We start from the raw sequence: 72,089 nt of genomic DNA on the forward strand, positions 1-72,089 counted from the left end.
AATACTCCATTTGGAAAGAATATCCACGGATGTAAAGGAGAATACTTCACTACCAAGTGTGAATGGAATGACTTGCTACCAATAATATGACCTCAACTGATTGCCACAGCACATCTTCTTTGAAACAGATAGTGACATGGGGAAAGTGAACAGGACAGCTACTGATATACATAGAGACAATTGATCACATTAAAGACTGGACAACAGCTAAAGAAATTACTCAGTTCAAGTGGTTTTGTTTCATTCAGCATTGATGGAAAAGTACTCATGTTTAATGTAGTGATCTGCACATGCTCAGAACCTTGGTTTCTTCCTTCAAATTGGGGCAATGTATAATGTAGCCAAGAAGATATTTTGGTGTGTACGATATGGAATGTAGCATCCTGGGATTAAATGGAGTCCAGTTTTTAAAAAGCTGACAACTGTTTTTTCTCCCCTATCAAAACAGGAGGTATTTCCATGCAAACATCTGAGTTGGTCCCTTAGGCACCTTTTTGTTGGGATGTTTGAGCACGAACACATTTGAGTTTAGAACCTCCATTTTAGGTGTCTGAAACTGTGATTTCTGAATTTGAAATGAGATTTCTTTGATTTGTGACATACATCTTTGGAACCATCTAAAAAGCAATCCTGTGTATCTTTACTTGGAAGTAAATTCCACTGTGTTTAACGAGGCTTAATCTTTCTAGCAAGTGCATTTACAACATTTTTAAAATGACTCTTTTATAAAACAGCAATATAAAAATTTAAAATGAGCAACTGCTGGAGGCCCTCAAGTATTTCCTTGGTGGTTGTCACTCTTGGATATCAGAATTCCTATGATGCTGCTTATGTTGAATGTTGGCTTCTAGTCAAGGGTATCTGACACTATTAAAAGAAAAATCAAATGCTAGCAGTGGCTCCTGATGAAATATTTCTTTGATTTGTGACATTCATACCACAACAGCTTCTAGAAGCACACATACAAAAAAATGTGAAATTCAAGACTAGGTAAGCCAATTCTGTTGAGTTGGACAAGGAGTGAATTAGTGATTTTGTGGTTTGACCTTCATATGGTACTTCAATCATGGCAAAGTTTGTTCTCCCTCTGTCCAAGAGAAACCACGACTTCCCACGCAACATGTCATTACCATCACAATAGGGCCTGCTTGGTAAGAGCATTTGGAATAGATCTTTAACTTTAAAGCACTGTTTGAAATCAAGGCTTCCTTCCTGTTGCAACTTAACTTTAAAACAGATCTGTTTGCCTTTGGCACATAGTCTCACCTTTTCATTCTCTGCATTTTCCTTTCTGTTTACTTTGCTTTAAAACTGAGAATCATTGCTGTGCTGCTGTTTTCATTGCAATAATTAGAAATTAGAACAAAAAGTGAAATATTTCCAAATGGCATAAATTATTTTAAACTTTCATGTTTAGGGTTAGGGCTGAGAGACATGGCAATGCACTCCACAAGCACTGTTCCCTTGGCATTTACAAAACAGAAACCTCAAAGTTTGCAGCACAATCCTAATCATGTCCACTCAACGAGGCTGACTCCCAGGTAAGTGGAAGTAACTAGGTAATTAGTCAATACCCTTACAATGACCGCTCCCCGCTTAAAACGGGGGGTGCCCTTTGCGTGGATGCGCGCAGCCCCTAGATCTGGAGCGGCCCCAACAGCATAGGCTTGGCTTTGCCTCCCTCAGGTGGGATACCTAGAGGTCTCCGCCTACCTCAGTCAATTGTCCAATCCCACCTGGGGGAGGTGTTGCCAAGGAGACCAGGCCAGGTAGGGGAGGGATTACCTGCCCACACAATAGAGGGAGGATCTTACCTGGGAATCCTCACTTGGCTCCAGAGCTTCTCCCACTCTACCCACCCTCAGTTAATGTCTTATTTTGCAGGTTAATTTTTCTTCACAGGTTTTGCAGGTTAGCCTTTCTTCACAGGTATGCGGGCGCTGCTACGATAAGGTCACTGTTAAAGGGCCGGAAAGGAACTTCCCTGCATTGGCAGGTTTCGCCTTTCCCGTAGCAAAACGTCACAACTTTGGCGGTATCAGGCCTTGGGCAGAATCCTTTAGTCCATCTTCCTCTTTGCGGCGGCGATACCAGGGTTCCCCGTTAAAGGGGTTTTTGAAGGGAGGCTTTGGCCATACGCCGAAAGGTCATCATTGCTCTCCCCTGCGGCGGCGGCGTAACGGGGGCGGCTATTTCTGCTTGAACATATGTTCTCCAGAGCCGGCCCATCCCCCCCCCACACACTGGATAACCCTGATGCTCCCTAGGTCCCCGGCTGGGGACTGGGGAGGGAGAACGCCCAATGCCTGAGCCAAGGTCTACCCACATTTGAAATTTAATAAAGTTGTGGCCAATTTATTCCCATAGCACGTTGTCTTGAGTCATTATTCCACATGACGGGGGGGGACGACCGCGTGGGATCTGGGCACTCCGCCTGTCCACGCAAATTAGCATACTTCTATGTAAGTATACATAGATTGTTTGTGCTGCAAGCAATATTGTGGATCGAGGGCCCGACCCCCAATATGTGAAATAAACACACAAGGACACGTGATATAAGGTTAATGGGCAAGAAAAGGCCACAACTTTATTGATTACAGCAGTGAAAAGGTATTGGCTTAGGCATTGGATGACTATAGGAGGTGGGTTTATTCAACAGTAGGTGGAGCCTGTTGATGCTAATCCAACTATAGGCTCTCCCCTGATGTCACTGAGGGTCGTGCCATGGCCTCCCGCCAAGCAGGCATTGGATGGAATACACGACTGCCAGATTCCTTTAATGGAATAACCCACGGTAGATAGCATAGGCGATGGCCACACCTAGCCCTTGACACACATGAATCCAATGCCTAACCTACCCACCAATACCACAAAAGTTGTGACGGTTGCTACGAGGTAGGCAAAAAAACCAAAAAGCCTAATGCCAAATGGAAAAATTCCTACCAGGCCCCCCAGACAACCGGGGCGACCAACCTGAGGTCCATAGCAAGCCCAAACCCTAGACCCTGAGCTAAATGGGAGTGGAGGGTGGGTGACTCGCTGCGGGACGACGATGACTGAGGAGGAGGCGGAGCTGGCCCCGCAGCATTAAGCTGCTAAACACGCCCCCCGGAGACACCTGGTTGGCTGCCTCCGGTGGGCGTGGGCACCAGCCAGGTGAGGAGGGGCGGGGGCTACGGCCCCCGGCCAGGAGGTGGAGCTCGGGCTCCCGCCCACAACCACCCCCTCTCTTCCAGGGAGGAGAGTCTTTCCTAAATTTTATTTGATGGCATATCTAATTTTGTTCTAATAACGTTAAACAGGTCAGTGTAGACCCAACCCAGGGCTGGTCTCCTTCCATTAAAGGGTCTTGCCTGAATATGGGAGGCATTTCTACACTTCCCCCCACCCCCCACCCCCCAAAAAACCCAACCCAAGTGTTCCCAATAGCTGCTAGGAGCCACAAACAGTTAAGTGTCAGCTGGAAAAGAACATGGGGAAATGGGGTAAAATGGGGGGAGCATAGTTAGCTGATTGGGTCCTGCCCAGCCCTATATTTTTTAGGGAGGAGCAGATGGTGAGCTGGCTAGACCAGAGAACAGGAACAGTATTTTTAGGAATGAATAAAGTCTAATTAATGCATGAAGAGGTAAATACCACAGAGTAAGCTATCCTGCCAGGCTTAGCCTAGGTCATAGGGAGAAACAAGGTAATCTAACCTCTGTTCCCTCCCCAGTCTATATGTGAACTCTGTGAGAAGCTCTGACCAGCTGCCTACTGCCACGTGGCTCTAACAATCCTCTCTTGAGTCTGTATACCAATAGTTTAGGAACTTTCACCACTTTGTTAGCTAGGTTTTGCTACCTGCACAACTTTTTCTGAATGCTGTATGGAAAAGCATATGAATCTGACCTTTAGAGAGTTAGTAAGGAAACCATTTTTAACTTTCCAAATGTCTTTTTCTATGCTAGGACAAGAGGGAAACTTGGGAAGAAACTTGGAAGGGCATATTTTAAAGGTCTATATCTCCTCGCTTTACTTCGTTGCATGTTTTTTAATTTTAAATTTCTGCTGGTGTTCTCTCTCCAAAGAGTACTTGCCCCAAACTTGGATTTTGGTATTGAGAAATTCTCCTTTTATACCTATTTTGTTTTCTTGAATCAACAGATAGTCTATCATTTTGTTTTGGGTCCTGCTTCCTCAAAAGGAAAAATAGGTGCAGACACCAGAAAATTAAGGTTCTCCCTGATAAACAGGGACACTTGGGGTGTATACAATACATGCAACACACAACTAGAAGTTATAATGATGGCTCTGCTCCACCCCCACAGCTGGAGGAAGCAATGCTGCCAAATACCAGGATAACAACAACAACAACAACAACAACAACAACAACAATAATAATATTTTTTTATTTATACCCCGCCCTCCCCAGCCAAGGCCGGGCTCAGAGCGGCTTACAAACAATAATAAAAACAAGAAGAATGATTACAACTTAAAAACAAAAATAAAATACAACATTAAAATAATGGAACATTAAAATATTAAAATGTAGCCTCATCGCAGGAGGAGAAGGAAAAGAAGAAAAGAGAGAGAGAGAGAGAGAGAGAGAGAGAGAGAATCAAATTGGCTCCAAGCCAAAGGCCAGGCGGAACAACTCTGTCTTACAGGCCCTGCAGAAAGAAATCAGATCCTGCAGGGCCCTGGTCTCATGAGGCAGAGCGTTCCACCAGACCGGAGCCAGAGTTGAAAAGGCCCTGGCTCTGGTTGAAGCCAATCTAACTTCCTTAGGGCCCGGGACCACTAGGGTGTTGCTATTTATGGACCTTGAGGCTCTCCATGGGGCAGACCGGGAGAGGCGGTCCCGTAGGTACGAGGGTCCTAGGCCGTGAAGGGCTTTAAAGGTCAAAAGCAGCACCTTAAATCTGACCCTGTACTCCACCGGGAGCCAGTGCAGCTTGAAAAGCACTGGGTGAATATGCTTCCATGGCAGAGACCCCGTGAGGAGCCTCGCTGCAGCATTCTGTACCCGCTGGAGTTTCTGGGACAGCTTCAAGGGCAGCCCCGCATAGAGCGAATTACAGTAGTCAAGCCTGGAGATGACCGTCGCATGGATCACTGTGGCCAGGTCGGGGCGGGAAAGGTAAGGGACCAACTGCTTGATGCGGCGAAGGTGGAAAAATATCGCCTTGGCTGTTGCTGTAACCTGCGCCTCCATGGAAAGGGAGGCGTCAAGGATGCTGGAGTAGATGGGCCATCTTATGTTCTCATAATCAAAGGATGGACCATCACTGAAGGTGGACCAGAGACCATCAGTAGCTTAGCTTTTCTTTTATATCTAGCTGAACAGGCCATATTTTCCGGCATTTCTGATGGTAACTTTAATGGATGATACAGAGCTGTGAGCCTGCCAGTACTTGCAGAACAAAGTATGGATATAAGGCAGGATTTCTACTGAATTATTTTCTTGTCCCTGACTGTTGGAAATATATGGGTCAGTTGTGGCAACCTGGCATAATGACCACTTTAGGGATAATGTTGACTGCTCCTGTTTTACAACTGAGGTTTACAGTGTTGGATGTTTTGTGCTCAAATAATGTGTGTGAGAGCTAAAAACAAATTACTGTTGCTATACAAGAGCTTCCTTTATTAATATCTTGCATATCTGATACAGACAGACATAAGAAAATAGATGATAGTGCAAATATGTTTTAAATTATAGAAACATTTGTGTTGGCTTTGAGTTCGAATGATATCCCGTATAAATGATGAGAGGTTAAGGCATAGCCTGGAGCTGAACTCTGTTAAGAGATGGAAAACCTAATATAGTTCATATAGTACAGTCAGATGGATTTATTCATAGTAATGTTTTACAAAAGCCTTCAGTATTACAGGACCTGATCCTACATCTATTAGGGAGCTCAAGGACTTACTACCATGAACAGACATCAAAAGATCTCCCTAGCTCTTTGTCAACTCACAGAAACACATTTTGTGTGTATGTGCCTATATATTACTAGATATTAGGACTGTTAGCCAAATAAAGATTTTTTCAGCTAGAAATCGGGTTGAAGCAATTAACTGGCTATGAATTAAGTTTGCATCAATTAGCCCAAAACCACAAACAGAATTTTAAAGTTTCCTTTTTATGTGTGTGTTACAAATAATCTTACAACATGGAATATTAGGCATGTTTTTTGTGAGTTGCACACAAATTGACCATTTTGTTTTGTTTTTCTAAATTGCTATGATTCAGCAGGCATTCCGCAACCAAAATTTCCTTCCTGGAAAGAATCAAGCATGCCCTTCAAGAGACCCATAATTTGTGCTTGTTATAGGTCCTGTTGTTAATCAAGGACAAGTTTTAGCTTGAGCTGATGAATTTTACCAATTGATCAACCACACCAAATCTCTAACTCTAAAGTTATTGGTATACATGTGTACCTTGTTAAAGCAAGAGTTTAGCAGCTCACGCTAAGGAGAACTATCTAACTTCTTCAGGCCAGGAATGATCTCCTATTTTTAAATGTATTATTATTTACAAATGCTTATAAAAGCACAAGTTAAATTTTAGTTCATATGTCAAATTTCCTATAGATATCTTCTAAGAAGAGTGAGAATTGGGAGAGCAGTATTCTGCTTGCTTTACTGAAAAGACAGTGCTGAGTTTGGTTCCATTATTCATACATGACATTTCCCATCACTGGACTAAACTAGGTAGCCTTCTTCCCCATAACTCTGTGTATGTGATAGGGATGCCCGAGGAATCCATTCTTTGTGAATTACAATACAAACTCAATCATTTTATTTGCATGTGTTCTTTCCAAAGCTAACACCATACTCAAGGTAGCTTACAACATACATAGTTTTTTATAACTACAAACATGACGAAAATAGTCATAAATAATAATGGCTGCTCATCGCCTTCCTGAGTGTGTGTGTGTGTGTGTGTGTGTGTGACATTTGCAGTCCCTCCCATTCCGGCCTTGTTCCCATGGGGCTTCCAGCAGCAGCCATAGGACAGACACCTCAGTAGATTGATGCACTTGGAGAGGCCCTAATCTGGACCTTGATGCGGTTCCAGCCCTCCAACAGGAGGCCAGAATGGATATACACCCAACATCTGAGCCAAAGTTCCACCTACACCTGTAATTAATAAAGTTGTGGCCATTCTTCATTCCAGATCATTGTCCGCCTGTGTTTGTGTACTCTCACTTCACCATAGAATAAGAGCAGAGAGGAGAGTCACTGCAACAGGGACTGCAGGCAAAACATCAAATAGCACTGAATGAAATACCCCAGCCCATTTTGTGAGATGCCAAGATGTATTTTATGCAGATTTTAAAATAAAAAAATCAGTTTAATACAGAAACTGGAGAGAAGTGACTTAATAATGAACACATGTGAAACTGACAGGGATAAGAAATAGACTTTTCTATTCTTAGCACACAGTGTTCTAAAATAACTTTGGCTCATGGGACTGTCTTAGCAGTAAACACTGGGGTTGTCCAATGCAAAAATTCACCTACTTCTGAATGCTCAACATATTTCTGCCAGCAACAACCAGCTCCCTGCGCTTTATTAAATAATGTCGTAATTCAATGGTTAAGCAATAAACCTTCATTGTCATGTGACATTTGTGAAATGGTACGCCTCTAATCAAATATTCAGAGAAGCAAATCAACTACTAGGATTTCCAGTCCAACAGTGTGAATAAAACGAACTAAAATCTTTTCTCAATTGTATTTTTTAAATTAAAAAAAAAACATGTTGTTTTGAAACCCTGCTTATTCCTACTCCTAGCAATACTAGTTAGTAAGAACACGTGCAGTTTGAGCAGCCTGCTGCGAAGGGATTCAGGGAGATAAATTATTGTTATGCTGGGTTTTGAAGACAGTCCTTCCAAAATGTAAAATTAATGCTCACCACCGAGCCAAAATCAGGCCCATTGTATCCATGCCATTTCCTTGTTCTAAGTAAGGAAACTCCCTTGACTCCAGCACTTCAGAGTAAGGGAAAACACAGTATAGGATAAAATGGCCAGCTGGAGTTATAAGGAAATTTACCATGTTTAGTCAAATTTCAGCTCTCATCCCCATTCTTTAAACCACTGCAAACCCACTGCATCTGACTTAGAGAACAAAAGAACAGTGGTTATAAAGCCTGACATGTAAACATCATAATCTGAAACAGCAAAATTTGGTTGGGGATGAACAAAAGTGGCTATAGCGACTGGAGAGCTGCTCTTCCAATAGCATTCCTCCCACAGTGGGGGAGACAGACCTCCTACTTTATGACTAATATGTGGGGAAAGGAGATGATCAGACATCTATGGGAGGAACAGACAGCTGGAAATGCATTGACTTTGCATTATGGATAGCTGCTAAAGGAAGAACTGGGTTTAGCTGATTCTTTGTGGGCTTCTTGCTTTGCATTCCTATGTTAAGCACCAAGATGTAGGTGATCACATTCTTGTCAGCGACTTTGGGCTTCATATACTAGTTATCTAGCTCTGCTTAAAAATGATACCTATACCTCTTTCTCACTTTTCTCCAGGCCAAATAGCAACCAGCAGGGGAGGCTCATCCTGGTTTGCCGCCTTAGGCTAAACGGCAAGGTACCCCCCCCCCCCGAAGCCTTGCTTACCAAGGTTGTGTGGCTGTGGTGGCTGCGGCGCCAGCTTCCTGCGAGATCTTGTAAGATGTTGCCAGATGCTTTCACCACATGGCCCCAGTGGTGGCCAGGATGGGTAGAGCAGCTGCTCCATGGAATTTTGCTGCCTAAGTCAGCTACTTTAGCCTAACTCACTGGTGGGGGAGCATGGCAACCAGGGACTTATATACCGGTAATAGGGACAGCCAACTGATGGCCTGGGGCACCTAATATGTTTTTTTTTTGGTTTATTTTTTTATTTCATATTTATTAAGATTTTTGAATACAAATGCATAAATAAAAATTACTTATATCATAACATAATTTCGTCTCTTCTTTGGACTCCCTCTCATCTCCCACTCCCACTTACATCGTTGCAAAAGATTTTTTCCAAGCAAATTACCCACTTGTTTACAATATTTATCACCGCTCATTTAGGTAAAATCTAACAATTCTCCAAAATAAATTTATATTTTCCTTATTTCTCACTTATCTTCAAAATCAAATCTAATTCAATGGTAGGCAATTATTTATGATCTAGCATCCTTCTTAGCGTTCAACCAAATTGCAGTATTTCTGTAAATAAGTCTTAAATTTCCCCCAGTCCTCCTCAACCCTCTCTTCTCCCAGGTCTCGGATCCTGCCAGTCATCTCGGCCAGTTGCATATAGTCTATCAGCTGCATCTGCCACTCTTCCAGTGTGGGTAGATCTTGAGTTTTCCAATTCTTAGCGATGAGTATCCTTGCTGCCGTTGTTGCATACATAAAAAATGTTCGGTCCTTCTTTAACACCTTCTGGCCGACAATACCCAGAAGGAAGGCCTCTGGTTTCTTAGTAAAGGTATACCTAAATACCTTCTTCAGCTCATTATATATCATTTCCCAGAAGGCCTTCACTTTACTGGGGCACCTAATATGGTCCTCAGGGATTTTATTTTCTAATTTATTTTGCTCTGTGTGTGTGTGTGTGTGTGTGTGTGTGTGTAACACTCACCCAGGCCTGGAGTGAAGCGCAGAATGTATCTTCGCCATTCCACATACTGCACAGAATCTGACCAGACCAGCAGGTGAATCTTAATTCAACACTGTCTTCCCCTGTACCTGAAAGGGGCAGCCAAACCTAGAGGGCACAAGGCAGTCTCTGAGGCTAACAATGAACAAGCCTTGCTGCCAAGCGATGTTGACAAGAGGCTGGAAGAAGGGTGGTGAGTTTGAGAGGAATGGTTGGGAGGGCTGTGACTGCCTTCACACATCTGCTGCTGAGGCAACCACTTCATTCTGTCTAACGGTAGGGCTGTCCCTGCTGCCTCTGATCTTACCATTCCTCCTTTTTGTAGCTTAGGCAGGGCAAGCCAATGGTAGCCAGCCTTTGAGGGAAAGGCTGCTTCTGAAAAGGATTTCCTACTGTATTCAAAGGAATTTACTCCCATGAAACTGTAGAGAGTTTTATTCTAAATCACTTACTGGCATGTTTCCTTACCTTACTTTTACAATGCAATAGTAAACAGTCCTAGGATCAATTCAGCTGCACAGTGGTGGTCTCTGCTCTGAAAGCTCACAAAATGCACAGGAACCTTACTGTAATGTACAAATACGCTAGTGTCTAATGGATTTCTGCATGAGACTTACAGTGACTTAAGTACAGAGGAAGCAATCTAGGAAACTCTTTTTACCGCCAATTCCTACCTGTCCGCAAGCCAAATTTGGTCATTTCCATTCTTGGCTATGCCATCCATCAGGTGTGGGGCAGGCAAAGCCTCAGCTGCAGAGGAACAATTGAGTGTTAGAAGGCACTCCTGATTGTTCCTATGCAAACAGGGCACCTTTTCAATTTGGCGCCAAATGCAAGCCTGCTAAGACCCTTCCCACAAGCCCACTGGGAATAGCTCCACTTGGGTTGGAGTTCTTAAGTGGAATTGATCTCTGCCACAAAGCCTGCTTCCTTTTCAGACACAGCTTAATTCAAGCCACATCTGCAAAGGAAAAATACTGCTAAATCCAAATCACCTGCAAAGGAAGAAATTAATTAGGAGAGCACTCCCAATTCCTCCCTTTGAAGTTACGTCAGCTGACATCAAGTGACTGACATGGTGGTGGCTTCCCAAGTGGTGTGTGAATCCCCCACCATGGTCTGTATGCTCAAAATACACTGGGACTTTTTAAAACTCAAAATTATTAACATGTGATTAAAGTGTACAATTGCAAGCTGAAACCTAAATTGCTTTCCTATCCAAGTTTTGAAAGTTTGTTGTCTCTTCAATAAAGTGAGCCTCTTGGCACTTCCCGGTCAAAGGAATGCACACAACTGATCGTTAACTACTGTACTGTCAAAAATAACGGTCACTTCTACAGCTCTGGATACCTGCTGTCCAGAACCCCTGTCAGCAAGTCAGTGTGCCAAGTCCAAGTTTTAAGTCTGAGGGTCAATCCACACAAGCAAAGTCCAAAGGTCAGGAAACGAGGTTCAGGGTCAAAGCAAAGTAGCCACGCCTGAAATCTAGCAGTCAGAATACAGCCAACCTCAAAGCACAGTCCCGTGGTGGTCCAGGAGCATCCAAGTCACCGTCCCTCAACATGGGCAGCCGAGTAAGCGTAGCCCCTCAGCTCTGCTGACCTTTTATACTTTGCATGCAGATTGTAGCTTCTGGGCTTGAAGAGGTTCCAAACTACAAGAAAGAAGATTCCAACTAAACATTAGGAAGAACTTCCTGACAGTAAGAGCTGTTCAACAGTGGAATTTGCTGCCAAGGAGTGTGGTGGAGTCTCCTTCTTTGGAGGTCTTTAAGCAGAGGCTTGACAACCATATGTCAGGAGTGCTCTGATGGTGTTTCCTGCTTGGCAGGGGGTTGGACTCGATGGCCCTTGTGGTCTCTTCCAACTCTATGATTCTATGATTCTATGATTCTAGGCATGTGACCCTCATCTGTTCCAAGCCTACTCCATCTGAGGAATCACACAGCTCCTCTCAGAGCTAGCAAGCCCCACCTGGCCAGCTAAAGAGCTGGGCTGTGGGCTCTTGCCTGCCTCCATCTCCTGGAGCACACTGCTCCCTATGCCTCAGAGTCCACCATGTTCATGGAGACAGGGGTACCTCTGGCTCTGGGGGTGGGTCCTGCTGCTCTGGTTCCCATGCACAGACCCCCACCCCTCATCATCTTCCACCACCTCGTGAGTACTTCCTATACCAACCTCTCCTCCCCCATACCGAGCCTGCCTCAGTGTGTCCCAGTCTCAGCTACAGCCCTTGTTAGGATCCTCCTCTTCTTCTTCCTTCTCCCCGTTGTCCTGCCAGTTCATGGCACCTACACACCTAGCATCTAGGCAGCTATTCCTAGGTCTGCACTGTATGGAACAGTTGCAACAACGGGAGGCCACTCTCCCTCCAACAATTTATATACCTTCCCCTGACAGGCTGTGCACATGTAGCTGGAGACTGCGCCTGCGTGGCAACTTCCTCTGCCCATCCCTTTTCACTCCCCAGCTGTTTCTGGGAGACAGTGGGGCAGGAGAGGGTGGGGAAGCACCTGGACCTTCACTTGCCTGACCTACCTCTTCCTTCTCTTCGTCCCACCCATCCTGTGCTCCACCCTCCAGCTCTGAAGCTTCCCTTGCCTCCGACTCTTGCCTCCTGGCTGGTACAGTTCCCCACAAATCACTGACCCCCTCTCCCAAATCAGACTCCTGCTTCACTTCCCCCATGTACACTCACCTTGTGCCCCACAACACAGTTGCCTTTCTTTCTGGCCCAGTTGCTGCCTGCTTGGTCTGGACTGTCACGCATGCAGCCCCTTTCACACAATTCTGACCAAATCGTGGCCAAGTCCTGGAATAAAGCATCTGAAGGCAGCCCTGATTAGGGAAGTTTTTAATGTCTGATGTTTTTTTTTTTTTTTAATATTTTGTTGGAAGCCGCCCAGAGTGGCTGGGGAAACCCAGCCAGATGGGAGGGGTATAAACAAATAATAATAACAATACAAATAATAATAATAATAATAATAATAATAATAATAATAATAATAATAATAATAGCAACAACAATAATAATAGAGCATCATCATCATCATCATCATCATATAAAGCAAGGAGCCTGTCAAAGTCCTCTATGATGGCCCAGGTCAGGTCAATGCCTTTATGTAAGCCTAGGTTGTTCTCGCCCAACTGGATGACAATGGTGTTAGGAGGGCCAAAGATGATAACAATTATGATACTAGTTATGGCAGTGAAGAGTTCTTGCCATTTCATGCCCTTCTGCTATAACCAATCTGGACATCTACCAGGAAGTCAGTACTGCTGCCTCTTCTGCTGGCTAGAGCATGTGTCTGGGGCCCACTGGACAATACTGTGCCTTCAGATCCAGATCTTTCTCACCAGCATACCTGAAATCAAGGAATTAATGATGGGGTAAGTTCCTGTGGGCTGTGGCAAACATACTTTCTGTAAGCATCTCCAACGTCCAATAGCTTTTATCCTGTCCATGGGCAGGCCCCAAGGAACTGTGATGGTAGCTGCAGACCATATGGCTTAATTGCATTGGTAAACTGATGTCTGGGAAGGTGTGAGCAATCTTCATGAATGAGCAAAGGAAAACCGAGGGCTGGGCTCAATTTATTCCCCAGGGAGCAGACCCAAGTGAGGCCCATTGGCCGGTTGGGTGTGCCCTCTGGGAATCCCCAGCCCTAGGCCAATCTGCAGGCAGGGCTGCAGTCCTCTCTAGCCGGCTGCTGGATCGCTGACCAGACCCATGGCCAGGCCGCAATGCTGCCTGACCGTTTAAGGCAAGTGGACTTGGAGAGGAAAGAATTCACCTGAGAGAGGCAAAAAAATACTTCAAGAGGCATGTGGAAGTGGGAAGGGGAAAATATGAAAGAAAAAACTTTCTCCATTTAGGTTGATTTTGATCCAGTCTCTAAAAGGGGATCCTGAGTCACATTATCACAAGGATAAATGTCTTTGCTTAGCCTGAGGAAAACTGAGCTGTGGGGCTCCTTGCCACGCTGTGGCAAAGCAGCAGTGTCCAAAAATGGATTATTCATGCAAAAAGTAATGCCAGTATTTGCCAGCTGATTATGCATCTCCTCCTGTTTTGTGACTGGTGGGCCTCAGTGATTTCGGCTGTCTCAACTGGCCCCTAGGAGTAAAAAGTTTGAGAAACTCTGGTTTTGTGTGCTCCACCCTTTGAATTGTGTGGTGCCATTAGGATGGTACAGTAACTCCTTTAAAGAACAAAAGAATTTATGTGAAGTCTTAAGCTGACTCAACCATCAGATCCGTTGACCCAAAGAAGTATCACATAGGTGGGCTTTAGGTGCAGATGTGAGCCAGGCACAGAGATGTATAAGGGATATGAAAATGGAGAAGTTTGCTGTTAAAAGGTTTCTTGGACTAGGGAAGACCAGTTCTGGCTTCTGGTCTTAAGTGTTCAGTTGAGATACATGGAAACTGCAACTGCACAGCCGTTCTGAGGCCCTTTTATGCAGTCACCAAGTATAGATATGAGGTTTTTAGGCAGGGAAGATTTTCAATAAACATCACAAACAGCCGGCAGACTAAAGTCCTGAAAGTGCGGAACATTTTCAGTGTTTGTATTTAATGTATTCAAAGAGGGTTTGAACTTTTAGCTGTCTAAGTTGTGCTATTTTCACTTAGAAAACGTCCTACAGTGCTGTAATGAGTGACTGTTTTCTATGACTAGTTACCGTAATTAATTATTCTTTTGAAAACTGAAAACTGAAAACATTTCCCCCTACATTATTATCTACTTTCTGAGTCTGGCCCAATGAAATTCCCATTTTTTTCAGCAATTAACTTTTGAATGATCATCAGAGAGCTAACTTAATTGGACCTAAAACTGTTACAGATGCACACATCGAGACGTGGTTAAAAATGCTCCTAAGAATATGCTAGTCCAGAAAGAAAATCGCACATGAATGATGGCAGACAAGGGCCCTTATTGCTATCATGGTCTATGTATGCAAAGATAAATTGGCATACAATATATGTGGGTCACTGCCAAACTCAATGGGCTTTGAATCATAATGCACAGCCTATGTGTGTTGCTCAGGCTTCCAATAAGACCAGACACTACTACTTCCGAAAGGCACTTAACTTTATTTTAATATGAAACAATTGAGACCCAGAGCTTCCCACAACAGTCAGCCAACTTACCAATATGACAAACAACAATCAGAAGTTCTTCTTCCCATGCTGCCTCTGAAAGATAGGCGGCTCTGCCTGCACATTTTAACTCTTCACTCTCCCAGGACTGCTGCATGCACATGACCACATGGTGAAAGAGAAAGTTGTGCAGCCCTCCTTCGGCACCCCAACCCTCTCTTCACGGCCTAGTTTGCACATGTAGGAGGGATACAGAAGCTGGATTTTGGCTTTGAATTTTCCTCTGCATAAACAGGGGCATAGCTAGCTGCTCTGGCACACGGAGCAGCAGGGGCATTGCGATCTGCGCACTGGGGCAGCGCAGCGAGCTGCCCACGGAGTCCGCCTGGTGGATGCCAGCCCCATGCTGCTGTTTCGGGCAGTGCGGCGCCCCAAGCAACCGTGTCACTCCCAGGAGAGACATGTGGCTCGGGCACACTGCAAGCTAGGCCCTGTAGTATGTGCTGCCCCCCGCAGTGTGCCATTTTGTCACCCCCTCAGGGATGACACGCGGGGTGGACCGCACCCCTGCAGCCCTGTCCTACGCCCCTGCGCATAAATACATCCCTGCAGAGGTGCCAGAATTGAGTTCCAGTGAGTTCTGGCTGAAAAAAGCCCTTCTTCTGAGTATACATGCATGCGATTATGCTGTGAGATTATTATTTTTTTCAAACCTGTGCAAATTCTGATACAGTGGTACCTTGGGTCAAGAACTTAATTCGTTCTGGAGGTCCGTTCTTAACCTGAAACTGTTCTTAACCTGAAGCACCACTTTAGCTAACGGGGCCTCCTGCTGCCATCACATGATTTCTGTTCTCATCCTGAAGCAAAGTTCTTAACCCGCGGTACTATTTCTGGGTTAACAGAGTCTGAAGTGTCTGTAACACGAAGTACCACTGTAACTGGGTTTCTCTTAGCATGAAAAGGTTCTTATCATTAAAAGGCTTTTAAGTTTACTGTCTGCTGGGTCCAGAAAGCTGTACTAAAGAATGTTTTGGGCTTCATGCAGCTATTCTGCTTTGCAGAGGTAGGAGACCCATTGAGTTGGTCCGCCTTTGGAGATTGATGGAATCTGATGGATACAGGGGAATTTCCGGCTGACATGAGTGCTGCCCCTGTCTAAATTCTTGTCTCGCTGTGGAATGGTGAGATGTGTAGAGCCACTGACATTATCCCTCCCTTCTGCCTTCGCAGTCACTATGGAGCATGGAGATCACCTTGGTATCTCAGTAGCCTGCTTGCCATGAAACAGGAGGGATGGTGGCACAGAGGTGGCAGAGAACTCGGTCTGCACCTGAACTGAACATGGATGAGGCTGTACCATTGTTCCTGCCGCTTGGTGGTGTGAACAAAGAAAGGCAACTTCTCTGCCACCATTGCATCCACAAGTAGCTGTCCGGCAGAATTTTTGCAAGTGAGATTTTGTCATCTGGCCAAGAGAGTACTCCCCTGACACCCTCGGAGAGCTGCTGTAACAACTTTGCAAGACGCTTTAGAGACAAAATCACTCAGACAGACTTGAATGCCACACTTAGAGGAAGTCCCATGGAGTTGTTGAGAGCACTGTCTGCTCCATCTGCACTGGATCAGTTTAGATTATAGCAGCTTGAGATGCAGTTGTGGTGCAAGACCAGGGCTTGGAGGCGGTGATGGGCTGGATGTGAACTGATAACCTGAAACTGAATCCTGAAAAGACAGAGGTGTTATGTGCCCCAAGTTCTCAAGTCCAGGAAGTGGAGTGGCAGCCTGCCCTGGGTGGGGTTGCCCTCCCCTGGAAGGAGCATCTTAGCGGTTTAGGGGTACTCCAGTTTTCAACCCTATCACTGGAGGCTCATGTGGTCTCTGTGGCTGGAAGTGCCTTCTTCAGTACTGGCTGGTTCACCAGCTACAACCCCTGTTGGATAGAGATGACTTGGCCACTGTATTCCATACTCTAGTAACTTCCAGACTGGATTATTTGCTCTACATGGGGCTACCCTTGAAGACAACTCGGAAAAATCAATTGGTCCAAAATGCAGCAGCCAGGTTACTGGTAAGGGTTACATTTAAATTTCCTATAACTCCTGTGTGAAGAAGAAGAAGAAGAAGAAGAAGAAGAAGAAGAAGAAGAAGAGAAGTTTGTACTTGATATCCCGCCTTTCACCCCCCTTAAGAAGTCTCAAATTGGCTAACATTCTCCTTTCCCTTCCTCCCTCACAGCAAACACTCTGTGAGGTGAGTGAGGCTGAGGGACTTCAGAGAAGTGTGACTAGCCCAAGGTCACCCAGCAGCTGCATGTGGAGGAGCGGGAAAGTGAACCCAGTTCACCAGATTACAGAATCCACCGGTCTTAACCACTACACCACACTGGCTCCAGTGGCGTAGCGTGGGTTGTCAGCACCCGGGGCAAGGCAAGTAATTTGCGCCCCCTAACCCATGGATTTGCGCCCCCTAACCCATGGATTTGCACCCCCTAACCCGTGGATTTGCCCTAACCCCAGATGTTGTGCCCGGTGCCGCCGGCCCCCCCTGCACCCCCACACTACGCCACTGACTGGTTCTCAGCTGCACTGGGTGCCTATTTGTTTCGGGGCCCAATTCTAAGTGTTCAGAGCCCTAAATAACTCAGGTGGCTCTCTTGGTAGTTCCTCTACCCTCAGAGGCTTGGGGTGGGGTGGGGGTGACATCCCAGGAGAAGGCATTCTCTGTAGCAGCCCCTAAGCAGCCCCTTCCTCCGCATCATCATCATACAGTTTCCTGTTTAAGAAATAAATAAATAATCTTTATTAATTTAAATTACACACATATACAAAGAATTTACAAAGCATTTACAATCTCATACTACAAAAAGAAAATTAAAGAAAAAAGAATTAAGAAAAAAGAAAAGAAGAAAATACAGAAAAAAGAAAAGAAAAAGCAGATTTACGTGCATAAAAAAAACAATCTTCCTAATTAATACTTAAATAAACACTTAAATAAAAAAGACTCGAGGAAGTCATTATACAGATTCCAATGAATGTTGAAGATCACCTCTTTGCCCCAGCTTTTGACACTTGGGGTGTATATTTTAGGAATCACCTTATTTCTGTAATTTTAAGTTGTTTTAAACTGTTTTTAATGGTGTGCTGTAATGTTGTGTTTTAATGTTGTAACCTACCCTGGGACCTTAGGGTGCGTGGTGGGTGATAAATTAGATAAAAATAACAACAGTAATAATATCGGGCACAATGCCTGAGCTTCACATTGGAACGGGCTTCCTATTTATGATTATGGGAAGAAAGAACACTAAGCAGGGGGCTTTCCCTTTATATACTTGAAACATTTGTCTTGATAAGCAACAGTCTTCTTGATGCATCAAACTCCGAACACCCCCATGATCTGTTGCGCATTAGGCAGCAGTGTGAAGAGTGCCCCAGGATTAATTTTTCGGTGTGTTCATTGATACAAATAATATGACTTTTGTTTTTTTCATTTGTACAAATAACAGTCTTTGCCTTCTGAATTCCAAAAATGGCTGAATGCTTATTGTAATGTCACTTGTGCTGAAGTTATTTTAGGATAATAAGCAAGTTTAATCTTACTTAATAAAAGTAAGATTCCATTGGGCATTTTAGAGAATCTACATGCAAGTGGTTTGACTAAACCAATTCTTTATCCTTTGACATTTGTTCAAGGGTTTGCAGATCCTACAAACCAGCAGATGAAAATAAAAGTCAAAACAGCCATAGCCATGGACTTAATTAACTGGTTGACTGTTAAAAAAAAAAAAAAAAAATTCTTATTAAAAGCAAACAAAATTGTATTCTTTGAAAGTTCTTTGTCCTGATTTGAAATAGGGCAATGGATGAGTGTGTTGAATTCATCATAGGTTTACGGGCCTTGGGCAGGGATCGGCTTTCATTTGTCTCCGACAATTTGGACCCATTTGAGTTATTGCGCTCTATATAACAACAAAAGCGGTTTGGCATAATGTCTTCCTTTAATTTTGGTTGGTGTTCCTCTTGAAAGCAAAGAGGAGTTGGAAACTGTTAGCAAAACAGATGCAACAAAAGCAAACTTTAAAGCAAATAAAAATATTGAGCATCATAACAAATTGGCTGTAAAGTTCAGAAAGAACAGTGCAATTATCAAGTAACCACTTCTGTTGCTTTCAGACTTCTGGAAATATTTCAGTTCCATTCCGTGGGAGAAGGGACAATTAAGCACAGTAAAAACAGACCTTGAAGAGCAGATATTACAGGATATCTGCCTCAGTCAGAGGTTTAGTCTGATCTGAAGGTTGTTCCAGATGACTACTTAGAGGCAAGCATTAGTTTTACAAAGTATTCCTCTACTCTTGTGACTTTATTAAGATAGTCTAGCTTCCTTTTTGAGAAGAATAAGAACTCTTCATTATTCAAATAATTACAATTGCCTTCTTCGTTTCATGTAGCTTCACAATAATTAAGAGATCTTTGGGAAGGGTGGTGGCATATGCTTTCTGGACATCCTTTTCTATTAACATTTCTCTCACCTGCCAGTTTGGGGCCCAAAATACTTGTTTAAAATGCTATCAATTTATCCAACATCTTGCCATCTTTATTACTCACTGTTCACACACTGAAGTGGTGAAGTGGGAAATTTAGTGTTTCCCATTCAGGCTTGCAATTACTTCTCTGAAAGAGATGCCTTAACAGTATCTTTCATTCTTTGTATTTGGTTACGAGTTGGTTGCTCGCCCCCCCCCCCCCATCTCACTTGTTTTTTTATTGGATTTCTTTTAAGACTGCAGCTTTTTTATTGGGTTGGTACCAAGTTCTAAAAGAAACAATCAAAACCATACCAGTTTCCAGGAAAACAATAGATCCCTAACCTGTACCACTAAATTTCATGATTTGGAAATTGTTAGGGTACTCCAATGTCTCAGTCATTTATTGTAGTAGCAGAGGAACAGGAATCACTGTTCTTTTTTCTTCCTATTGAAACCCCATATGGGTTGTATCTACTTCAGTATAACCTAAAATATTAAATATCCTGATTGATTTTAAAATTTTGCTTCAATATAGAGAAATCACATTTAATCCCCGCGAGTTTAGCACATGACATTTACTCTTTTTATTCCCTTCATTTTATACTGCCACAAAATGTAAAGCAGTGATTTAAAACATTTCTCCCACAATTGGAAGCCACTAACATCATATTTAAAATTAACAAGTAAACCATTAAAAAACATTTCAAATTGGTTGTGATTTTAGTTTCCTTTTAACAGCAGCCGTGCAACAACCTAATTCATCTTTACTCAAACTATAAAACCAGCAGATGACAAAGAAAGTCATCAAAAAAGGTGTCAGCCCAATTTTTATTCGCCAAACACCTCTTTAACCAAATGGGCTTTGCATTGCTTCCAAAATTTCAGTAAGGAGGTAGAGTGTCATACCTCCTCCAGAAACTCATTTTAGAGCCTTGGAGCAATGTCAATAAAGCCTCTGCTCCTCCTGCCACCTAGAAACCCAGCCGGATGGGTGGGGTATAAATTATTATTATTATTATTATTATTATTATTATTATTATTATTAGAGTTTGGATTTTATATCCCGCTTTATCACTACCCGAAGGAGTCTCAAAGCGGCTAACGTTCTCCTTTCCCTTCCTCCCCCACAACAAACACTCTGTGAGGTGAGTGGGGCTGAGAGACTTCAGAGAAGTGTGACTAGCCCAAGGTCACCCAGCAGCTGCATGTGGAGGAGCGGGGAAGCGAACCCAGTTCACCAGATTACGAGACTACCGCTCTTAACCACTACACCACACTGGCTCTGTGTTGTTGTTGTTGTTGTTATCATCAGGTGGTGGAGAAGGAACTGGCAATCCACTCCAATATTTTGCCAAGAAAACTCCATGGACATAAAAAAGGAGAAGCTTTTGAGAAGGAAGCATGCTCTGGTTTATGGGGTCACGGAGAGTCAAACACCACTAAGTTGACTAAACAACAACAATGATCAGGCAGAGAGGGGGGTGGATCCACTGCCAGTCAGAGCAAACAGTACCCGGCTAGATCAGTTAATGGTTTTGACTCTAGTAAAAGGTGCTTTTTATGGTATTAATCATAAATACAAATAGTAAACATGTAATCTGAATGCCAGTCCCTTTGTACCCTACATACACGTAAGAGGGATGTATCAGCAAGCTTTGGGATTCCCAAGCTTCGCAAAAGAAAAAAAGAAAAATCAAATAATAGGGAAAAAACCTTAACAGGGAATGAGCTCTTAAAACAGCCCAGTGAAGACTGACCAAGCTCATCAGCCATGAAATGCTGTCTTCCATTTAAGGAAGGGAACAAAGAGAAGGAAATGTAATAGAGTATCCTGGGAAAGGGTTCTTTCCCACCATAACATTTTTGGTAGGTCCATCTTGTCATTCCTTCTATTTCCAATGTTCAGGAGTCCTTGCTTCTGCAGCCGAACATAATCCTAGCACAAGGAGGAGGTATCAGCAGATTTGGGGAGCTCTGAGATTAGCAGAAGTGCAAAAGAAGCTTTTTGGGGGGACTCTAAGGGAGAGAGGAACCCCCAAACAGCCCAATGACCACTGAGCTTACTCAATGTCTATGGAATGACCACTCCCCACATCAAATGGGGGGCGCCCTTTGCGTGGTTGCACGCAGCCCCCTGGACCCTCTGCGGCACCATTAGCACAGGCTTGGCTTCACCTTCCCCAGGTGAGATGCCTGGAGGTCTCCAATTACCTCAGTCAGTTGCCCAATCCCGCCTGGGGAGGCGTTGCCAAGGTGATCGAGCCAGGTAGGGGGAGGGACTACCTGCCCACACAATAGGGGGAGGATCTTACCTGGGAATCGTCAGTTGGCTCCAGAGCTTCTCCCACCCTACCCACCCTCAGTTAAGACTTCTTTTGCAGGTTAACCTTTTCTCCACAGTACGCAGGCGCTGCTACGTCAAGGTCGCTGTTGAAGGGCCGGAAAGGAATTCTCCTGCTTTGTCAGGCTTGCCTTTCCTGTAGCAAAATGTCACAACTTTGGCGGCCTTGAGCGGAATCTTTTAGTCTATCTTCCCTGAAGGGGGGGCGTACACCCCCTCCTCTTTGTTGTGACGATACCAGGGTTCCCCATTAAAGGGGTTGTTTGAGGGGAGGCTCTGGCCGTACGCCTAGAGGTCGTCATTGCTCTCCCCTGCAATGGTGGCATAACGGGGGCAGGCTCTCTCTGCTTGAACACATGTACTCCAGAGCCAGCCCCCCCTCACTGGATAACCCTGATGTTCCCCAGATCCCTGGCGGGGGACTGGAAGGGATAAATGCCCAATGCCTGAGCCAAGGTCTACCCACATCTGAAACATAATAAAGTTGTGGCCAATTTTAATTCCATAGCACGTTGTCTTGAGTCGTTATTCCACACGGGGGCCGCCCAGGGTTTGGGGGATTCCGCCTGTCCACGCAATGTAACACTTTTGGGAAAATACAGAAGAATTCAGTGGATAGAAACCTGAATGGGAGCGCTTCACATTGCAACCTTTTGTTGCGTGTTTCACTTGCAACACATACAGTCTCCACACATGAAAATCCTCTAAAGTATGTAGGTCCAGGTCATTGTAGCTTTTCCCATGAATAATTCTTTGGCTGTAATTTTGTGATTTGGGTGTGTTTGTGTGCAGAACTGCCGAATCAAGGAAATGATTATCTGGGCCTCCCTAAGTATAATTAATGGACAACGAACACAAACCTTTTGGCTGGCAATGCTTCGTTTTTCTTTTGAAGAAAAAGAAAGGAAGCTTTAATGTTTCCGGTACAAGGAAGAAAACTGTGTGTGAAAGATAAAGGGCTTCCTCATTGGTTGCTGCAATGAAGATTACAGAGCAATACAAAACAACCTTTTGAATTGCACTAGTTTTGAGACGATTGCTAGTTGGAAAGCATTCTCTCAGAATTCTCAGCAGGGCTGTGTTTCTGATCTGTTTTTCCGTTTTTGCACCATAGATAAATCTTTGGATTTTGTCACTAGCATTGCAAATGCTGCTGGATGCGAATTTCTCATTTGCACTCCCCCCCCCCTTCCAGTTGATCTTTACTGTGTCTGATTCTGGGGCATCAGTGACACTTTAGTCTCCCTGGGGAAAGGCTAAGCAAGAAGATGACATCAGAACTGGCTCAGGGTGTGAGAAGCCGAGTGACAATAATTTACTCTAAGCTGGAGAAGATTGGTTTTCAGAATGAAATAAGCACGTTAGATGTATGTGTGTGGGCAACATGATGAAAGTGTAGTTATTTGTTTGCAAGTGCAAAAGTAATCCACATTGATGAAAATAATTAGAACTTCTCAGGACATTTTACTGGTAGAAAGGCAACGCTTTCACCCAGTACGGAGTTAGCATATGGGAATCATTGTAGTGACTAAAGCCAAGAGCTCAATGTCTTTTAAAATGTGCTAGACATTAATACAGACATTAAAGATGCAATATTATAATGTCAAAGGTTGGACACCTAATTTAGGAACATCTCTTGAAGGGGCTCAAATCCATAGCTCAATCTGTTGCTGCTTCAAAACACAGCATTTTGAATACTGACCTAGGTGCTAGATAGCATTGCAAATTCTCTTATTTTTAAGGAGCAGATGAAGTGAGCTGAAAGAAACAGATACAAAAGTTGAGGGTAGGGTACAGGCAGAATAAGCAAAGCAATCAATTTATCTGTTTATTTAAGCTGTAATCCTGCCATATTCCAAAGATTCAAAAATTCTCCACATGGTTTTAAGTTTTAGCCTCTAAAGTTGTCTGTGTAAACTTGCTTCATTTTTCATCAGGGTTGCTGAGAGAGGAGGCTAAAAGAAACATTTCACTGTGTGGACAGCATCTTAAAAAGCAGAGACATCACCTTGCCGACAAAGGTCCTTATAGTTAAAGCCATGGTTTTCCCAGTAGTGGTGTATGGAAGTGAGAGCTGGACCATAAAGAAGGCTGATCGCCGAAGAATTGATGCTTTTGAATTATGGTGCTGGAGGAGACTCTTGAGAGTCCCATGGACTGCAAGAAGAACAAACCTATCCATTCTTAAGGAAATCAGCCCTGAGTGCTCACTGGAAGAACAGATCCTGAAGCTGAGGTTCCAGTACTTTGGCCACCTCATGAAAAGAGATGACTTCCTGGAAAAGACCCTGATGTTGGGAAAGATGGAGGGCACAAGGAGAAGGGGACGACAGAGGACGAGATAGTTGGACAGTGTTCTCGAAGCTACCAGCATGAGTTTGACCAAACTGCGGGGTAGGTAGCCGTGTTGGGAGGCAGTGGAAGACAGGAGTGCCTGGTGTGCTCTGGTCCATGGGGTCACGAAGAGTCGGACACAACTAAACGACAACAACACTGTGTGGGTAGTGCCATGATATAGTTTAGTCATTAAGTGGCAATGGTCTTACTTGTCTCTTTTTGCTGGTGCTATTCTGTTCTTGTTTAAGACAGGTAATGCAGATATTGTCTAGCTTCCTAACTGGTGGGGCCTTCCATGACAAACCCTACCTTCCCCACTTCAAATGCACAATGAAACTCAAAGAAAACCTCATAGTAATTCATTCACAAACACCACTTCCTGCTTCTAGAAGCCATTTCTGCCTTCAAATTTCTCTTCCCACCGAAGTGTTATGATCTCTTTTTAATGCATTGGAGGGGCGGGAGAAAAAGTTCATGTGGCCTATATTTTTCAAAACATGTTAGGTTGGAAAGATGTGGCAATGTGAACCGTCTCCTGTTTGCTCTGAGGCCCATGGATTTTCTCAGCAGATTTTCATAAGTTACCTTCTTAATCCTTCCTCATTTTTTTGGTTAATTCTTAGTAGTTTGCTGTACCTCCCTATAGGATTTTTGTATGAATTCCATACACAGACTTGATGTGCCCAATGAAAATCAAGGACAGCTGTTTCCTAAATCTGATCATCCTTTCATTTTTAATATTTTCCAGTAATTAGCTTGTCTACAAGAAATACCATACTCCCCTATAGCACTCTTGAGTATAGTGAGAGAGTGATTGCCTGCTCGTGATCTATGAATTTTTACATCTTACTAACATCCTAAGTAATTATTCTGGAAGCTCTGTTCACCTTTTCCAAGATCATCAATATTACCCATGTTTGAAAGGAAGCCTTAAGTGAACATCCTGACTAAAGGTTCTCCAATCTCTCTTGCTGTCTGCCTTCTGAATTCAGAAAGCGATCTGCGTAGGACCCTCGAGTCCTGTCAGCTCTAATTTGAGACGTTGTAATATCTTGATCACCTGTTCTGTGGTGATCATAATTTCTTTCTGTCAGGTCCTTCCTCCCTGGAGAAATCTATGTCTGTTTCTGTCATCTAATATGGAATCCCTTTTTTCTTTTCTTTTTGGAAACACTGAGGGAAAGCATTAAAGTAATATATTTAGCAATATCTCTTTCCCTTATTTAATAAATTGTCCCATGTCTATTGACTCCAAAGACAGTAATTATGCAGAGGAGCTTTATTTTATAATCAGCTTGTAATATAATTCTTAGCATTTATATAGCATATTTAGAGTGTTTGCATATCCATTAAATTGTGGAAATGTTTACAACAACTTTGTAGGTAGGTTGATATTATCATCCCCCTATTGCAGTGTGTGTGTGTGTGTGTGTGTGTGTGTGTGTGTGTAGCACAGACATTGTGACTTGCCTAATATGACCTGACAAGTTTATAGCAGAGGCAAGATTCAAACCAGGGATGTCCTCCAGCCCTAGCGCCCATCTCCTCCAACATACTGGCCAGTTATTTGGCCCATAACCAAATGCAAAGACTGAAAGTAATGGTCCTCTCCAGTTTGTTCCTGGAGCCTGTTTCTGGAATATGGAGCCCAGCATGGTGAAAGATGAGATTAGAATTTATAGACCTAGTGGCTGTCTAGAGGTCTATGTACCACATTTGACATTTGAGGTCAATAAGTTTCTCAAAAGATGTGAATCTCTTAAGGGTTACCATTCTTCATCAGTTAACTAATTTTACGGAGTAATTTGTTACGTACATTCTGGGTTTAACCACATATTATATGCTTAATGATACAAATTATTTCTGTTCATTTTCTGATTTCTCTATAAGAGCAACTGGCTGTTCAGATGAAATGAGTCCTACGTGCTGAATAGCATCCTGCCTCTTTTTTCCAGTTGCAAAGAATACACTCTTTCAGCTGGAAAGAAGAAAGTCCACCCGAGCTACAATAGACTTGATTTAGAAAGTTCTGAGCTACATTTCATGGAAAAAACTTAAAGAGTAAATACAATTTTTTTATGATGGCCCTGGTGATTTCAGTGTGGTTTGGCTCCAGTCTTAGAATTTGAATGGAAGAACATGAGCCAAACTATCTAGAAATCAATTTTAATGCTTGATTTGCCATTCCCTCTTGGCAGACTGTAAGGGGTTTTTCCCTCTCTCTGTGCCATGGAAACCCAAATCCCATGTGGGACCACTCTCTAAACCCAGGATTGCTCTCCAGGCTCCAGAAAGCTGGCTCTCAGCATCATCTGCTATTTTCCTCAAGGTGAGCCAGAAGCTGATGTTACATGTCTATGTAGTTTTCATATGCCTGGCCACTGTTTCTGCTTCTGTTTGCACAGACCACAATATTCTGGCATCCTAGTTCCGAATGCCTTCACCTGGAAGGAAGTTCAGCTAATTTTATTGGAACTCATCTCTAAGTAGAGATGGGGAAATCTCCCTTTGGAAAGCTCACAACTGGACCCAACATAGTGGAACTGTTTCAATCTGAAAATAGTTTGGTTACTCCCAAGTTCAGTTTGAACCCTGTTCTGTCACATGCACAATGATCTCAGTGTGTGTGGGTCAGGGGCCAATTTATCTCCTAGTTTCCCTGCCATTGAGCCTCCACTCCAGGGTTGGGGAACCTTTTCTGATCAGCAGGGCAGATCCTTATCTTCCCACCCCAAATTTGACCGGGGGGGGGGGCTGCTCAGCTGTCCATCATCTGATGTTGCCCTGATGTCAGATGGTGCTGAGCTTCAAAGCCCTGATCACCTTGTAATTAGAAGTGTTTATCTGATGAAGCTAGATGAATAAGAAACAACGAAGAAACATGTTTCACTCTTCTCTTCACACCTCCGTATCCTTGACCAATTCCCACAAACTGGTAAGAAACTGTTTTATTGCTGAAAATCGTTCTGGGTCCTCACTGGAGAAAAGTACCTGGGAAGACTCTCATTTAGAGCCACTTCCACATTGAATCAAAACCAGCTGTTGCCTTATTTTAACAAAATTATTTAAAGGTGGTTGGGGAATACATTTAACACTACTTCGTGCCTCCCTGGCCCATGCCCCCCAAAGATGTTGGAGATCTACTGTGCAGTGCAACGGGATGGAAAGGGCAGTGTTTTCCAGCATATGTGCAACATAGTTTATTTTATCATCTTGCCGTGTTTTAGAAAATGTAGCTCCACAGATTTCCCTGGTGGAAATTATTTTTAAGCATTGTATTGCTGGGGTCTAAAGTGAGTTTCAATAAGATCAATGTTTTTGAAGAAAGTAGGGCTGCCATACGCCTGGATTTTCCCGGACATTACTGGGGGGATTTCCAAAAGGTGGCACTTTGTCCTGGATCTTAGGCAAGTCAATTGAATTTAATTATTTTTTTGCTTTTTTGCGTAGTATTAGTGAGGGAAAGAGTGTGATCCATATATAGAACTTCCAGTTCCAAATATAACAGGGCAAATATATTCATATAGTGTTTCAGTCCTATGCCTGTCTTCTCTGAAGTAAGTCTACAGAGTCCAGTGGGACTTATTCCCATGCGTGTATTGGATTGCAGCTTTAAGCTACTCTAACTTGCTACCATTTGCTTATAAATGTGACAAACAATCAGAGGCTGTGGCTACCAGGATTGATGTCATATAATACGCGGAATGGCCCAAAGATAAGGACTTGATCACAAGTCTGGACCAGGGAATTTGGAAATGTGTAGTTTTCTTGTTCTTCTGAAGGCCTCTCTGCAACCTTGGAAGACATTTTTGCTTACATAATCTCCACTTTGTCCCACTTTCCATTTGCAGAACAAAATAAGATTGTCCCTTTGTACATCTATAAAGACAGGAAGCTGCCTCAGAACAAGTCAGCCTGTGAAGACCACTAACTTAGTATTGTCTTCAATGAGGACTCATCCACACTTCCACTTCTCCTGCCATTTCCACTCAGGAAAACCCACTCTTTACAGCTGAATCAGAGCAAACATCAGTTGGGTTTTCCATGCATTAACATTTGCTACGACTGATCATGGACCTTTGACTTTTGCATTGAAGGCATGTGCTACACTACTGAGCAACAGCCTCTTCTTCTACATTGGATTAATAGATTAGCCCACCACTTGCGTTAACTGATGATGGGTTAATACAAGGCAATCCAGGCAATTCACGCCTCTTTCGTAGAATTAAAATGTGCTTCTCCTGCCCTTTTCTGCTTTCAGGGTGCTTTCAGTTCAGTTCTGTGGTTTTTGATTTTTACCTTAATCATTGCATTTGCAAAGGCTCAAATATTTATCTTGCCTTATGAAGGATCATCACAGTAAAGGCAGAGCATTGAAGCTGGTAGAATTTTGAACTTGAAGCAATGTACTCTTGAGAGCAACATGCCCCCCCCCCACTCCCCACATACAGGGACACTGCTAGCCATGCACTTTGGGACAGAGGTTTGGGACCCCCACAACTCAGAATGCCACCAAACAACCCTGCAGGGTCACAATGTATTTTCTCAGTCCCCTGTTACTTAAATAACAAAAATAATCATAGTGAAGCAAGGGTGCACTCAGATAATTCAGACTGAGAATGGCTTAACAAAGCATGTAAAAACTTACTGAAGTGACATGTAGTCTTTCTGCTGGGGCTGTGGTGTTCCTTCTATTTTTCAACAAAGAGGTGAGCATTTGTAGAACCATCAAGTTTCAGGGCTCCACAAGGGTCATCTAGTCCAACCCCCTGCAATGCAGTGATCTCAACACACAGGCCCCCATCCAATTTGAAAATGTACTACAGCCTGCTTAGCTTTGCAAATGTGGGAGCAGCTTAATTGCTGCAAGACGAGGAGGTCTCCCCTCATGGTCCTCAGGACAACATACATCAAGCTTAGGCCATATTATCCCACACAACGGCCTAGCAAGGTAGACGGAGAGATAGCGATTGGCCAAAAGGTACAGTGATTTCCATGGCTGAGCAGGAATTTTTAACCCAGTTCTCCTTGGTCAAAGGCCAACTCTCCTATTCTCCACACTGCACTGGCTCTCCTGTAATGCCAAAGAGAACTATTATTACTATCTTGATAACATAACAGTTATCATCAGATTCAACAGTGACTAGCTGAAATATAAACAAGACCCCCTCATATATATATTCATGGAGTGCTTGTCTTATCTGTGTATTCCTGAGGACACCATGTCGCCAGGCTACACCAACGTTCACTGCATATCACGGTGCCTGGAATGTTATCAAGCGCTCTAGTTATAGATCACGAATAAAAATGTTCCAGATTGATTCATGTGCATTTCCAAAATTTGGACCTGTGTTGTGTCACTTGCAATGATTAAAAGAAAAAAGCCAACTGTATCTGATTTCTGTGGGTTGCCAGGCTCTGAGTAATGCCACGTTGTATATTCTGTATTTTGAGTTCCAAAATCTTCATTTTTGCCTTTGTTGTTTGAAGTCGTGAAGTTGTGCATGCACAACCTTCAGTGTATTGTCCTAGGTATTTTTTTAAAGTCTCAACTAAAATAAAATAAAATGATTGGGGGGGAAATATGGAATCCATCTATCTATTCCAGCACCAGCAACCAGAGAATTTTCTGGCTCTTGCTGCCCTCCACAATTAAGGGTCAGTTGGCAGAAGGCACAGGAGCAACCCAGGACATTCTGCGGCCTGAGATGGAGGTGGCACCCCACCATCACCTGTCAAAGCCAGCCAAGTTATTTTTGGCACCTGAGGCAGACAATTCCACATGCATCCCTCTCCTTCACAGGTTCTAAAAATACAATTATAATAAATTAAATAAGTATTAACTTTCTGGCTTTTGTGACATGCAAGATCAACTGCCCGAAGCAGCCGCCTCTCTCTACCTCATAGCAGGGCTGGGCCTACAGGCAATCATTCCTGACTTCTTCTGTTTTTTGGTATGTGGCATAAGGGTTTGATATGCGGCATAAGGTTTTCCCCCAGCATCTTGTCCGTGTGATGGCCTCACAGAAAAGAGCTGTCCTGTGAGCAATTGCAATGGGGAGGGGAGAGCCTATAGAAGGCTGCTTCTCCTGGAGCTCAGGGCCATTTTGCCTTGAGAGCTTCCTGCCCACCAATCTGCAGGTTAGAACCTTCACTGAGCATTTTTGAGTCACGGGTTGATGAAGCCGGAAAGGATTTCCCCCCCTCAACTGCATTGGTACTTGGTTTTTTTTGTTTGTGTGCCTTGAAGGATTAATTACCTGAAGGAGCGTCTCCACCCCGATCGTTCTGCCCGGACACTGAGGTCCAGCTCTGAGGGCCTTCTGGCGGTTCCCTTGCTGCGAGAAGCCAAGTTACAGGGAACCAGGCAGAGGGCCTTCTCGGTAGTGGCACCCGCCCTGTGGAACACCCTCCCACCAGATGTCAAAGAGAAAAACAACTACCAGACTTTTAGAAGACATCTGAAGGCAGCCCTGTTTAGGGAAGCTTTTAATGTTTAATAGATTATTGTATTTTAATATTCTGTTGGAAGCCACCAAGAGTGGCTGGGGAAACCCAGCCAGATGGGCAGGGTATAAATAAATTATTATTATTATTATTATTATTATTATTATTATTATTATTATTATTATTATTCCCTCAGTGAAATTATGGCATTCCTTTGTTTGGCAAAAGAACATTGTTTAAACGAGGGCGGAAATGGCATTGTACATGATCAGCATAGAATAGCGGAGGGCATAAGGGACCCGAGGGGAGGAATGACCACAGCACCGCCCAAGCTCAGGTTGGGGTATCTGGCTGGTTGGAATCTGCACCATGGCAATGTTCAACACTGGCTGACTCCCATGGAATGGGCTTGGGGCAATTCCATCAGAGTGGGGTTGTGGAATGATGAACTAATCCTGGCCCCTATGCCAGGCCAACACTTACCCTGCTGTCAATATATATTTGGCCTGATTTTATCCCATCATTGTTGTACAGTCTGGTTATCTGCTGCTCTCGTGGCTCATATAATGTGCCTGCCTTGGCAACAACTGCTTCCTCGTTGCTTGACTGGGGAAGTATGGCAGAAAACTGAAATAGCACTGTCTTCTTGGTTCGGTTCCTCATACTGAGGAACACCCTTTAGCCAGCAGAATTATAAGACATTTTAAGGAGACTGCTTCTGTTACACAGTGAATAAGCTGGCTGGAACAGATTCTTCCAGTTCAACATTAGCCTTTACCATGTTCTCTACTCTAACATTTATATGCAATAAGCCTTAAAGTGAGCATTCTTTATTCAAGTACAGGTGATGCTTACAGGCTATACAGTAGCATATGCAAAGCACATATATACCATTTATTAAATTATCAAAGCAAAACCCATCATTAGTCCTGTACACTACAAAGCTATGGAAGATGCAGACTAATGCAAAATGCAGATCTGCTGTTTATAGTGTACATATTATTAGATCATAGTTTAACACGCAAATGGTTGCTAATAAGTACATTTGCCCTATAATTACACAAATAATTTATCGGTCTGGCAAAAAAGGTATGATAATATTTAACAAACCTACATTGAGCATATTGAACTTCAAAATTCTAATAAGCTCTGTTCAATACAACAGGATTTACTTCTGAGTAAATGCAAAATGTTGAGCTAAGTGTTTAATCTGTGTATATAAGCTTTTTGTAACACTTTGTTTACCATATGTAAGGATTTATTTGATTCTTTTTTAAAAAAGAATTGTCTTACAAAATTTAAGCTATTTTCCTTGGCACATCTTGTAAGAAGAAAGAAGCATATAAATCGGTGGGCCTTACTTCTGAATAACATTCAGACTGCCAATTTTATTTGTTTGTGGATTTTGTGGACCATTATTGAAACTATTTATCTGATACTAGATGCAATCTAAAGGAGTTCGACTCTAATTTTCTCTTAGGGCAAAGGGTTACCATTCAATTAAAAGGTCACCTGGAATGTTACTGTATTACTGAGAGCTAAACCTGGCCAGAGCAAGCCAGTATCTTTGAGTAGGTTTTTCCCCTTGCAGTGTTCACATTTACTTTGTGCATTCATACATTTGTCACATATCTCAGTTGGATCAAGATTTCAATCCCCATCTGTTAAATAGGAATAACAGAAACCTGTGAATGAGTAATATAGACACTGTAAAGCATTTTGCAAGCTAAACCGCAGTGATGGGGCAAACTCCCCATAGCTTGCTTCAGAATTAAGTTGGCAATTAAGAGCATCACCAGAGAATGCGGAAGCATTTTAAACAATTGTTCTAAATTGGCTTGTAGTGTTTGCTGCACCTTATCATATTAATCGATCATTTTATTGCCCAAGTCAAGGACTTCAATGGCAACTCAGACAGAGCCATAAAGATTGATTTGAGAATCCAATGAGCTAGGTAGGGGAAAACCATGACTTTAAGTGCTATAAGTTCCTAGTTGGAATGCAACTTTACACACATGCAAAATGACTTCCATCAGCAACATATAATTTTTAAGTAACAGTGAGGAAAAAACTGGGATTGACTCTTCACTTAGCCCAAGTGAGTAGAATTAAAAAATCAATATTTCCTGGGGATTTCAAACCAGCTCCGATATAACAATGAGGACAGACAGCTTTATTCAGAATGTGCAGAGTGTATCCCTGAAAACTCCAAATCCTGTTGGGTTTTTTCAATATCATGCAAATTTTATACTAGAGTCATCAAATTGCTTTCTTTTGACTTGGCTAGACCCCATATTGCCTTTTGCAGTGGATATCTTACTTTGATATATCCTCCCCCATGCCAGATTCTCCCTCTTTCGCAGGGGTCAGCAAACTTTTTCAGCAGGGGCCGGTCCACTGTCCCTTAGACCTTGGGGGGGGACGACTATATTTTGAAAAAAATAATGAACCAATTCCTATGCCCCACAAATAAGCCAGAGATGCATTTTATGCATTTTATTACATGAGCATTCTACTCATGTAAAAGCACACTGATTCCCAGACCGTCCACAGGCCAGATTTAGAAGGCAATTGGACCTCATCTGGCTCCCGGGCCTTAGTTTGCCTACCCATGCTCTTTGCGCTCAAAATAAGAGGTATGTATTCCTTCGTAGGAATAACAGGGACGTAGGAATAACAGGGACACGGGTGGCGCTGTGGGTTAAACCACAGACCCTAGGGCTTGCCAATCAGAAGGTTGGCAGTTCAAATCCCCGCGACAGGGTGAGCTCCCGTTGCTCAGTCCCTGCTCCTGCCAACCTAGCAGTTTGAAAGCACGTCAAGTGCAAGTAGATAAATAGGGACCGCTTACCAGCGGGAAGGTAAATGGTGTTTCCGTGCACTGCTCTGGTTCGCCAGAAGTGGCTTAGTCATGCTGGCCACATGACCCGGAAGCTGTACGCCGGCTCCCTTGGCCAATAAAGCGAGATGAGCGCCGCAACCCCAGAGTCGGCCACGACTGGACCTAATGGTCAGGGGTCCCTTTACCTTTACTTATTCCTTCGTAGACAGAGTAGCTGAAAGCCCAATGAGAATGTATTGGAAACATTGGGCTATATTTACACTAACTCAGACTTAGGAGCAAATCATGTGTGACATTAGCCAAATTATTTTAATATGAGGATAAACCTGGTTGTTTTTATTTTAGAGAAAAAGTAGCCACAGAACCCCATTCCGAAGCCAGTCTCAGTTGGGGCCCCGCTCTAGTGTTGTGCTGAAAATAGCTTTCCACTCGTGGCGGTTTTTCTCCTGAAAGAGCTATCTATTGTAAAAAACACATTTGGCATAAATAGCAGCCTGGAAGAGGTCCCAATTTGAATTGGGGAAACCAGTGTAGGATTCTAATTTGAATTACAAGCACATTCCAGATCAGGGCCACAGGACTGGTTTCCCCCTCCAAAATAAAAGCACCCAAGCTAAGTGTGCTCGTTTCAACATGTGACTGCTGTGACATGTAGTTTGGTCTTACTGTCACGTGTAGCATAGCTGTCAACTTAAGGATATGAAAATAAGGGACCAGCAGCCTTAAAAATAAGGGATCAGCAGCCAAAATAAGGGACCTGCAGCCTCACTTGTTCCAGGCACTCCAGTCTTCCTGTCCTCCTGCAGTCTGGTCAAACTCATGCTGGTAGTTTCGAGAACACTGTCCAACCAACTCTGTAACCAGAGGTTCAACTGAATAGAATCTGAATCACATGCACCACAAGGCCTATGCAGCCTCAACTTAAGATGGCTCCCCGGCCTGGCTTTGCACTGCAAAGTTTGCAGCAGCATGTGCAACAAAATGGTGTCCAGCATTCAAAAAAACTCCTCAGCTTGCATTAACTAGCCACACACACACAGCCTCCCCCCCTCGCCACGAGATCGCCAGTCACCCACCATTTTAGGCAACCAGCTCCTTTCTTTTCCCCCATAAGTCAATTGAAGGAGCCTCCAAAACAAATTCAAAAGCCCCCCCCCCCCCCGAGATCTCCTTTCCTTTCCCTTCACCATGTGCCCCCGCTCCAGACAGACCTTTTCGCCGGCAAGGGTGAGTGGGCCGTCGATGACGTATCCATCCGATTCCGATCCGAACACTCAGCACAGGTATGTTCAACTTCTGAGCCCCTCTGAGCCAAAGGCAGAAAGCCCAGCCAGCAGCCAAACGAAGCCTCAAGGAAAACCACCGTCACCTCTCCGCTGGGAAGTGCTGAGCAAAGGCGAGTCCCCAGGCAACGCGGCTGATTTGATCAGCACAAGGCATGCAAGCTCCACCCCCCCCAGTCAATCTTAGACTTCTGATTGGGTGAGCAACACAGCCAAGCAACACAGTTGGAGCCTCCCTCCTCCCTGGCCGGCAGGGAGGGAGGGAGGGAGAGGAGCTGCTTCCTTTGAAATTTAAGGGACATAATTTAAGGGACATTTAAGGGACATCCATCAATAAGGGACAGCAGCGGGACATGGCGCTGGAATAAGGGACTGTCCCTCCAAATAAGGGATGCTTGACAGCTATGTGTGTAGTTTGTTTTCAATAGGACCTAAGTACAGTTAATCTGGCCTGGCTGTAACTCTTACTGCTGGACTAAACTGACTTCGACCTTACTGAGCTAGGCAGTTTTCTATACGTACTTCATATAGATATGCCGCACTGCAAACTTGCCTGGAACCAATCAAACTATGCCAAATTTTTGCATATCACCTTCTTCCAATTAAAAACATTTTTTTCCAGCATTACTTTTTATTGTTCCCTTTGTAGCTCAGGGTAATAAGACCAGAGCGACTTAAGACAGAGACACAGAGAAACCACAAGGCCATCTTCCCTGTTAACCAAAACGCTTTCTCATCTACCAAGTGGCAGAGCAGACAAAAGAGCTTTGATCACTTTCAGTCTCTCTTAACAAGAAGACTTGTTTTAATTATAGAATACCTCAGCTATTACTACACATTTGCCTGGCACAGTTGGCACATGACATCATTACACAAAAGCCTGGGTCCCCCCCTCCCTTGCAGCATTCCAGCCGTAGGTTGTTCTGCTTAGAACTAAAGAAGCAGACTTATTTGCAGCCAAAGGAAGGTGGTGTCTTTAAATTAGAGCCAATAAAAATAAGATAGTAATCCGGAACCATTCCAAAGGAATGACCACAAAGGCAACAGCCACCTAATGAAGACATTTTCCCATTCACTGCTCCATGCATTGGTTTCCGGCAAACGCTTAACAATGCTGGAGAGTTCCCCACTACCCCAGAGACGTAAGAATACGGTTGAATTTCCCGTAATCCCAAGGCCAACATTAATTTTACAAACTCGTATTGTTCTCTAAAAAGAAAAGAAAAGAAAAAAAACATTGCTTTGGGAATGTTTTTCTTTCTGAGCCACTGTGACATGCTGTATGGCAAATACCCTGCGGATTAAAAACCAGATGAGGTCAGTGCCACATAAAAGGAAGCCTGATAGAATCTCATAATCATGTATTTAAGTGTCATAGAGCTGCAACATGATACCCTGTAAAACTGTGGAGGACTGTATTCCTAATTAACCTGGGTGATTTCTGTCAGCTTCTTCTGTTTCATAAAATAAAGAGTCTTATATATGCATATCATATGAAATATTACCTTGGAGTAATGCAAGAGGCATTATTATTAATTGCATTACAAGTATATATGACTTGCTCCTTTCCCCAACATAATTATTCTCCTATCTAACGAAATCTTTTTGACACTATTAGCAGTGCAAGGCCAAAGGAAGTGCCACATCCTTCATATTGCCCACATCATTCAAGTACTAGCTCATAGAGGTGTTTGGTTTTTTTTTAAAAAAAATCATATTGTTATAATTGCTTCTCTGATGTACGTCTGCATTTACCTCCATCACAACTGCCATGATGTGACAGGGGCAAAAACAAGGAAAAAATTAAATGCTAAACTAAAACCTTAATTATAAATCCTTTTGAACAATAGGTAAAGGTAAAGGACCCCTGGACGGTTAAGTCCAGTCAAAGGTGACTCTGAGGCGCTCATCTCGCTTTCAGGCCTAGGGAATCAGTGTTTGTCCACAGACGGCTTTCCGGGTCATGTGGCCAGCAGAACTAAATCGCTTGTGGCACAATGGAACACCGTGACGGAAGCAAGAGTGCACGGAAACGCCGTTTACCTTCCCGCCACAGTGGTGCATATTTATTTACTTGTACTGGCATGCTTTTGAACTGCTAGGTTGGCAGGAGCTGGGACAGAGCTCACCCCGTTGTTTGGATTCAAATCGCCAACCTTCTGATCAGCAGGCTCAAGAGGTTCAGAGTTTAGACCACAGCATCACCCACACCCCCTTTGAACAATATATACAGGTGTAGGATAACTGGCCTCATATAACCAACATGTTTAAGCCTAATTAGTTAACGAAGGGATTAAGACCACAGAGTAAGCTGCCCTGCCAAGCTTTAGCTGTGTCCACTTCCACTCACCTTGGGAGGGACTAGGTAATCAAGCTTTTGATCTTCCTGGTCTACCTGAGAAACCCACCGTGTGAAGAGGTTTGAGCTAGTTGCTCTAGCTCAGCAGTGTGACTCTCACAAGCCTCTGTTGTGTTCATATACCAATAATTTAGAAACTGTATGGAAAAGCACATGAATCTGGCATATTCCTTACAATGGTTTGTAAGGAAACCATTTTAACTTATTTATTTATTTAATAATAATAATAATAATAATAATAATAATAATAATAATAATAAATAAAAATCTTGCCCAGAGCAACACAAAACAATTTACAAACTTTCCGTATTAAAACCCAATCTAAATCCAGACTGAAATGGATCTATGAAGATAGCAGGCTCTCCACTTCAGACCATGACAGAGTTAGTGCACTCATCCCACCTGAAGAGACCCGTTGCCCTTTAATCACTATGTAGAAATAGCATTTTCACACAAAATATTTTAACATTAGCTAATTTATTTGTTAGTGCATTGTCACAGCATCAAAAGCTGGTTTGCATGTCAAAATTGGGTCGGAAAAAGCAAATGGTTCTGCCAGCGGTAGAAAGCTTGGCACTGAAGATGCCAGTGACTTTTATGAGCAGCTTGCGTGAGAAAGGCGGGGCGGGGGAGATAAGAAAACAGCACACAATGCTTGCATCTTAAAAGCCACAGATACCTTGGCTGGGAGGCCCTGGGCACAAATGATTCCCCAGAGCCTTGCCAAATAAACTGCATTTGTGACAATCAGCTGGTTGGAAGGGACTGGGTTGAGTCCTTATCACTCTCCTTCACTTGACAGATGATGGGCATGATTATGTGGCCGCAGGCTGCCACAAGAACTGTGCTGGCTGCTGTGTGCATGCAAAGTTAGACAGACTGGGGTCACAAAAGACAACAGGTGAGGCTTATTAAAAGAATATCTAGTGATGCCTTTGGGTATATAAGACACAGTCCAGCAAAAGTTAGTTATGGTGACCAACTTTGGTTCTGTTGCTTTCAATGAGTCTAAATTAGGATCACCTATTTCTGAGTTGTATGCCCATGTTGGCAGGTAAGCTGTGCAGTGATTATTAAACTTAGTCATACTGTAGACTGCTGTACCATTTGTTTTTGCAGTTATGTTCTTACTTTATGGCCGCCCAATGGAGGAATGCTTAAAATCAAACTCAACTGATGTACATGTTTTCTGTTCCTGCATCTGTAAACCACTGGGTCGATATGCGTGCCTGTGGGAGAACCCATGCAATCAGGAGCTTCTCTGGCATTCACACTGCTGAAGAAGCAAGTTGCTTTTCAATTTATTAAATTTTTAAAAGAGATTGCCTCTTCAGAAGCTGTGATCTCACCCACCATTTCAAAGAACACTAGAAGCCACTCGTGTTCCCTGGGCCATAGATTAAGAACCACTGCAGCACTCCAAGTTCATAATTTCACAAAGATTTTTTTCCCCAGTTGTCAATTATAATTTGCAGGATATAAATTTGTCAGTTGTCAATTACAATTTATAGGATCTAAATGTTGTCTGATACGCAACATTCCATGCTTGGCCTTTCCAGTTGTACCCAGGGCATTAGGGCCGGAATTAGGAATTCATAACTTATTAACTTGGGTAAGATTGGCAGCAATATGATACCATTTTAAATTTGAGACTTTTAGCCCTCTATTTTGACAAGGCTGGAGGGAAGCTTGTTTCTCTAAGCTATGGATTTGGATGCCTCCAAGGCAATCATTCTGTTTTAGAAAAATATTCCTCTGCTTGACGCATCTGTAGGGCAAAGCGAAACTACAGAGCTCTCCAGTCATCTTTATCATGCTCATTTTCCCTCAGAGATTAAGGTGGAATTTATTCAAGCACCAGACATTTTCCCAGTATATTTAGTACAGCTAGCTGAAACAGATAGAAGAAAGAGCCTCAGTTTTCTTATATAATTAGGACTGAGCAGTGATCTGGGTTGTCTAGGGAACTACTTCCCACAGGAAGTTTCTTCTTTATGCATCCCCTTCTAGACAGGTGGTTATATGCCACTCATTCTGAAAAGTAAAGTAGCTGTTAGTGAAGAACAGTTTAGGATGAAGATGGTCCTGATTCAAGTGGGCTGGAATTTTCTTTTGAAAGGAAGTGGAGGAATGACTCCCGCTCCATCCCAGAATAGGTCCTGCATAGTGACCAGTGACCAGGTTCTTTTCCATTTCTTCACTGGAGCCCAGCCGCTTTCTGCTCTCCCCTGCCCACCTCACCCCCAACCACAGCATTTTGTTCTGAGAAGACCCAGGGGTCAGCATTTAGAGGCATTCCTTTCTCCAAACCAGTGGTTTGGGAGAGGATCCAGCACCTTCCAGAAGTCTCAGTGGTCACAACATGGTGGGCTGCCTCACTGAGTCCTGTGGTCTTGGAAGTACTGGTTAAAGTGCTGATTAAAGGACTGGTAGCCACATGGCCATTTGGTTCAAAATCCTCTTCAGTGACCAAGGGAGAGAATCTAAACTTGCCACTATCATACCTCCCCTTGCAATGTCCACTTGAATCGACAAGACTTGATCTTTATCTTGCTGCACCATATTCAGAGAAAGACTACACTTTCATTTGGCCTACTGGCTTCTGAAAGGAGATGGATTTCATTCTAAATCCAAGACCCAAGGTTCATATAGCTCAATTCTTACGTGAGACTGTTCTTCATGCCATCAGTGTCAGAGTGCAGAAATGTGAGTCCTAATGTGTTAACAAAGATAATTGTGACTTCCATCAGGACAATCATAGAATCATAGAGTTGGAAGAGACCACAAGGGCCATCGAGTCCAACCCCCTGCCAAGCAGGAAACACCATCAGAGCACTCCTGACATATGGTTGTCAAGCCTCTGCTTAAAGACCTCCAAAGAAGGAGACTCCACCACACTCCTTGGCAGCAAATTCCACTGTCAAACAGCTCTTACTGTCAGGAAGTTCTTCCTAATGTTTAGGTGGAATCTTCTTTCTTGTAGTTTGGATCCATTGCTCCGTGTCCGCTTCTCTGGAGCAGCAGAAAACAACCTTTCTCCCTCCTCTATGTGACATCCTTTTATATATTTGAACATGGTTATCATATCACTCCTTAACCTCCTCTTCTCCAGGCTAAACATGCCCAGCTCCCTTAGCCGTTCCTCATAAGGCATTGTTTCCAGGCCTTTGACCATTTTGGTTGCCCTCCTCTGGACACGTTCCAGTTTGTCAGTGTCCTTCTTGAACTGTGGTGCCCAGAACTGGACACAGTACTCCAGGTGAGGTCTGACCAGAGCAGAATACAGTGGCACTATTACTTCCCTTGATCTAGAGGCTATACTCTTATTGATGCAGCCCAGAATTGCATTGGCTTTTTTAGCTGCTGCGTCACACTGTTGGCTCATGTCAAGTTTGTGGTCAACCAAGACTCCTAGATCCTTTTCACATGTACTGCTCTCAAGCCAGGTGTCGCCCATCTTGTATTTGTGCCTCTCATTTTTTTGCCCAAGTGCAATACTTTACATCTCTCCCTGTTAAAATTCACAAGGTGGACTTCAAAGCTGATCTGCCATTTATCTGTACGGTCAACTTCACTTACAGGTCTCAAGAGATACACCGATCTTCTTTCTGTATGAAAACTGTCTAGAGAAAGAGGAACATAGACTCAGGTGGAATCTACACACATTTAAAAAATGCTGTGGAAATGCTATTTTAAAAAAGGTTTTGAAAAATACATTGCATTGCTCACTGTCGTCATCTAGTGTCACATTTGTATATTGCACTTTACAACACATTTAAAACATTTTATTTGCAGCTGTATAGCTGAGTCCTCAGTATAAGTGGAGGCTATCTCAGAAACACATTCCCAACATCCGCAGTCAGCATGGGCAATGGTCAGGGATAATGAATAAATGTCATTACTTAATTAAAAATAAAATATTAAGTAAAACAGCAAACTTCCTGCTGTTTCCTGAGGAGCTTTCTGTCAAAATTTTGAAAGCAGGAGAGGTAATAATGGGAGAGAAATGAAGGCCAGAAGCCCAAGGTATGTGAATGATCTAGAACTATTAGCCAGTTAGCTAAGTACTGCAGACCCCTGTTTTTCAAAAGCCAAGCCATGGACCCCTTGATTTTGGAAATGTTGATATCTCTACGGTAGCTTTTGCTATGTGAATGGTGCCATGGACTCTCTGGGAACCACTGGTCTAGAAGATAGGCCTAATGGGAGATGAGAGAGTAATGAGTTGTTTGTGAAGCAACTGGACCTTAATGGTCTCAGTTTGTTTGTGTTTGAGTGGCATTTCCTTCAAACTCTTGATGACAGCTGCTTATCATGTTTTCTGCCATTTTGGCAGCATCTGCCATATTTTACAAGTTAATAATTGTCCAAAAGCAACTGAAGTACATTCTGTGTGTTTGGTAAACTTTATTGTTTTGCCTTTTACGTAACATGCTGAAAACATTAATGGCCAGATTGTGAAATCCTTAGTCATGCTTGTTTGTCACTAACTTCCGCTCCTTTTCTTCACCAGCAGTTCATGCAGAGTTCTCTGCTTTCCACTGTGGGGGGATCGTGTTCTGGCCCTAACCAATCAGAGACTTCCTCCTGCTTCAACCTATCACTTCTTCGCACAGTTAGGTGGTGTTGCAATTCCAGATATGAAACAGAAGATTGCAATTAACTGGAGGCTTAGATTGGAACTCGGTCTTCAGACTGAGTTTATTGCAAAGGCTCCAGTTCAATTTAATGTTACATCAGCTTGGTAAATATGTCCAGACGAATTATGAGTGAATGCTAAGTAGAGATGGGCCAATGTTGCCAATTCTAGTCTGGAAATATTCTTGTGACCCCCACATAAGAGTGGCTATTGCATGCCAGTCATTGTTATCATATTGTTGTCTCACCACCCTACAGCAGTAAGGCCTAGTGTGGAGACTTGGACTCTTTCTAAAAACCCAGTAAGTTCTACCTATCTCCCCACTGGACTCCTCCCCTACTGTAGGTCTGATTATTTCTGAGAAGTTGTCCAGACCAACCTAATCCTATAATTTCCCTTTAGATAGGTTTTGGTTTTTTGTAAGCTACGCGGAGGAATTTATGTTATGGGACAGCATGCAAGTGCTGGAGAAGGAGGAAGGAAGGAAGGAAGGAAGGAAGGAAGGAAGGAAGGAAGGAAGGAAGGAAGAAGAGTGGCTAGGTAATAATTGCTTATGTTCCTGGTAAACTGCATCAGACATCACTGGCTTATGAAGGGCTGACCACATTACTTAAGTGTCATATTCAGTGATTAAAAGCAGCAAAGTTGATATGTGGCTTAGAAAATACTGCTATAATTTGAGGAATCAGAATGCCAACACTGCTATACATGAGTTTACTAAAAGCTGCCATCTACTCTTAGCTTTTATCCTGAGTTGCTGACTAAATGCTTTGTTTGAAGACATGAGCACCTTGTATAAAAGGCCATCTGGGAAGCCACAAATTCTACCCACTCTATTTATATATGCGGCTAATTACAATGGAATTCAAAGACCTAATTTATAGCCAAGCAAAATATGGTGTAAATAAAATAAAATAAAAAATTAAATGAATCCTTTCCAGACTGTGTCTCATTTGGCTGCTTCTTGCAGAGCTAGCCAACTATAGGCGCCCCCCCCCACTTAGGCAGGGGTTATGTTCTGGACCCCTATGGGCATTAGTGAAATTTTGTAAATTGGGGAGTGCCTTTTAAAAGCCTCTAAATGCCCCTATCTCCACACAAGTCTCTCTTCAGCTAGAGTTGAAGCTCTAGGGCTGGCTGGGGGATGAGCGGGGACGTGGCTGCTGCTGCTGCGCTACCCTGTGTGTTGGATGTTAGGTGGGGAGGCTGAGCAGCCTCCACAAAGCCCCACTGCACCTCAGGTGGTTTTGGCACTTCCTCTGCCCTCACTGATGTCCTATTCAGGTTCCAGAGAGGGTCTCTCCAGCTCTCTCCCACCATTTTCTGGTATGATTCTATTTATTCTTGGCATCGCACACATGCACAGTCACACGAGTAGAATGCACATAAGTGGGAAGGGGGATGTCTATACATTTACACTAAGCCCAGGGGGGCGAGGATTCGTGGTGCTGATATCCAGATACCAAGGGGCACAATTTCAGCCTTCACATGGCTATTTTTTTCATACAGTGGTAAAAATATATATGAGTAAGCTTACGATAAGTCTGTTTGGAATTAAAAGGTAGGAAATGTAATGGCGCTGGAGAGCAAAATATGCTTATGAATATCCTGGTGCACATGCCATGAAGTTTATTTTTTGTGTCTTTGGTATGTATTTCCTGAACACCTGAAAAATGGGCAGGCAAAATCAAAAGAAGCAGAAAGGCCATGGGAGGAAGGTGCAATTGTGTATGGTCACAGTTTTAAGCTTGGCTTTGTTATGTGTTTAGATCACCATCTGGACAGCAGCCTTTTGCCTTCTCTATGATAGGTCCTATGTTGCCACTGTCAAGGGTGTGAGAGAGAGAATGGTGAAACTAGTGTCTGCATTTCATATCAAATAGCTGCATTTGTATACAGAAAAGCAGATGTGGTCTTCCTATGCAATCATACAATTGTTTCCCTCCAGTGGAATACAATTCCTTATACTTTGAAGATATTTTGGAACTTTCTACCTGAAGGCCAAGTGGAGAAGATTGTACCTCTGGCTTCCTTTCCTCACAACTACTGCTAGCGCCATTAAAAGCAGAGCTTCTGAGTCAGAAGGTGTGTAGCGTCTAATGAGCTCTGACTCCTCTCACTGTATTTATCCACTCTACCCCTTAAGGCTGGTTCTTCATCATTTTCTGTATTAAGCACTGAAATCAACATGTGTTGACATTTCATACACTCTTCCTTGGATGCCAGCATTGAGCCTGAATCTGAGAGTTTTTCACATATTCCAACTTATTTTGTGAGAATTTGGGGAGTTTGAAATACATGTTGACCCAGTTGAACATGTACATGTTGTACACGTCTACACAACCCATCCAAGAAGGTGGTGTATGTAGGGACTCTGAAGGAATAATTGAGTTTCAAGGTCTTTTGATCAGTTTGAGATAGGGACACATGACCTTTGCTCCTGGAGTTTTATCTTTGAGTTTTATCATGTTCTCTGCCACTGAGCTATGTCTTCGCTTGTCTGCATTTCAACAATGTGTCATGAACTGGTAGGACACCGAGGAAGAAAAAAGAGGATCCCTGCGAGGGATTAGCCATAAGTGGCCACACTGGAACAAGCTGAAGATGGGAAAGGGGAGGTTTGGGACATCAGAGGATGTCGAAGTGGCAGCCAACAGTTCATGAGAGCCAGGGGAAGTGAACACCTCACCAGAACCAGAGGTGCCCCCCTTCTCTGTGAATATGACAGGCAACTGAAGGACTGAGGCAGGCAAGAGAACACAGGCCAACATACGAGTTGATCAGGTGAAGAACATGGGATTTGTTAGGCCTGGGAGGAGGTTTGTGGTCACTCAGCTGGATTAAGTTTAAGACAGGTGATAATCACAGTCTTTGTTAAGGGGAGAAACACAGCTGGTGTGTCAAATAAGATTGGGAGGAATAAAAAGAGAAGCAAGGCAGAGACTCTGTGTCTGTTCAGCTTTCACCATTGATGAACCATGGCTTGACTGTTTTGGGAGCTCCAACAGACTGCGATTTTGGAACCGCCCCTAGGATTCCAATCCTGGATCTTCTTCAGAGATGGGAACCTGGCCTTACAGTTTGACTTTTCTCATTGCATTGGGCTCGAACCTGTATTCGATCATTGGACTCTCTGACTTAACCTCAGAGTGCTCTGGGGTTCAGGACACAATGCTAATTTCAAGTTAACGTTAAAAGACCTGGGGCAGTTTGCATACCATCCAACTTTTTCTGACCCCAAACAGGGATGTGTCCCAGGTGAGTCATGTGAGCCATACCTTGCTCTTGCCCCGAAAAAGTACTTTTTCAGGGCGAGAGCAAGGCACGTTGCCCCAAAATGTGCAATTTTGGGCACTATGTGAGATCACAGCCCCCAAAAAGTGCAGCACCCAAAGCGGATTTTGCGTGAAAAAACAGGATGTCCCATTTTTTTTTTCTGGGACACTTAGAAGGCATGTAGCTTGAAGTAGCACTGCTATACTATAAACAGGCCTTTTTTTCAGCCAGAGCTCACCAGAACTCTGTTCCGGCACCTCTCAGGTGGGTGCCATTGCCATTATAAGAGAACAAGGGAGGTGTTCATGGCGAGTTCCAGCAGCACCTCTTTCTCTAGAAAAATATAATCATATCTAAAAAACCGGTTCCCAACACACACACACTCTCTCTCTATTGCAGGGGTAGCCAAGAATGTGCCATCCAGATGTTCTTGGACTGCAGTTCCCATAATTCCTGACCATTGGCCATGCTGACCTGCTTGATGGGAGTTGTAGCTGAACAACATCTGGAGGTCACATTAGCTACAGCTGACCTAGTGTGGTCAAGGCACATAAACCATGCAATCATATATGGAACATTTTCGGAACAAGCTTCATTCCCCATTGCAGTTATTCGCAATCAGGTGCACCATGTGCAGCCAATCCCTGCCCAAGTGGGGCTTTCTGTCAGCATTGTTCCCAATATCCCAAGAGGCATGACTGCTTTATAAAGAAGCTGAAGCCCTCTGGTTTTGTGAGTGTCAGATGGGAATGGTAAGCAATGCAGATGTGGTAAAAAGCCGGGCAAATTGAATATCGCTTCCCTCCTTGCTGCTTTTTTTTTTTTTTTTTTTTTTGGAAGAGGTCTTGTGAGCTAGATTGGGCGTTGAGTGGAAAGGCCATCTGTTGCAGGGGTTTATACCAGGATTACACAGAAAATCCAGTTTTTTGTGCCAAAAGTGACAGACTTTCCAATATTATTATTATTATTTCCTTGTGAAGATGCAGCTATATATGGTCAAATACAGATGCACATGTCGCCAAACAGGCGTCTGACTCAGTCAGGAAGCAAAGTATTATTGGAAGAATGACACCTGTGTGTTCACCCATGGACTACCCATGCTTCAGACTTGCTGCTTTTGCCAACTTTGTTTCTCTTCTTCCTTTCCACCACTCAAAAGTCAGCCACCTAGCTGCTCGTGGTAACATTACCAGAGCTTGATAAATATTATTACATCTGGGCTGACAGGAGCTAGAAATGGCATTTGGGGGTCAAAGGGTGCTTGTTAAACAAATAGTTATGCCCTCCTCATGCAGCTTATTTAGCTTTCCTATTGCTAGACAAGTACTAAATTGTTCAGATTCAGGAAACCCTATTCATAAAAGCTATTGAGCTGGGCAGGAAACAGATCTAGCAACAAATCATGGGTAAAACTCTTGAATCCAATGTCAAACAATCTCTCTCTCTCTCTCTCTCTCTCTCTCTCTCTCTCTCTCTCCCTCTCTCTCTCCCTCTCTGTATGATGAGGCCAAATCAAAATGGGCTGGTGCTGGTACTCACAATTTCTTCCCTAGTGCAATGGCGAAAGGTTGGGAATCTGCCCTTTCCCAGGTGAGGCTATTTGTCCATCTACCTGCTGACTGGCAGTCATTCTTCAGGGTCTCAGGCAGGAGTCGTTCCCACCAACTGCTACCTGACCCTTTTAACTGAAGATGCCAAGGACTGGCTGTTCTCAATCTTTGCCAGCAACAGTTACAACTCACATCAAGTCCAGGTACCTCCTGCAAGCAAAACATATGGCTTACCTTTGAGCTGATGCTACAAGGTGTGCTACAATGCTAGCATATGCTTATCTTTGAGCTAATGATCCTTCCCCCATAAAACAAAGGCTGGCCTAGCATAATATTAAATCCTGCAATGTATGCTGTAGGATACAATGCTAGCATATGCTGCTCTGGGCAATAAATCAAATAAATAACCCAAAGGATCTTTTCAGCCCTAAGTGCCCACTCATAGTCTACTACATTTCGGCATAGTTCACTGCCCTGGCTTTGCCTCTTTCCAGTCAGGAAATAAGATATGAGGAGGCCACAAAGAGTTAACCCTGTCCCCTGCTCCTGATGGGTGTGCAGCCATGCTCCACCACAACCCATGCCTCCAGAGCACATCAGAAGAGGATTTTGCACATACCCGCACATAGATATACCCGTACATAGAGCCCCTTCAGACATGCTCTGAATCTACAGACAGAGGAGGAGTATTGGCTAGCCTGGATGACTGCAACCCCTTTCAGTCAAGGGGATGTAAAGGTAAGGGTAAACGGACCCCTGACCATTAGGTCCAGTCATGGACGACTCTGGGGTTGTGGTGATCATCTCGCTTTATTGGTCAAGGGAGCCGGCGTACAGCTTCCAGGTCATGTGGCCAGCATGACTAAGCCGCTTCTGGCGAACCAGAGCAGCGCACGGAAACGCCGTTTACCTTCCCACCAGGGCTGTACCTATTTATCTACTTGCACCTTGACATGCTTTTGAACTGCTAGGTTGGCAGGAGCAGGGACCAAGCAACGGGAGCTCACCCCGTTGCGGGGATTCGAACCGCCAACCTTCTGATCGGCAAGTCCTAGGCTCTGTGGTTTAACCCACAGTGCCACCCGTGTCCCTTTCCAGGGGATGAGGAGAGCATAATTCTTCATTTATAATGAAACTAGTAAGGGAGATGTCCTCTGTTGTTCTACAAATGTTCTACAAATATTCCGTTTTAGCATGTAGAACCTGATTGCCACAGTGAGTGTGACTAATCTTTTAGACATCCCTAAACTAGCTCTTTGGGTCTTGGTTTACAAAACAACCCCCCCCCCAAACTGACAAAAAAAACCCATGTTATAAATGCAAAGTCTTCTTATTACTCCATGTTGCCACATCAGATGGTTTCTAATGCACCCTTTGTTGCAATAACTTACAGCTTTTGGATTACTGGATCTGAAAGAAGAAGGAGAAATAGTGTAACCATATGCCAGGTTTATGGAAGCACCATAAGGGTTAAGAAACTAAAGACAGTCAAACCTGGAAAATAAAAAGCACAAAGAAATGTTGTTGCAGTCTGATGAAGATTACCAGACCACAGTGGAAAAGCCCCAAAGCATCATTCAAACCTCAGGGAAAAAATGTACTTAAAAGTTGCCATGGGAACCACATATTAAATGATCCAATAAAAAAAGACAACCATCTACACCTCAACCAACAACACAAACAAACAATAAAAACAGAACTTTAAATCAGCTAAACTCCAAAATTAACCAGGAAGTGGGAAAACTAAAAAAAAAAACCACCCCCAAAAAAACATTCTTGTTGTTTTTAAAAGAAAACCTTAGAGAAATAAAGCAAAAATGTAAGACTCTAAATAAGACATTAACTGAAAACAATATCACAAACCACACACAATAAATACATCTCAGAAATTGTGTCATATAAAACAACAGCTTTTTAATAAGCCAAGAGGCTTCCTCATTACAGAATGCAGAATGGCAACATTTTGTAAAGGTATGCACAATTTGCAGCCTCAGGTTGTGGACTGCATTAGGCTTGGTAGGTCCTTAGGCTTGAGATTACCAAAATGATGCTGCCATTCTGCAATGACAAATCTTATATGGCACACTTTCCAATATGTGTTTTGGAAAGGCATCTTGTGTGTAGATCTTGGGTTTACATAGCCCCAGATCCACAATATGCGGGTGGAGGTCTTTTAGTGTCACTGACTTTGGATCAAGCAACTCCAAGAAGAGGAGCCTGGCATGTTTTAGAACTCAAGAAGATTAGGATTCTGAAATGTCCACATTCGAAAAGGTGGGATTCTCATGTCCTGCTAGCAGACTTAGGCATCTGGTTGGCCCAGTGGCGTAGCGTGGGTTGTCAGCACCTGGGACAAGGCAAGTAATTTGCACCCCCTAACCCGTGGATTTGCGCCCCCTAACCCTAACCCCCAGATGTTGCGCCCGGTGCGGCCGGGCCCCCCTGCACCCCCCACGCTACGCCACTGGGTTGGCCACTGTGAAAACAGGATACTGGAGCAGAAGGGCCAGATCCTGCAGGGGTCTTATGCTCTATGTTCAACATAAACATAACTATTTTTGTCCCTCTCTCATAAATCTCATGGTTACCCAATGACTGGCAGTAAATTCAGGACAGCATTTCTTCACTTGACACATAAATCACTTTTAGAATGTGCTATTACAAAATGTGATTATGCTGAACAATAGTGTTGATGGTTTTAAAAGGGGATTCAACAAATTCAAAAAGGAGAGGACATTCAATGGATTTTAGCCATGACAGTTAACTGGAACATCTATATCCAGAGAAAGTATAACCTGAATTTCCAGCTGCTAGAAGATGGAACAGTGGAGTTCTCTTGCCTTTCCCCCCAGACTGGGATTTCCAGAAGCTTCTGGCCAGCAACTGCAAGAGAAAGGATGCTAAAGTAGCTAGGCCCTCAGTAAAGGTCCAGTAGAACTCTTGTTACATTCTTCTCTGTCCTTCCCTTATACTTTAGCAGCTGTAAGTCAAATATTATCCAATGACACAGTATTATATTTCAATATTTGATTTAACAAATATTTTCTAACAAAAATTGATTTAACAGTCACTATTACTGTAGCTTTCAGTCTTAAAGCACCAATTATAGGATATCTCACATTTCTTAGTGAAAACAAGTCCACGGAAGTCTGGAACATCCTTATTTATTTGTATACAGTTGTGGAATTCTGAAATGCTTCTAATAAAAATTCCATTGCCAAGAAAGGCAGCTGCTGGTGGTGAAATGAGAAAAGAGGAGCGAGAAGCCGTTGAAAAAGTTACCTTTTTCATTGCACATCATTGCAAAAGCTATAGATTGGGCTGACCTTTTACCAGAATGAAGTGCTGACAGAAACGATGCGGAGATTTTAGAACAGATACACACCTGCATTGTTTCAGTGCTGTAATTTCATCCCACAGTTGCCAGGTACCCTTCTCCTGCCTGTGGAACAAGTTGCCACCAGTCTAAGGACACAGATCTTTTGTCTCAAAAATGATACAGAGGAAAGATTCCCGGATGAAGGATGGTCATGGAGACCAAGTAACTTTGGGGTGCGTACTTCTGCTGCTCTTCTTAGTGTCTCCTGATGCCTCTGCTGCAGCCATCCAGGCATCTGTTTACTTGCATAAACTGTGGCACCTCTAAGCCTAACATCTGCCATGGGGCTCTATTCCTGGCACAAATCAGCATAGGGTACTCTAAAACACCATCCACATCCCTACATTGTGATCCAAGCTGCATTATCTTGCTAGAAAGTTGCATTGGTTCATGGCCCATAGGATACACTCCTGCTGAACCATGTGGCTTTTGCAGCAACATCTCTGCATGATCTCCACGAGACATTGTGGAGCGGACCTTGGGCTGGGAACAACATCTGGAGACAGGCAATTTCTTCAGTGGAATTAGAGAGCTGATGGCCATTTGGTAGAGCACAGGGAGAGCAGATATCAAATCCATTAAAAACAAAAGGTATTTATTTCTGAGGCTGAAGCAGCTCTGTCCCAGCCTGGTGCCAAAAGGTCAGATCTGTTGAGCACAGCCATTCCATGGATCTGAAATATGACATTTGGCCATTATAGCACAGATAGTATATAGCACTGATACTCAATGTGAATTCTCCCAGGTATCTATTTGCAGTGGCGGTAAACAAACTCTGAAGGAGTCTGCATGGTATGCTCTCTAGTCATTGCTTGTTATGTTGTCCAGATCTTATTTCCTCCCTGTTTAGCCTCATGTTAGGATACCATATTGTGTGCTATCAGTTGCCCTGTATTTTGTCTGCCTCTGCATCACGTTAGTGTTTCTATTTTGGTACATTCTTATAGCATCCCAAAGTTCAGATCAAGAGTTTCTTTATAGAGCTGTTGTGTCATAAACCAGCTTCCTATTTATGTGAGATCATGCAGGCCTCCTCATCACCTATGCTTGCTCACATAATATCACCATGAGACCCTCAGTAACTGCTTACATAGAAAACTCATTCAAAGAAACAAAACTGTTTCTTAATGGTTGCATTTTAAAGCTGTGTGCCTTCTGTTTTATCTCTGTAGTTTCTCCAAGGGACACACTCCTGCATGGCTACTTTTGATTTCACTGTGCTCAATATGAGGCTCAGTCTTCAAAGTGGGCTCTTCTGCACAAAGAAATAAACAATAAATCATAGGAAGCACGGGAGATTTGGTTTATTTCACCTTACCTGTGCCGATGGTGGGGTGCAATGGGAATAAAAGCAAATGGAAATAAAACTTGGGTGAAGCATGGGAAAATAGCTGGTGAAATAGGTCTGAACTCAAGTTTTGCTCCACCCATAGACCTCACAAATAGGATGGTGAAGAGATGGTGGAAGGGAAGAACTCTTTTATTTTATTTTTTTACATATAAATTTTATTAAATATTCTAATTTACATTTCAAAATATCAATTTAAACAACCCTAAATCAATGACTTCCCTTCTTCTTCTTCTGCGGTTCATTTTGCATACCACACATCCTTGCATATTTTACATGAACTAAATCATTCAGGAATCCATTGTTACAGCCATCAAAACTTATTTACACTGTTGAATTCGTCTTAATGCTACCAGCGTTTTTAAATAAACACAATTTTCAACTATAAACATTTTCCAGTCTTCTTTAAACGTACATTCCTCCTGTTCTCTTATTCTATATGTTAAATCTTCAAGCTGCACGTATTTCATCAGTTTAAGTTGCCATTCTTCTTTGGTTGGGACCTCGCTAGTTTTACATTATTGGGCTGACAAAAGATGGGCCGCTGTAATAGCGTACATAAATAGTCTTTTTTAACAGGTAGGAATTTCCCTCTGAATTATCCCCAACAAAAAGGAGTCTGGTTTTTTTTTTTTTTTTTTTTTTTTGGAAAGGTACTTTAAAAAAAAATCCAAATTCATTATATATCATTTTTCAATATTCTTTTACCCTTTTACAAGTCCACCACAGGGAATAACTCTTTTAGAAATGCACAGTGAAAGCATTTAGACAAACACAGTGGTTCTCTATCCAATAAGAAGTCAACTTTAATTGAATTCATTTTCAGTGCTGAATTACATTACTCCTAATCCCAATCCTCTTTAGGCTGCATTTCAGACTTTTCTGATACAACAGAATACCTGGCAGTTAACAGCCATCATTTAAAAACAGACAAGAGCAATAGACAGAAGGCACAAACAGTACGACAATCAGGCATAATTAAATGCCAGTAGGGTTGGAAGGCAACTGGAGTCAATGCATCTTCCAACAATGACTTCATAAGAACAACGTCAAGGAAGGTACCACACAGATCTTTTTGTGGCAGGGAGTTCCACAGCTGAGATACCACAATATAGAAAGGCCCCTTCATATGCTCCATACAGCTGTATTTCAGGCAGGATCCAATATAGGACGTCCCAAACTGAAAGTCACATTTTTTAAAGACATCCCCCCCCCCAAAAAAAAAGTACAATCTGTGCTGATATAAAATTAACTCTGAGGCCCAAACTTAGAACTTCTTTCTTTCTTTATTTTGCTATGCAATCAAATAGTAATTTATTAATATATTTCTATATTGCCTTCATGAAAATGGCCCCGGGGCGGTTTATATCAGAATGAGACAATTCAGAATACATAGAAGCAAATAAATAAGAATTAAGAGAAATACATTTGAAAACATACATAATGGTGTCGGAGCTCAGAATTGATTTCATCTTAAGGCCTGACAAAAATGTAAGCATAAAATGGTGGTAAGGAGCACCTCAGTTGGGTGGCCATTTCACAGATGCAGAGTCACCACCCAAAAGACTTTTCCTCACATTACACCCCTCATTCAACTGATGGACAACCACGAGACGTTTTTTATGTGTTGGAAGCCATGCAGAGTAGCTGGTGCAACCAGCTGGGTGGGGTAATAATACTAATAATAATAATAATAATTTATTAATTGGGCCTGGGAAACAGCTGGCAACCAATGCAGCTGTTTGATCCCAGTACTTCCACCAGCACTGGGGTTGCTGCATTCCGCACCTATCGCAACTTCTGAGTAATTTCAAGGAGAGACCTACATGAGGCACATTTCACTAGTCCATGCTGGAAGTTACCTAAGCATGGATAACTGTAGCCCGGCTATCTCTATCCAGAAAAGGGCATCGTTGATGCACCAAGTGAAGTCAGGCCGAGGCACTCCTAACCATTGAGGTTGCCTGGTGACAGTGATGGTTTCCAGAGCAGCCCCAAGTGATGAACCTGCTCATTCAAGGGAACTGCAAACCCAGACAGAGAAGCATTTCCAGAGTAGCCCATCCACCTTCGCCTCATCTGGATTAATTTTCTTTTCTTTTTCTTTTTTTAAGTAGAACATCAAGGGATTTATTTGTGGTCTGTATTCATATTTTTCTTTTTATTTATTTATTTATTTATACAACAAGAAAAAAACACAAAAAAACACAAATACCAAATTACACACAAATTACAAAAATAACCATAGCCACATAATTTTCTTGGCAAACAATAAAACATCTATTGGTCTTAACACTAAAGACCCAACTCCCCGTCTATTCCATATTTCAAATTCATGTTACTTACTGCCACTACACATTTTTTTCATAATTAAACTTATTCTCAATAAATCTAATTTCTTCTAATCTGGATTAATTTTCAATTCATTGGTCCACAACCAACCCATTCCTGCCTCCCGGGACCCATATAGGACCTTCTCTGCCTCCCCCGATACCATTGGAACCAAAATATACACACCTTGACAATGAAGAACATGTTTCTATTTGCTTTTTGGCTTGAGTAAAATGTTCAACTTTCTTCACTTTTAATTTCCTTGTTTTTTATGAGTTTGGGTTTTGTAAATAGTGGTGCAATAGTCAAACCTGTTCTTGTCTCTTGGCAACCACAACTCAGTGTTGTAAAAAAGCAACAGCATTTTATTTCACTCCAGTGTAAACTCATTATCTGGCTTCTGTGACAGCATCAGAAGAAAAGTGTATATATTTATATGTCTAATTTTTTCCCAACACTATTAATAGTTATCATTTCTATGACAGCTTTGACATGTACTTCTATTTCTTCATCATTAATACAACTTTGGGAAGCAATATTCCTTCCACTTTAAATGCAGGAAACTAAGAATGGAATCCTATGCACCTGAGAGCAAGCCACAGAGAACTCAATCGGACTTACTTCTGGGTAGACATACTGGCTAGACTTCTGATGTTTCCAAGAAGCATTCAACCTTGATTTTCTACAGTGGCTCCTGCTGAACTATCAATTAAACAACTAGCCCAAAGGTAAAGGGACCCCTGGCCATTAGGTCCAGTCGTGACCGACTCTGGGGTTGTGGTGCTCATCTCGCTTTATTGGCCGAGGGAGCCGGCATACAGCATGACTAAGCCGCTTCTGGCGAACCAGAGCAGCTCACGGAAACGCCGTTTACCTTCCCTCTGGAGCTGTACCTATTTATCTCCTTGCACTTTGACGTGCTTTCGAACTGCTAGGTTGGCAGGAGCAGGGACCGAGCAACGGGAGCTCACCCCGTCATTGCGGGGATTCGAACCGCCGACCTTCTGATTGGTGTTTCCTGCTTGGCAGGGGGTTGGACTCGATGGCCCTTGTGGTCTCTTCCAACTCTATGATTCTATGATTCTATTATTCTAAGTCCTAGGCGCTGTGGTTTAACCCACAGCGCCACCTGTGCCCAAAGGTACTTACCCCCAAATTAATTACATTCTGTGTTGTTTATATCAGAAGATAGGTAGGAAGATGCTGGCTCCAAACCAGTGGTTTCTTTTTGTAAAACACTTCGAAGTTTCCTCTCTCAAAGCCACAGCTGCCATCACTCAGGAAATGCACCAGCTCATCCTTCTCCCTCAGCATGGCAGTGGTGGAACTGGCCGGGGAAATAGAGACATTCTGGGATCAAATTAGAAGCTGGGATGTCTTTTGTAATTCCAGGACTGTCCCTGGAAAATCGGGACATTTGGAGGGTATGAGACATAACGTAATATGATTATTTCTCAGTTTGCACATGCAGATTTTATGCAGACAAGTTCCCTCTTTTGCCCTATGTTTTGATAATGCAACCCATGGAAGGATCAGTAACTTTTTCACACCTTGTCCTCTCCTAAGAGGTACAGCAGGTTGGGCCCAGGGGAAGAGGTGGGGAAATGGGCAGTGATACAAGTGGCAAGGGAGGAGGAGATGGGCACACTTGGGGGGGGGGGGGTCCACTAAGAGCATTTTGCCAAGCACCCCCCAAAATGTGATAACTGCACTGTGTACATTGGTGAGTGTTTCAGGCCTAGCAAAGTCCAGGCTCTTTCCCCCACAGGAATTTCCTACTGGATAACTAGGTAGTGTTTTTCTTTTTCCTTTTAAACTGTGAGTCTTAATTTGTGGGGGGGCAGCCCTCTCAAATATTTTAGGGGGGGCAAAGATCCCTCGGCCCCAGGAGTTGGCTCGTATGGCAGAAAGTGCGACTACAGACTTTGAGCAAGTGCATTAAACAAACACGGATTCACAAAAAATATAATTTAAAAAGAGGCATTAGTGCTCTGGAAAAACAGGACAAACACAAAACTACAAAGCTGTGTAACGCTGCAGAACTGTTTTTGTTATTTGACTATGTGTATGCTCATGTGTGTTTGTGGTACCTCCGCTCTAAAAATATATGTATGGTATTTATCTCTCTTTCATTCTTAGGTTCTCTATGTGTGTCTGTCTGAAAATATATATAATCTGAAGCACACAAACATCAGAGAATGGCATTCACATTTAGCCTTTTCTTAGACACTTCTTGTACATTTTGCAAGCTTCCCAAAGGCTACAATACATCATAATCTCTTCTGGAACCTTTGTGCTGCAGAAGCTAAAAGAGACACAACAGCAATGTAATGATAAATGGTTATGTAACATTGTGGAGTTTTATCAGTGGCACTGGTTCTGTGGCTAAAATTCAGATTGCATTAAGGTCAATAAAAGATTATTTTATCTCTGGCATTTTCTGATCCATTGTTTATGATTCTCCAACCCTGCTGTGTCTAACATGTTTTGATGCACAACCTGATGATGAACGTCACTGTGAAAGAAAATCCATGTCAAGGAAGGAACTGAACAATGAGTTGTCACAATTGTCAGAGGGCACTGTGAGAAGCAGACCTTCGGGGGGGGTGTACAGAGTGCCTCCTTGACGGCACCCCCCCTCCATCCTGCTTATTTAGTGTAGTAGAATGCAAGAGCACATGCACAGACTAACTGGCGTCCCATTGCATTCCTCCAGGGTAAATAGTTTATCAGGACTGAAGCTGATTAAGTGTAAATGAGAGGAGTGTCAGGAATCCAGGTAACACAGTGGTGTGTGCTGCCTTTTTGCATCCAAAGTCTGCAGGTCACATGTCAGTCTTCACACTCTCTCTTGGAGAATACTTAATGGACTTGCTTGTTTAGGAACACAGAGGGTTTTTTTAAAAAATAGACCCCTTCGAGCGACTGTATCACAGCGCAGAGAGTTTCTGTGTGTGTGTTCATTAGAAGATAATTGCAGTAGCTGAAAGCTCAAGAGACAGTCAAGAACATTTAACCTGTGAAAGCCAAATTATGAAACAGGGTGTATCCCCCCCCCATGCATGTTTACACAGATGCCAATGTGCAGCCAACCTATGAGACTTGCACCATTCCATAGGTCAACTTCCCACTGGCCACATGCCAATGGCAGCTCAGGCCACATCACCTCCATGTGTTTAAGCACTCATACCACTTCAACTGTCATGGAGAATCCTGGGAGTTTGTTAGGAGTGCTGGAATTTGTGGGTCTGTGAGATCAGACTACATTTCCCAGGACTCTTTGGGGGGGAAAGCAGTGATATAAGGCTGCTTTCAATGTATGGTATAGATGTGACCTCAGTCACAGAATCTTCGGTGCCAACAGGAATGACTGCTAAATTGGTGGCATGGAGGAGCTGGTTCATCCCATGACACACTGGTCTAGGTTTTAATGTCACAGTTATGGATAGGGAAGAAATCAGACTCTGTTCACACCTAAAGGCAAATCTACCTAATTTGCACTTTCCAAAGCAATGCATGAAACACAGCCAGCCTTTGAAATTCACACTTCTCTGAATTTTGCAATGCATGAAACACAGCCAAATAATGTGTACAAAAATGTATATACTAGAGTATATATCCAGTGATCAGAGCTAAGGAGGAGCTGCCCACTAGGGAGACAGAAGGACCTGCACCCACAGGTAAGGAGGCTTGCAGGCACTGAGTTAGTCACTTCTGCCTCATTGCAGATACTCAGTAAAGTTGTGACTCTTTAACCCATTCCTGGTGCTGCATCCTTCTTTCTGGGTGGGGGTGCAAAAAGAAAAGTACAGAACCCCATGATGCATTTTGTCAATTCTGAAGTGACATGAAAATGTGCAAGGCATTTCATTTGGGTTTGCATTTGCCTGCCCCATCTGTTAATAGCCTGTAGACATGAAAAAGTTGTTTTGTGTGGTGGGCTGCTAGACTTAAAATACTATTGTGTCTGGAAGTCAATAGAAGTCTTAACCACTGTGTTGCTTATAAAAGATATTAATTCAAGCTGGCCTGCTAAGATGGAGCATTGTCCAAAATGAAACAAAAATAGACCCAAGGCCTACTTCATCATCCTGGAATCTGTCTTAAATGGCAACATGCCGCATCTGTTTATTCCTATTTGTGATATGCAGTGATGACAGGTCCAACACGCACAGGGAGTGGCTTATTTGGGAGGCTCAGAGTTAGCAGAATTTTTATGTGGTCTAATGCTTGAGTAGACTTCAATGGGGCAGTCTGCACTGACATACCAGTAGGTATGGAGGATCGGCAACTGGGTCTCAGGATAGACAAACCCTCAAGAACAACTTCATCACAACATCCTAATACCAAACAACTTTGAGAACAGTTTCCTTTGAAATTTAGCCAGTTCCCATTTCTCCTCTTCACTGCTTGTTCAGTTCTTTGTCTTAATTCAAAAGTATATTTACATACACCCCCCTCTTGGTAGATCTGCATCACAGGTTTTGTCTGCCTAAACTTTTCATTCTCCATTTACACAACATGAATCTAAAATGGGTTTTGTCATCAAAAGGTCTGGATGCTATTGCAGGAGATGGCCCCTGAAGCTTTCAAATGTCATTCTAATACAGGATACCTGCAGGTGTGTTGGTGAAATCATTAGCATTCCCTAGATAAATAAAATTCAGTGAAAGTCTCATTGCAGTTCTACACCAATATTCCAACTAAACTTTGAATTCTGCAGTTAACAAAACTCAACTAATCATGTTTATTGGATGTTATGGCTGCACACTTATATATTGAAAACAGCTGCCTTAGTCACAATAGATGAAGGCACCAAGCCTAAGAGGAAAGGGCTTGATGCTTGCCACCGTGCCTCTCAGGTTATTCTGAAAAGCAAAAGCAAGAAAGTGGCTGTCCTAAAGGTTTGTGCATTTCTGCCCTCGCTGTTAAGGAAATTTGTGAAGGAAGAATTGTGTATCCCTCCCCCCCCCCCCCCCCCTTGCAGGGAGATAGGAACATTTTGAATAAAGATGCAATGGTTCTCACTAAAGGGATGAACTGCAAAGTTATCTCTTTTGATATTACTGCAGAGGTGGAGACAGCAAATTCGTAAGTCAATAACGCATCTACATTATCCACTTCACCGAAACATGAGAAGCCACCTCCAATGTCTCATCAGTGTTAACGTATTGTGCAAATCATTTATGTATTATTGGACACTTTTATGTACTGCTTTTTGTCACAAATTGACCTAGAACAATACATTAAAACCTCCTTTCCAAAAGGGATACTGTGATACCCAAAGTAACTTGGTATGTACAAAACTCCATGGTCAAATTTTGCTCATCTCTGTAGAAGCTCTCTTGGGTCTTCATTTGAAAGTCCTCTGGTGTTTCACCTCAGGAGGAACCTGTGAACTGCCTTCAGTTTTTGCTTTAGGGAATATGTTGATAGCAACTCCAAGGGATAAAGAGAGTTTTGTCTGGTAGGACATATAAAATGACCACATGTAAATTGATCAAAAAATCTGAATTGAAAGCAATGCAGTAAAAAAAAAAAAAAGCCCAGCCCACAGGATTCATTCTGTGAATCAAAACTCAAGGTTTCCCCAAGCGTAGGGGTTTTAGATGTCTTTCTTCCATTGCAACCCATGGCAAAACTAGGGTTAGATCTGGCTTTTCCTTCAATGCAGGGCAGTTGGACTCTAATTTTAATTCAGGGACATTATTATTTATTGTAATACTGTCTAATGCTAAGTTAAGATGTTGGAGGAAAAAATAATCCTGTATGTTACTAAATAAACACAGGGAGGGTAAGCAGGGAGAGAATTCATAGTTTGCACTTCAAAGGAATGTTCACAGTTAACCTTGGTTACACTATATTAGCATTACATGTTAGCTATGGCTTACAGTAACCCAGAACAAGTGTCTTCCTGCTGACATGAGTCAAAGAATGACACTGTGCATGAACTCTGAAGGGAGTGTGAAACCCACTTGGACACAATACAAAGGAATGCCACAGGCTATACAGTAGTCAGTTGTCTTTGGAGGCATCTTAGCAGGGATTAAGTCAGAGACCGTGTGGGGAATGCAAAATATCACAAGCAACAGCTTTTGGGAGTGCTTCTTTGTCTAGACAGGGTCATGCCATTATCGGGGGGGGGGAGTTTTAAATGGCTATGGTGTATTTTAAACATCCCCCCTTAACCTTTAAGATCACTGTTGTGCCTTGTTGACATTGGAGGAGTTTGTAAATCATGCCAGCACCTGGAAAGAGCTTGCCTCACCAACAACTGATGCCTCCAGCTGCCTTGCAGAAGTGATCGAAAAAGAAAGAAAGAAAGGCAAAGAGGTGGCCAATTGTAGGCCCAGTTACAGGGGAGGAGAGCTGGTGGTTTCAAGGGCATGAAGGCAGCAATCTTATGAAGGCGGAGGAAGAACCAATACAGACCACCCCAAGTGCAGCAATGAAGAAGGGGGCCACTGTTGTGAAGAGGCAGCTGTTTTCTCCATCTCAGGATGCGAAATGTGCATTGTTTGGACCAGTGGGTAGCCTCCTAGGAGACAGTCACAGTGGCTGTGGTAGCAGCCACACTACCTTTCTCTCCACCCAAAATTCATTGGGGGAAGAAGCACGGTCCCATTTGCTCCACCCACCCATTGAGAGTGAAGCCAGCACAATGCAGGAAGCATTGACATCACACAGAACTGGCTGACAGTCATGCCGGCACAATGCCAAATCTGATTGAACTATGGACGGCACCAGGTTGGCAGAGGCTGGCCTAGATTTCATAGTGCTTTTCGCTTCTTTTATGTGAGTTTGTGGCTGGGTGTTTATGCTTAGAGGGAACTACAGTCAACCCTGGTACTCCAATGAGAAAACCTGTATTGGAGACATTTTTTAAACAATTATCTTCTTCACACATTAATATTTCTGGGTAAACTTCAAAATCTTGTGTGAATACCTAAAAAAAAACCCCACTACATAATGTGTAAATCATTCCCAAGATTGCCAGGGAATACAATAATTCTACAACTTGGCACTGTAACCCAGGTCTATATAGGAATATTGTTTCCATGCAATATATTTCATTCTAATGGTCAACTAGTTAACAGGGCCATGTTGTAAGATGCCATGGTAGTATTTCTGAAAATACATATTTATATGAGAGGGCAGAACATTCCAAATTAAGTTAACCACTTAATGCAGATGTCAGCAACTTCATGTCTGCTCTTTAGGCTGTACCTGCTTTCAGATGCAATCTCCACACACACAAGAGTTTGCAATACATTTGCACCCAGATGAGCCTGGTCCTGCTGCAGTCATAGTCCAGGGCAATTTCTGATGTGGGTGTGCACCCTTCCTCATTTCCATCAAAATAAGCATGCATATAGTTCGGCAAGGATCATGGAGCTTATTTAAAGGGCCACCTGTATCCTTAGAAACCTACCTAGTCCTCAGTTTGGCTTCAGAGGACCTGCTACATGACTCACCCTTAGGAACAATCCAGTTGGCAGTACCAGGGACAGGGCCTTTTCACTGGTGGCCCCATGTCTTTGGGGCAACCTCCTTTGAGAAATTTCTTTGGCTCTTTCACTTCAGAGCTTTTAGCAGACCCCAAAGACCTTTCCCTTTGATCTGTTGCTTTTTTTAATCTATTTTAATTTTGTTGCTGTAGTTTGTTATGTAGTTGTATTGCTTTAAAAGTTTATTTGTATGCCACCTTTGGAGAGCTCACCTTGAAAGGAGGCTTATATAAAAATGCAGATAAATAAATAACAATACCCAGATGTGTGCCACCTGCATTAGCAATATGAGTGGAACATTTGTTGCACATGTGGCTCTCTTTTGCTGAACTGAGAGAAATGTCTTCTGTGTTCTGCCACACAACCAAAACAAGCAGGAGGCTGGAAAATCAAGAAGAGCCGTTTCTAAATAGGAATATTAAGCTCACCTAAAGGGAACATGTATGAGCTCCCAATGGGAATTGAATGTCCATTTTTGTTTTGGACCATGATGGGGACCAATTGTATGGGCTGTTGTTGCTAAATATGGCCAGATGATTGTGAAACTCCTATCCCAGTTCCAAGACAGTTTTTTCTTGGAACTGAAAAAAAAGGGGAGGATGGTCTCCCTAGGGTGGAATAACTTCCGTTAGGGTTTTCATAACATCTGCATTTATCATCCTCAGTTCACTCTCACCATATGTGGGAAGACTCATAGTAAACAGAAGTGACAACCAGAGGGAGGGCAAATAAGACATTTTGAAACCTGGCGTAAGCATTCTTGGCTTCTTGAGCTTGCTGATGACATAACGGCTGTCACCACACTCCGTTTTGGGTAGGGGGAGTTAGGAGAGCCCTGGAAGGAAGACAAATTGTTCAGTGACTGGACTGGAAGAGTCATTTGTTTAACCGTCCTTCTGAGCAATGTTGGGATTCATATAGCCCCCCCCCCCATAGAGCACATGTTGTATATCCTCCCAATAAAATGTGACAAAGCACAGGCTTCTCTGAACACATTAGCAACCACATTCAAAACAACAGGGCTGTAGTCTTTCAGTTACTGTTCTAGACCTTTGTGTCACTTCCTGGTTGTTAACTTATTCACAGAGAAATGATTCCGTTGAAGTTTTCACCACCTGCATAGTCGTCTTTGACCACGGAAGCTTCCAGAACCTGTGTCACTTCCTCATTTTTAAACCCATAGACTCTACTGCCATATACTCAAGGGGTCTTCCACTCCAGGCAGGAGACACCACACTTATGAATTACCACCACTTAGGCATGGGGGGGAGTTGATTCAGTAATAATAATAATAATAATAATAATAATAATAATTTATACCCCACCCATCTGGTTGGGTTTCCCAACAGAATTAAAAGCACAATAAAACATCAAACATTAAAAACCTCCCTAAACAGGGCTGCCTTCAGATGTCTTCTAAAAGACGGACAGTTGTTTATTCCCTTGACATATGCTGGGAGGGCGTTCCACAGGGCGGGCGCCACCACCGAGAAGGCCCTCTGCCTGGTTCCCTGTAACCTCACTTCTCGCAGCGAGGGAACCGCCAGAAGGCCCTCGGCGCTGGACCTCAGTGTCCGGGCTGAACGATGGGGGTGGAGACGCTCCTTCAGGTATACTGGGCCGAGGCCGTTTAGGGCTTTAAAGGTCAGCACCAACACTTTGAATTGTGCTCGGAATGTGAACTTACCAATTTTGCACTTAACAAAATCAATATTGGAAACAAAACAAAGCACTTCAAATTTATTCCTTATCTGAATACGGAAAATAGCATACAAAAATGAACGTTGCTTCACAAAAATGTGTACATTAGACAAAATTGCACATATAGATGTGTATAGTTAGAGAAATTCACAGAAAAATGCTGATGAAGCTGGTGTACAAATGTGGAGAATTGAACTTCAGGTTGGAAAAATGGGAAACTGAGGGAAATTGAAACTGACATGTTTGTCTGCTGCTACCACCAGTATTTCAGCAACAGCAAAATTGGACAAGTAGTCTTAAGGATTTTGAGAGAAGTAAGCAATTTTTGAGGTATTCCACAGCCCATCAATTTTTACTGGATTCCTGAAGCAACATATGAAGCAAATTTAGAAATTCTGCCTTAGGTGAAGCCTATAAGGGATTCTTGAGAAAGTCAAAAAGACTAAGCAAATTCCTCAGCAAATTTTGCACAGCGCCAGCAAAAGTATGCTCCTGTTCCATTTCTTTGGAAGACAATCTAGGACAAAGCCTCCACAAACACCTTTTTGTTCTAATTACCTTCTAATAAAATATTTGCACTTTCCCCATATCTCTTCCCCCTCCAGGTGGAGAGCATGCAAGTCCTTTTTGCTGGAATGCACAGTTTCCCTAGTACTCAAAACACAGAGAGACATACAGAAGAAACTCAATGGCTCCCTTAGGGTGAAAGTACCTGTTCTCAGTCTATGCAGGTGGAGGTGAGGATGAGAAAGGGAGAACAGGATATCCTGCTATTCATTACATGAATAAGGCATCTCCAATCCAACTAAGATTTCCTTTCTGGGAAATTCAGCATCTGAAACTACATTCACAGGTGCAGGAGCCAGGAAAAACCCCATGACAACTTTAGTTATAATTACAATAAAACTGTTCTTTGCTTTCAAAGACTGAAAGTAAAATTATGTTCACTGACTAATCATAAAATCCCGTATCAGAATTGGAAAGGGAATAGCCTGTAAATTCTGTGCCATGGGTTAGAATACCTTATACCCTAGGGCTAAGCCAGCTCCTTTGCTACTGGGAGGGCTATTGCTGGTTTGAATTATCATTGCAAGAGAGTAGTTTGTCAAGGAAGCAGGAAAGGGTATTTCTAGAAGTGCTTTTTAATGCTTCTCTGTATAAAATAAAATACACTACTGTTTAAACAGAAATCTTGTCGGAGAGACGAAACAGACCTGCCACGAGTGATCATAATTCACGAGCCTGGATTTATAAAAATCTGAGTCCAGGATTGTAAACAGCATAAGATCTAATTTCAGCTCCTGTTTTCAGATTTTAGCCCTGCAGCAACTTTCTGGGCCTGTATACAACTTCACCCAAGGAGTGGCACAGGAAGGAAGCAGACTGCTGCAAAGAGCCAGCCAATCTATTTACTCCTAAAAGAATTTTTAAAAATGGTGCATGGTGTGGGAAGGGGGGGATTTCTATGATACATTTAAACCAAACTTTTTCAAGAAAGGGCAAAAGTGCTATTTATTCTCTCAATGAACTTTGGTTCTGTAATGTCATACAAGCCTATTACCAAGCCAAAGGTAAATTCCAAAGACTTCAGTGGTCTGCTGTGATGGTTTGGTGTGATTGTGTCTTTCAGGCTTGTTTTGCTCCTTCCTGCTGCTACATGGAGGTAACAAACCACAGTCCCTGGCGTAGTGTTGCATCTGTAACAGGGATTGTGGTTTGTTTCACTCCCAACAAACCACAATCTGTAGCCATGGTTTGTTCTTAGCTTATGCACCTCACTGCGGTTTGTGAAACAAATACTGTAACAATCCCTGATTCGCTGATAACACTATGCCAGAGATCATGGCTTGTTTCCCCTGTGAACTGGTGGAGAGCAGAAAAACAGCCCAGAAAGCCATATCAGGGCAAAGTATTATCTGTGGCTTTTTGTGTTGTGTTAACTAGGCCAATGATCAACTGAAACATATACTTAAGTCATTTGAACAAATTGCTTTCCTAAAGTGTGGAGCTTCAAACATTATTCCACAGTATGTCAAGATGGAAACTTCAAAATAGTGGGACTGAATCTGGCCAAAGATAAGCATTTTAAGACCTACCAATTTCAACTGAGAAGGATATTTTAGTGGAAAGGTTAAACACATAAATGAAACAGCACACAGTTTCAAAACAACATCCAGCTATAGGGCTCATACAGAGAAGTGTGTGGTGTGCACTAGAAATCCACTGAAGGGTTTGGTAGCAGAACATCTGACTTTGCCACGAAGAAGCTCCCAGGTTCAATCCCTGACCTTTCAAGGTCAGGCTGGAAATGTTCCCCATCTGAAACCCTGGAGAGCTGCTTCCAGTCCCTGTAGGCAAGGCTTAGCTAGCTGAATCAGTGGGTCTGATCCAGTATAAGGCAGTTTCCTAAGTTCCTACATTCATTGAGAGTCCACAGTAAGAATGCATCCAATTAAAACAATGCCGTTTTCTTGTAGTTGGGTGGATTCAAGAGGGATTGTGTGTAGATGTGTGTCCACTGGCTCTTATTAATATGTAGTGTTATTTGCATTTACAGTAACCCATCAGAGGAACCTGGCAGATTACACTGACAGAAAGCCAAGATGTCATGTAGCTCCTTTTTCCTCTTAATTGCAATATCCTGGCAGTTTATGATGTTCCTTAGCATCATACTGGCAGTGCTGTTCACATCTTCACTTGCAACCCTGACAAGAAGTCTTCACTAACTGAAACTGCTATCCTGTTTCCATTTACCTATAGTCATTTACTGAGCTCTTCTTTGTAGAATTGTTTAGTATTGTGCTGTGCTGTAAAAAAAAAGTTAACATATCCCCAAAATGATGACCTCTCACCAAATTGATTTGTGTGTCAGCTGCAGCACAGAAATGGTTTGATTTCCCTGAATCTGTACTCAAATCTTCATATTTTTCTTGCAATCAGATTGGCAAATGTGTGCTTTCCATGACCTGACCTAACTGAGGAGTATTATGTTTGGAAATGATAAGGTGACAGATTATTTATACATGTGGGACATTGCTGGTGAACAGCTGTGTAATAGTATTTAATCTCTGTAAGATTCATAAATGGCAAAGTAACAAATCTGGAGATAACAGAGCTATGTTAGCCCACAGTCAAAAGCAGAATAAATTTCATCCAAAGCCCAGACAGTGTGAATGTGATTACTATAACCACGTTGTCTTCTATAATATCTTATGACTGCATATTGCATGTGGCAATCTTGTATTTGTCTGAATGTGATTTAATTTATTCTGGACATTGTAATTGTACTTAACAATGTGAAGAAATTACATCTGGAAGATCTAAGCAGCCTGTTTCGTTTTATGATTTGTATAAGAAAGATGACTGTGACATATTTTTCACTTTTGATATACTGTCCTGGTAATTTCTCTGTAATGAGGCAGGTAGAATATCACTGTCATGAAATACAGGGCCCGCAGGCAACATCTAACTTCATGTGAAATGCGAGACATTATTGCTAGCTGACAGCCGTGTTTGTCTGCAGGCCTTACCTCTATAAAGGCAGGCAACAGAATTTCAAAAGAGTTCAAAAGGAGATGCACTTAAATGCTCCCCATCAAACTTTAGAGTTGAGGAAACTCAGGAAGCTGCTTCCTGCCCAGCCTGAACATTAGCTGCTGTCACTCACTATTGTCACACTGACTGACACCAACCCTGCAGGGATCCTGCAGACAGAGCCCTACCTGGAAATGCTGAGATTGAGCAAAACAGGTGCTCTGCAATTTCTTTAGTTGTCCTAGTCAAGTGTCTGTGATCATTGTGCGTTAGACAGCATGCTCTGAAAGATGGTTTTGTATGTTCATTTATAAAAATATATATTTCTATAGTATAGTTAAAGCTATGGTTTTCCCAATCATGATGCATGGAAGTGAGAGCTGGACCATAAAGAAGGCTGATCGCCGAAGAATTGATGCTTTTGAATTATGGTGCTGGAGGAGACTCTTGAGAGTCCCATGGACTGCAAGAAGATCAAACCTCTCCATTCTGAAGGAAATCAGCCCTGAGTGCTCACTGGAAGGACAGATCCTGAAGCTGAGGCTCCAAGACTTTGGCCACCTCATGAGAAGAGAAGACTCCCTGGAAAAAACCCTGATGTTGGGAAAGATGGAGGGCACAAGGAGAAGGGGATGACAGAGGACGAGATGGTGGGACAATGTTCTCGAAGCTACCAGCATGAGTTTGACCAAAATGCGGGAGGCAGTGGAAGACAGGAGTGCCTGGCATGCTCTGGTCCATGGGGTCACGAAGAATCAGACATGACTAAATGACTAAAGAACAACATTTCTATACCACTAACCCCCTCACCTATGTTTATAAATTAAAGAACAGTACCAGAGGGCTGTCCTTGCAGCAACAATACCAACAATACCTTTAGCATCCTGTTCTCAAAATCATCATTTAAATGCAGGATTTGAATATCTGAACAGATATAACTGGGTATGTTTGAAAATGAGATTGTGCCAAATGTTCTAGGCAAATCTTCATAGCACATTAAATGTCTCTCAAAAGAATTTCCCCTCATTTTTGCATCAATTTGCTGCTGTTTGTAGTTACGATCAGTTGCAGTACTATTTTTTTATATAAAAAAAATAGCTCTTCTTTCCAGTAAGAAGGTTTGTCACAGAGCCAGTGATATTTGGTTATTCAAGCCAAACTAATTCAGAGTGAGGGCAATTACCTTACTCTAAATTAGCTTAATTTGCCCTCAGTGAATACATGATGGCATTACAGTTACTCAGATGACAAGGTGCCAGAACACAGCCATGTGCCGTAAGACAATGCCTGGTGACTTCTGCCCAGTGTAATTCTTGGTCTCCTATCTCTGCCCCATCTGACTCTGGAAAGGCTAGTAGTTTTCTCATCCTAGCTTCAAAGCGGCATCACCCAGGCTTGGTCTAAGCAAGGCATGTCCAAAATCTGTTTCGTGGGCCTAATCCGGCCTGCTGGTTGATTTAATCCAGCCCCCGTGGCAGTATATGTCCTGGGGTAAAATCTTAAAAAAAGAAAAAGCTCAACAACTTTGTTCGGCCCTCACACATGTTCATTTCATCAAATCTGGCCCTCTTTGAAAAATGTTTGCGCACCCCTGGTCTAAGCCCTAGCTGAGGGTCTGATGTGCATCTGCTCTGACATGGCACTGCAGACTGAGACAAAGTTCAGTGGAGAACCAAGACAGGACAGCATGTGGCCAAAGGTATACAAAACTGAGAGGAAGCACCAGATGCAGGGTGAGAGCAGGTACCAGGGCGAGGGAACAATTTGGTAGTAGACCAGAGGAGTGGTCAGAAACACAGACATTTCAAAGGTGGACATGGACTGGAGCCAAACTCAACCCTTACAGTCATGCTGCTACAGGTATGAGACTAGCTTTGCCTTCCCTTCATGAAGAGTAACTCGTGGAAGGACCTGGGCTCTGCCTTGGACCCTTAAGTTTGTTTGGCACTCTTCTTGACGGGTTCTATGGGTTTTCTGGCATCTCAGGCTAGGGCAGTTTTTCAGAGGGTTTCTGGTTCAGGTAGGCTGAACTGCTGTCTCTGCAGTATTTGTCAAGCAGTGCTGCTCCCCACCCGAAACTGAACAATAATTCGCCAGCTGTGCTCTGAACAAACTTATAGTGTGCGATGAGGAATACATTAAACCCGTGCTTCTCAAACATTTTTCTTTGGGCCACACTTTCAATATTAAAATTTGCTTGCGCCACACCGAATCTTTTATGGATAAGAAATACTTTGGGAAACAAAAATAAACGTCTAGCAGTGCTTGATTTATAATACAGTGGTACCTTAGGTTACAAACACTTCGGGCTACAAACTCCGCTAACCCGGAAGTAGTACCTTAGGTTACAAATTTTGCCCCAGGATGAGATGGAAATCGTGTGGCGGCAGCAGAGGGAGGCCCCATTGGTGAAAGTGCGCCTCAGGTTAAGAACTGTTTTGGGTTAAGAATGGACCTCCGCAACGAATTAAGTTTGTAACCCGAGGTACCACTGTATAGAACAAAACTACTTTATAATATGATATGGGGACATCCAGAGAGTATAAAACAATGCAGCTACATAAGAACAGGAATCATTCCCAAAATATAATTATAAACGAGCCTTTTATATATGAACCTTTTTCTCGGGGGGGGGGGGGGGGGCGGTATGCAAGGGTACACAGTACCGGCACCGTTTTTCTAGAACAAAAGCGCTGGTTAAAAATGTGGCACTCACTCAACTGCATGGTGAGTTCCGACACCTTTTTTTCTAAACAAAAAGCATGTATGTATACAAACTCAAAGAGAGGTGAGAGCTTGCTTTTCCAGGGTAATCTCATTCATATTAGGTCTAATCTGAGACAAACAAGCTCTTATCTCCTCATCAACACAAGGAAGCCTTTCTCTTTTCTGATCTCTCATATTTGTCAGAGTTGAAAATCCCTGTTCACAACAATATTATGTGGAGAACTCTAGAAGAACTGCAATTCTGAATCACTTGATGCTCTTGCACTCATTTTGAAAAGATATCTGTCCATATTCTGAAAATAAAAATTATTTTGATACTATACTACACTGAAACATTTAAATCTTTCTTTGATTGACCTTGAATCTTCCCGCCACCCTTGCCATCCTCTCTTGCCACACCAGGGTGGAATCCCACACACTTTGAGAACCACAGTGCCCACCCCCAGAATATGCTGCCTGCTACTTCTCTGATGGAAAGGGTTGTGGCTTTGCAGAATAAAGACTTACAAACTTCTCTAACATGTTAGAAAACAACATCTCCAGTTACATGGAATATTGGAGGCTCCCCCCCCCCCCATTAAGAAATGGTTATATCATGTATCCAAACCACTACATGTCGGAACAGGTAGCCCGCAAGTTACTTTTTCCAAATGTTACATACCCCTTCTCTATAATAGCATTAACAGCAAGTGATTTTCTCCCACAGGAATAATTGAATGATAGGCATTTAAGTGAGAAAAGGCAAATAAAGTAATCTTCACAATTTACCTGCTGACACAGCCTTCCTCCCTGAAGTGTTTTTGAAGCCACATAAATGAGGATCCTATGTAATAATGGTGGATAATTGTAGTAGGAGGGAAACCTTAGTTACAAGGAAATGCTGTTAGGACAAATTAGCAATACATTGCAGAGGCATTCCACATGTGCTGCGCCAGGAAGATTTGGGGCATCACATGGCAGGACAAAGTTACAAAGATTTGTTTTCCCAGCATGTTTCCATTCCTGTCTCAATGACGTCTACGCTGCCTTGGTCATGTCCAGAGAATGGAAGATGGCAGGATCCCTAAAGACATGCCCTATGGAGGAGCTGGCTTCAGGCACCAGGATGCCAACTTGAATGAAACATTGCAGGAGCCCGACCCCACTGGGAGGAGCGCAGAAGGAAGAAATGCCCTGGCGCATCTGCAGCAGCACAACCGGGTGTCTTCATCTGCCCCAGCTGCAACAAAACATGTCTCTTCCGTATCGGTCTCTACAGCTACAGCAGGCACTGTAACTCTCCAACCGCTTGACTTCATCCCTGAAAGCACATTCTTCTATTGTCTCCTGAGACAGATAGATGCCAACCACCTTTTCAAAGACCCCATCTGGTGTCTCATTTTGTGTGTCCCCATCTGATTTTTGCTGCTTCCTCCTTCCTGAATTAGCCACCTGAATAGAAAAGCATCCTGGGACTATGACAGAAGTGAAAAGTGGCTGATATACGCAGTATGGGGAGGAAAAGCATTTCCCCCTAGAATTCTAAAGGGCAGGTGGATTTTCTGTGAAAATAAATTAATTTAGACTAGGAAAAAATTTCAGGATGGCTCCTTCTCAGAGGGAGGGAGGGAGGGAGGGACAGTGTCACTATTGTTTTGAGCTAAGGGGAAATAGTGTGGACATGCTATACGGAAGTAGTTTTAGCAGTTTCGATGTCCTGCTGCCTCATGAGTTCAGGTGTTTGTCCCCTTCGTGCAACTCGCTGAGAAACAATTTGTAACGACTGCCTTAAATGGTTCACAGTTATGTACAACCTATCTCTGGATAGCTATGTGCACCAAGTCAAACGTTTTCAGCATGGCACTAGAGCAGGAACACTTCATATTGTGTCATCTCAACAATTTTCTATGGTACAGAAATGCACTGTGACTGAAATGCTGTTCTTCAGGCTCATCTCACAGAAAGAGGCTAATACGGTTTACTGTTAGTAAAGGCTCGTTTCTGCTGTTTTCAGCCATTGGGTACAATCCAATGAGCAGAGTCAGGTGTCCCATGAATTTCACATTCTACTCATGGGAGAACTGCTAACCAGGGTAGATGGGGTGGGCATTACAGAACTCCCATGTTCCAAACTGCATGTGAAAGGATACAGAACATGGTAGGGAGAATGTGGAAGATGACTGAATTGTGTGCCCTTTGAATTTGCATCAGATGAACAGAGACATGATGCAACTATGCAGATAACTAATCCAGGATGGAATTCTGTACCAAAATAGTCATTGTTCCATATTTAGAAAACAACCTGATGCGAAGTGTCACTTGTTGTGCCATTTTTCAAAGGAAATTCAAAGCAGGAAACAATACAAGATAAAATTATCATATGCAAAATCTTTATAACAAGAAAATTAAGCACAAAGCAGCAGACTAGCCAAAGCAAATTAAAGTTTACCCCCAAAAGAAGTAAACTCTACACTTCAGAATGTAAAGGGACTTCAGTGCGTAAAGATACAATGAGCATCATTATTCAGAGAAAGTTACAGTAATGATTTATGAATATTTGTCCTGTTCTTAAATTTAAATCAGGTTGTGTGCTAGTACAAGACTTGGGGAGCTTCTGGGGCCCAAGGGCCATGGGGGGGGGATGTATCTCTGATGCCTGCTCTGGGCCCCCTTTAAAAAAAGGGTTACCCTTTGAGAGGACTACCATGGTAGTTGGGTTTTTTTTACAGAGATCATCTGCCTCCTCCCCCAGAAACACATGCTAGCAATGATGTTAGCCATCACACAAGTACTCTGGAATTACTTAGTTTATGGGGCAGGCATGGAGGCAAATCCAAGATGGTGGCCTTAAACTGCTCAGTGCCAAAGTTTTCTTTTTTAAGTTTAAAAAATAATTTGCTGTGGGCCACATCAACCCTATTTAAAATGTTTCCTTTCTCTTGGGAAGCTTAGAGTATTTATTCTGTGCACAATGTGGCACCTCAAGAATATACATCTGGCCCAGCAAAGAGAGCCATAACAGTACAGGGGAAACCAGCTAGATGTCCACAGCTTATTTGCTACATCATAATCATCGACATTTTCTTTATATACTGCTCAGTGCCAAAATGGGCTTCTGATTGGTTTAAAGGTATAAAAACCAATTACACAAGCATTAAAATATGAACACCCATAATTAAAAGCACAATAAAGCAATCTTATTAAAACAACATAGCAATTAAAGTAGGAGACTCTG

The sequence above is a fragment of the Podarcis cretensis genome, assembly GCF_951804945.1.
Source record: "Podarcis cretensis genome assembly, chromosome: 12".
NCBI classification, from domain to species: Eukaryota; Metazoa; Chordata; class Lepidosauria; order Squamata; family Lacertidae; genus Podarcis; species Podarcis cretensis.